This window comes from Taudactylus pleione, unplaced genomic scaffold (assembly GCF_031769625.1).
Source record: "Taudactylus pleione unplaced genomic scaffold, aTauple2 ptg000179l, whole genome shotgun sequence".
In the NCBI taxonomy this organism is placed as follows: Eukaryota; Metazoa; Chordata; class Amphibia; order Anura; family Myobatrachidae; genus Taudactylus; species Taudactylus pleione.
Window position 1 is genome coordinate 31,554,559 of NW_028284581.1, and position 72,089 is coordinate 31,626,647.

Here is a 72,089-nt window from a genome sequence, read left to right on the forward strand (position 1 = left end):
ATTTGCACCCCACAAAAAAGCCAACACAAAATAAAGAAAAATATAGGGTAGGCAACATTCAGAAGAAAGAAGATTCCTTCAGGCAAATCACAAATGATAAGTCCCACCGCTATGTCATAAGCTAGCCTCCCATTGGTACAAAATCTAACCTAACCCAATCCCTAACTACGATTAACCCCAAGTGTGCCCTGATTGTGGACTGACATGAGCCTGGATGTTTATGACACTACTCTCATATGAAATGAAATGCCCTCCATGTCATGTCTTTTCATGTATAGTTCCAGGAGATGATGGCATTGCCTGCAGGAGGAAACCAGAATCTGATTCATGCTAGATTCCATGTATGGTCACAATACACTTACAGCTACAGTATACTAATTTTATAAAATACCTAACACTTTATGTAGTGCTATACCTAAACAGTAACTTAGCCAACTTTCTACACTAACAGTACTGTTGTTATTACAGTTAATTTATTGAATGAATGAATTAACAAGCTAATAGATAACTACTATATAGAGGAAGGGTGCTAATAAGCAAACAGTGTATTTCAGTACATTAAAAAACTGCCACAAAATAATTTTTAAGCAGACCAGATGTTTATTTTTCCCCATGCATAAATGCTTTCTATTTTACTGTAAGACAGATTTAATCATAATTATACTGCAAAATCAATTATTACTTATACGCCTCCCAAACTTTCAGGCTTTCTACAGCAGAAAATATGCATACAAATGTATACAGAATAGTATAGGAATCCGTTGAGAAATATTATAATTTGGTTATTAATTTACAAATGGGACTGCACACCAGGCAATGGTGAGGAATACTGGGATACATTGTGTCCTAGCAACATTACACAATTTTTATTTTTCTGAATGCCAAGTGGCCCTAATCTCCAAAGGCATGGATTTCCATCTACTTATAATGATTCTAAGATTTTTAAGTTAAGTAGAAAAATTGTAAATGTTATTTTCATTTTAAAGTAAAACATTAATATTATGCAGTTATATGTTTTAAAATTGTAAAGTTATATGATTTAAAATAAAAGTGGTAACAATTTACTGTATAAGGTGCAAATTCAGTGTTTACAAATTGAATTAAATATCAAGTTTATCTGTATTAATCTTTAGGTCCTCAATGTTCCAGGTTTTAGGATTTATGGCAATTACTTGAAGTTAGGGAAGAAAATTTAATAACATAGTGTAGAGTAATATATTTAATTGAAACAGGAGGAAGGAAGTCCGGAGCACCAGGAATAGTGTTGCCTCCTCATCATCATCAACTATCAATTAAAAAAGAAAACATTAAGAGGACACATTTTTGATTTTTTTTCTTCACCTGGAAGTGTGCTGTTCAGTTTGAGAGACAATAGTAGGAATGATTTGATTCATTTTATAGGGATGTTCAAACTATAGAGTTCAAAAAAGTATTCACTTTCTATGCTTCAGCATTTATGGAAAGAAACAGTATAGATATTGTGTCACAAACCATGCTAGAGACCTCCGGCTGAGACCCCTGCATCTCCCCATGCGCTTATGTCATTGCACCTTGCTGAGTCTCCGGCTGCTCCTGTCAGTGGAATCCAGAGTGGGGCCTATGCCTGAAGGAAGTTTCCTGCATCCCCGCTGTTGCCTTGGTGTCCCAGCCACACTTCCATGCACTTACTGCACTTCAGTGTGTCAAACCTCCGGATCATGGGCGTGGCCATCTTGGATCAAGTCAGGTGGTCCAGATCCATCCAGGCAGTTGCAGTCTCCAGTTACTCCAGCCAATCAGCATCCGACCAGAGGTATAAAAGCCCTTCCCTGACTCTGTCTTATTGCCAGTACAATAGTGCTCTTTGCTACAGCAAGACCTTTGTTCCTGAGCTCCGCTGGTTTCTTTTCCAGTTTGCCTGCCTCAAGTTCCTGTATACTCCAGGTGGGAGTACTCCTGCTTCCAGTCCAGCGCACTCCAGCCCGGAGTCCTATTCAAAGTGCTCACCCAATCCAGCACACTCCATCCTGGAGTCCTATTCAAAGTGCTCACCCAATCCAGCACACTCCATCCCAGAGTCCTATTCAAGTGTTCTCTCCAATCCAGCATACTCCATCCTGGAGTCAGACTCAAGTTCTCTCTCCAATCCTACATACTCCATCCTGGAGCCAGACTCAAGTTCTCACTAAAATCCAGCATACTCCACTCTGGAGTCACATTCAAGTATCCCATTCTTATTCAGCAAATCTCAACCCGGACTCTATTTCAAGCTCTGATATTCCTCGTCTAATTCTATAGTTCCAAGTCTACAGTTCTTGTTGACACGTTACTTCTTGTACTCCAGAGACTTTTGTATTATAGTTTTATTCAGTATATTTTGTTGCGCATCTCTACATAGAGGACATTATTCTGCATCTCTTATTAAAGTCCTCATTCAGCTGTATGCCCAAGAATTACATTAAACCATCTAAATTCCAACTACCCACTGGTCCAGGTGTCTCTGTTCATCAACCCAGTTCGGGTTCACCAATCCCAATTACCCGAGCCGTGACAGTTTGTACTGGCCACATGGATCCGTCTGGTACACAGAGCCCTGGGCCTGGATCTGTCCAGGATCTACTGAATCGCCTGGGTAGACAGGAGTCGGCTCAAGTACAGTTGATGCAATATGTTCAGGATATATCTACTCATCTGGATAATGTTCAAGCTCTCCTCTCAGGAATATCTAGAGCGGATCTCCAGTTCAGTAATCCTACTTCTGTAACCACTCCTGCAGTGGACTCTGCTCAAGTGCTTTGTCTTCAGCTACCCCTTCCCAATAAATTTGATGGGAATCCAAAGCTCTGTTGTGGATTTTTAAATCAATGCGAGATTCATTTCGAGTTACAGGCAGCAAGCTTCCCTACTTCCAGAACTTGAGTAGCATACGTCATATTACTACTGACCGGTCAAGCCTTGGACTGGGTCTCTCCTCTCTGGGAGAAAGCTGACCTAATTCTTTCCAACTGTACTGAGTTAGTAACCACCTTCCGGAGAATCTTTGACAAACCAGGTAGAATGACCCCAGCCTCAAATGATGTGTTACGCCTCTGTCAAGGAAGCAGGACCGTTAGCCAATATGTGATTCAGTTTCACACCATAGCCTCAGAGCTGACCTGGAATGAGGAAGCCTTACTTGCAGCCTTTTGGAATGGGTTGTCAAAGAGAATAAAGGATGACCTAGCTTCCTGTGAGCTGCCTTCATCATTGGACACCTTTATTTCTTTATGTAATAAAGTCGACCTGCGTCACAGAGAGCGAGCCATGGAAAGAAGTCGGTTTGACCGCCCTAAAAGTCATTCTGCTCCTCGATTTGCTTCGCCCTCTATTTCTCCTGATGAACCTATGCAAAGTAATCATTCCCGACTTTCTGTTGAAGAACGTCAAAGGAGACGTCTAGAAAATCTTTGCCTGTACTGGGCTGCTTAGCACCACTACCTCAAGTCTTGTCCTTCCCGAGCCGGGAAAGGCCCCCCCCTAAACTATGACAGAGGGGTTAGGTTAGGAGTATCTATGGAATCGCACAAGGAAACTGATCCTACTCTCATTACCTTGTTGGAAGTGAACCAAGTCTATCTAAGTGTTCTAGCTTTGCTTGACTCAAGAGCTGCCGGGAATTTCCTCACTTCGGACTTCATTCACATACATCGCATATCCACCGAGTGGCAACCACAACCAGTGTCATTAACTGCTATAGATGATAGTCGATTTATCGGTGGGAGAATTACTCATCGCACCCAACCTTTGAAGCTAAAACTTGGGGCACTTCACGTGGAAACCGTGTCCTTGTCATTCCTAAAGCCTCTCATGAAATGATTCTGGGCCTCTCATGGCTTCAAAGACATAATCCTCATATTGATTGGACGTCCTTGCAAATTGTCTCCTGGAGTCCATTTTGTTTTCAGAACTGTCTTCCTCAAATTGTTCCTATATGAAATTCATGTGTGAAATCTCTAGAAGGTCTTCCTGAGACCTGTCAGGACTTCTGTGATGTCTTCAGTAAATAAGGAGCTGACACTCTTCCTCCACATCGTGAATGGGACTGTCCTATTGACCTGGTGCCAGGGAAAACTCTGCCACATGGACGACTCTATCCCCTCTCATTGCCAGAGACCCAAGCTATGTCCGAGTATATAGCAGAGAACTTGGAGAAAGGGTTTATTCATCCCACCAGCTTGCTTCCCAGCTTCGTAAAGAAGAAAGACGGTGGCCTTTGTCCCTGCATCGACTATTGTGGACTCAACGACATTACCATCAAGAATCATTGTCCACTTCCACTCATTACAGAACTGTTTGATAGAGTGAAAGGTGCTTCTGTGTTTACCAAACTTGACTTAAGGGGTGCGTATAGTCTGATCCGTATATGTGAATGAGATGAATGGAAGACTGCATTCAATACCAGGGATGGGCACTATGAATATCTAGTGATGCCCTTTGGCCTCAGCAATGCCCCGGCAGTCTTCAAACATTGTGTTAATGAGATGTTCCAAGACCAAGAACTCCTGGTACTTAAACTGGCACTAGAGAAATGGCATTATTTGCTTGAAGGAGCCTCGTACCCTATTTCAGTCTTCACTGACCATAAAAAATCTGCTTTACCTACAGACAGTCCAATGTTTAAATTCCAGACAGGCCAGATGGGCACTGTTTTTCTCATGATTTGATTTTAAACTTTCCTACCGTCCTGGTCCTCAGAATGCTAAGGATGATGCCTTATCTTGCTCCCTGGATTCTGAACAGGGAAATATACAAGAACCTCCTCCTCCAATTAATCTGCTACTGATCATGTCTGTAAAGTTCTGAATACCCCAATGGTGCATGCATTCCCTTGAATATACATGGAGTACACTATTGTTTATGGATGCACTGGCATTAGAACCGGTGAGGAATAACCATGGGCATTCCTGTGTGGTGTCTGGGAAGTGGCCTGAGGTTTATGCAAAAAAAGGCCTTTTCATGGGCATGTTATGGAGTGTCAAGGTGTAGTTAGTGGCTTTGGCTGCAACTGCAGAGCCAAAGCCACATAAGCCAGGCTTAGAGTTGAGAAAGAGACACTGTGTCAACCATAGGCTGGTGCAAGTGTTGAAGGTAGATCCAATGGTGCATTGATAGTGGAGTGTTTGAACCCACTGGCAGATTTTCACTGTCCATGGGCATTTGAAAGTGGTCATCTCAGGGCTTGCACTATCTGACTCATGCTAGAACACAAGGGGATGGATGAGACTAGCATTTCCATATTGCCACCACTGCAACTCTTTACCTAACAATGCTTGCTCATCCGGTACCACTAAGTGTTTGGAATAAAATAGACCAGTGGTAGGCATCTGTGGCACTCCGTATGCTGAGGATCTACACATTCCAGCATGCTGCCATAGTTTTGCTTTTAGAGAAATCTCAAACTGAGGCAGGGCATGCTGGGACATGTCATTCCATGGACAGCTAGAGAGCCACAGGTTGCATTCCTATGACCTAGGCAAACTACTGGAAAAATACAGTTGTAATTTTTTATACACATATGAAACCTCACATATAAACAATATTATAAGTAATATTAACCAGGGGGTTCATATGCCTACTAAATAACCCTATTTTAATTTAGTTAAAATATTGTCACTGAGCCACACTGTGTTAGGATCTTAGTTTGTTGTGGACCCAGGGTGGAAATAGGAGCAGACACCTGAACAGACTTAAACTGAAAAGTATTTTTTTTTTAATGGGTGATCTTGAAGACATGAACACTGATAATATAAAGTCCTGAATATAGATGGGAAGGTGATGACATGAAACTGAAGTGAAGCAAGAGTGGGTAATGTCCAGGTAGTGACCGAAATAATAAAAAGTCTTTGTAATCCGAATGGTTACTGCGAGACTGCAGACAGGATATCAGTGTACAAATTGATACTGGTGATTTGAAATTCAGAGAGGTTATGGAGTATTTGAATAACTGATGAGTAATACTGAGTTGGATCAGTGTAGAAACTGGATAGCTGTAGAAAGCTAGGTAACTGGAGGCAATGTAGGGACAGGGTTAACTGCACACTCAGGTCTTTAGGCTGGGAGAGGGTTAATTGAAGGTGCAGGCTGGTTCCAGCATGAGATTGGGAGCAGGCAGTGCAATGCAAGCTTAATGGAAGCTGGGATCCAGGCGAGCAGGAAACAGACAGGTCCCAGGTGCACAGGAACTCTCTCACTGAAACACATTGCACTGGCAACTATGGGAAGCTCTGGACTCCCTTAAGTACTCAGTGCAGGATCGTGAATGGTTGGAGAGAGCATGTGACATGCCAGGATTGGAGCAACTATGTCACATGACCAGAAGCAAGATGATGGCACTCATACCAGAACAGAATGGAAACACCACCAGGCTTACCCCAGCCAGAATGACACAGTGCCTGCGGAAAACCTCGCACAGCCAATGCCTGCTGCCAGACACCATCGCCTCTGCTGGAAGGACCACTCCACAGTGCCCTCACAGGTAATACCCATCGTACACTTACCAGGCTTCTCCGGATGGGCAGAGTGAAACTTCATGATAAGCATGGACATCTTGGGCATTAGTCCAGCAGCATTCTTATGGGCCATAACCTTTCTAATCTAGAAGATACTGTAACTGACCTCGTCGAACATGGGAATCCAAGACTTGGGATACTTCAAATTCCACACCTCTCTCAGTTTGGATATGGGGAGGAACTGGCAGGACTTTGAGGAACTTGCTAAAAATCAATGGCTTCAGCAGGTATATGTGGAAAGAATTATGTATTCTTAGGAAGGAGGGAAGTTGGAGATGGTAGGAAACTGGATTAATTATTTCAGAAATGGGAAAGGGTCCAATGAATCATGGGGCGAACTTCATTGATGGAACTCTGAGGTGCAAATTACGGGTGGAAAGCCAAATTTGATTCCCGACTTGCATTTGAGGCACTTTCCCTCGCTTCCTGTCTGCCTGAATTTTGTAATGTAGGGATGTCTTCTCCAAATCTGTGCGTACTTGCGCCCACATTGAAGCGAACTTCCGTACAGTGTTATCCACAGCCAGTACATCAAAGACAGGCAGACTCTGATATTCAAAGGTGAAGGCCATGCACAATAAAAAACGGAGTTTGATTCATGGAGGAATGATAAGAAGCAATGTACGCAAATTCAGCCCAGGGAAGATATTCGGAAAATTGTCTTGAGAGGAGGACATGAAGATTCTTAAAAAGGTCTTGAGATCCTGAATTACTCTTTCAGTAAATCGATTACTTTGTGGATGATAGGCCATAGAGAAATTCAACTACACTTGTAAAACAGAACAGAGAGCTCTCCAATACTTCGCTACAAACTGAACGCCACGATCCAAGACAATCTCAGCAGGAAGTCCATGGAGACGAAATATGTGATGAACAAAAAGATGAGCCAGATCCGATGCAAAAGGTAATTTCTTCAGCGAAACATAGTGAACCATTTTTGAAAACCCGTCTATCACAACCCTGATGGTGGTATAGCCATTAGAATTTGGCAAATCTGCTACAAAATCCATGGAGAGATGTGTCCACAGGTGAGATGTTATGGGTAGAGGTAATAGTTCACCAGCAGGAGATCGACAAGGAGACTTGTGCTGAGCACATGAAGTACAGGAAGAAATGAACTCCACTATGTCACTTTTCATTGATGGCCAGCAGTAAAACTTTTTTAGGAACTCCAGAGTTTTCCGAATGCCGGAGTGTCCTGCAAACCGTGAAGAATTAGCCCATTCTTCACGGTTTGCTGCTTCCTTAACTCCGGGGCCACAAAGGTTTTCCCGACAGGAGGTTGTAGTTTTGACTCTAGCACCGGGGTACTACATAAAATCTCAGAATTGTTATCACAGGATAGGGACCTTGACAAGGCATAAGCCTTTTTTTTTTAGAGCACCTGAGTGGAAAGTCAAAGTAAATTGAAAATGAGCAAAAAATATTGCCCAGCGGGCCAGATGAGGACTCACGCACTGGATATTTTTTAAGAAAAGAAAACTCCTATGATCAGTGAAGACAGTAAAGGGGAATTTAGTCCCTTCCAAAAGGTATCACTGAGCCACACTGTGTTAGGATCTGAGTTTGTTATGGACCCGGGGTGGAAATAGGAGCAGACACCTGAACAGACTTAAACTGAAAAGTGGGTTTGTTTAATGGGTGAACTTGAAGACATATACACTGATAATATAAAGTCCTGAATATAGATGGGGAGGTGATGACTTGAAACTGAAGTGAAGCAAGAGTGGGTAATGTCAAAAATAATAAAAAGTCTTTGTAATCAAAATGGTTACTGCAAGACTGCAGACAGGATATCAGGTTACAAATTGGTACTGGTGAGATGAAATCCAGACAGGTTATGGAGTAATTGAATAACTGATGAGTAGTACTGAGATGGATAAGTGTAGTAACTGGATAGCTGCAGAGAGCTAGGTAACTGGATGTAGTGTAGGGACAGGGTTAACTGCACACTCAGGTCTTTAGACAGGGAGAGGGTTAATAGAAGGTGCAGGGTGGTTCCAGCAGGTGACTGGAAGCAGGCAGTGCAATGCAGGCTGCTTGGAAGCTGGGAACCAGCAAGAACACAGGCAAGCAGGGAACAGACAGGCCTCAGGAGCACAGGAACTCTCTCATAGCATGCACTTTGAAACACATTGCACTTGGAACTATGGGAAGCTCTGAACTCCCTTAAGTACTCAGTGCAGGATTGTGAATGGTTGGAGAGAGCATGTGACACACCAGGATTGGAGCAACTAAGTCACATGACCAGAAGCAAGATGGCGGCACCCATACCAGAACTTAATGGAAACACCACAAGGCTTACCCCAGCCAGGATGACACAGTGCCTGCAGAACACCTCACACAGCCAATGCCTGCTGCCAGACACCAGCCCCTCTGCTGGAAGGACCATTCCACAGCACCCTCACAGGTAATATCCATCGTTCCCTATGCCAGGAAACTCTGGTCATGACACACTGTTTACTCCTTTATCCTGCCAGGGACTGAGTTTGATCCCCTGCTGCTTTTGGCCGGAACACAAAATAACAAGGTCCGTGAAGATTTGAAGATCTAACCACTTGCAAACCAACAGAAATATTGACTCTAGACAGTGGTGTCCTAAACAGAAAAGTTCTCTTGGAAAAAAGTCCCTTTTTAACCAGGATTAATTTCCAGTGTGCTGTGGCTTCAGGAGAGCAATGTTTAAATTTTCATTTTCCTGGGTGGCTGTTTATGGAGAGACTATCAGCACACCTCCCCTCATATGTATGCAGCAGCAGGCACCCTGGGAATATTGGTAGTCTGTGGGAACTTGGCAGATCTAAGAGTGGAAACCACTAGACAGAACAAAGGGCTGTCCCAAGTTACCCTTATTAGCTCTTCTCATTTATTGAGTTGATAGCCTAGGGCTTTAATGCCCAGGGCTATTGAATTACAGGCTTTTTTTCTGGCCCATTATCAGACATTAACACATAGATTACAGGAAAAGGTCCGATATCAAGTATATCTTTTTAGGTATACTCAGACCCAAAAAGAAATACACACTAAGTGCATTGCTGTGGGGTGAGTTCAAGGCTAATTTGATAGCCCCGGGGATCAATAAGCCTGTGGTAAATTACCATGGCTAATTGAATACCCCCTTAGTGTTTTCTGAGATGAATAGACTTGAGCTGACTAACACTGTTGACATACCATGACTGACCACAACCAGAAGAAATCCAGGAAAGTCTTTAGCCAGTGTTCATGCTACCTCTCAGGGTGGCTCCAGTTGAATGATCTGCATTTTTGATTGTTGGTATGCAGGAATACTTACCTCCTGGGACAGGTCTTCTGATAAGACCTGTCCCATTGATAAGAAAACTTCTGCGTTTATGACCCAGGAATCCTATTGCATATTCCAACTATCAAACTGTGCATTGGCAAGCTGTGGGATACCACTCCAGGGCTTCTTGTGAAAAGAAACCCTTAGGCTTCCATAGATGGCTTCTACAGAGATGGTATTGCCTATAAGATACAAGCTCCAGAGCTTGCTGCATATGGGGAAATTGAAGCCCCTAGAATTATATGGGGAGTGCTGTGCCATGGGTCTGCAGCGGATATCTCCAAAATAATTTTTAATACTCCTAATGTATTAAAAATGATTTTGGAGATATCCATAGGTATCCATAGATATACCTGTACACCTCTGAAAAATTGCTGTTGTCAAAGGTTTACAGCAGTTTTCACATTGATAGATTTCATCCTTAAACTTTAATTCAACTGTAGAATTAAATACACAGTTCCCTTCGGCGCTGAAGAGAGGCTATTACAATAATCAATGGGTTAAAATAGCCAGCAGCTGTTATTAGAGGGTTGCCATCATCTATTACCAAAGAAAGCACAAAGAAAAAACATACAACAGCGCTTAGCTTACAATTGCATATAGACTGTAATACCACAGATTTATATATCAATAAATCAATCACAATTTATTACATACACATAGACAAACATATATATAAAAAAATATATTTTTACATAAAAAATATATATAATTGTACAATGGTACCCGTTAATTATATCTCAGTGCAAATAGTACACATATATAATTTGCTTCAATTGCAAAGGAAAAGATGTTAATCATTGGTTGAGTAGCTGCACAAACTTCAAGTGTCCCGAATAGTTACAAATTATTTGAGCTCAATTATTCCCAAAAAGGAAAACCAATTAGGCAGACTTAGCAGAGTTTTGTGACACTGGCAGTCTTAGATATCAATTTATATATATATAAAATTGATGGCATTGCACTCACCCGCTGTATTATCTTATCTTGGGCACCTAATGGTGATTACTTTTTTGTGGTTATAATATATCCAAAGGTTCACGGCTGCTACATGTAGGCAGTGTCCGGACAACAAGTGCACATGATACACACCGGCCGGCTGTGTTCACGGCAAACTGAACTGCCGCATCGATTTCCAGTAAGTATCAAGGGAAGTCAAATTCTGGAGAGAGGATTGGAGGAAACTCTCAGCAGCGGGGATTGTATACACTTGTCCTCCACATGATGCTTAGGATCGCTGAAAGCCGTTCCCAGAGTGTAGCAGCTGGAGGGTAAATGAGCTCGAGGAATAAAAAATGTTCGTAGCCAAGCTCAAACCTTATCACAAGGTGCCACTGCAATTTAATTCAACTGTATTCACATCCTTCTTTGGCCACATGGTATGAAAACCTTGCATATCAAAAAACAATGGAAAGGAAAAGTCCTAGTTTGTCAGCTATCATCAGGTTGGTTATGTATAGTTTCTATTTCTTAAAATTTTCAACATAAAGTTATTAGTATGTATTACTGTTTTTCTTCATGTCCATAGCACAAGTGGTGTTGCCTGTTACAGGATTTGTGCTAAAAAAATATTTTTTTACACAGCATTTTTCTCACAAGACATGCCAATTATCTTTACCACTCAACTGCAATTTATATGGTGGTGTTTGTTCAACTTTCTAAGTGTCTTTGATATTGCTTCTAAAAGATGAGTTATTGGTGAAGTGGTCCTTACTGACAGCAGAGACATTTTATGGGATTGTATAGGAACCAGCACTGGTGCCGACAGACATAGCGATGTGCTCACGATCAGCCGATGCACACGATCTGCACACAATCTGCACACAATTTGGTGTCCAATCTTCATACGATCTCTCCTGCATCCAGACTTTTTACTGTGCATAGTGTCCTAGATTGTCAGATCTGCCCTACTGCATGGCAGATCTGACGATGCGATGTGCGACCAGCGGGGACACGCATCGCATCATGATCGTGAGTGGGGACTCACGATGTATTCAGGATTTGGCCATATTTTACATGATCTGTCATTCCAATGTGTCGGAATCGGCCAGATCGGGTAAATTATTGCTATGTGTGTGGGCAGCTTTATTTAGAGTAAAATAATTATACTTAATAAATATGAGAAACGGATGTATAAACACTATAACAACATATTTATTATGTTATTAAAAACAATTACATAAATTCAAAAAAACATAAAGGGATCTTCAATATACAATCCAATTATATAAATAAACTGCTAGGATGACTTCTGAATGAAGTTGTATTATCTGATAATTAGGACTTGTTTTCAGGACAGTTATTTAGTTAAGTACAGAAAAATTTACCAAGTGGATAGTATGTGGATGGAAACAGTCCCATTAGCGAAAGTCCACTTGTAGCTGTGTATTTGTAAATCCAGGTGGAACTGTGGTGTCCACAGGTAACAGTAAGTCCACAGAATATATATCAGCAGTGATAACCAAAGTAATGCAGTAAAAGTAAGGTAAAACCGCTTAACACATTTCGCTGGAACAAGCCCCTCCAGCTTCTTCAGAAGCATTTTATGGGAATCATTGTAAGGGATGCTGGTGGCATTGGGATTTTGATGTAATGTCTAGAAGATATTACTAAGAATATATTGTTGTGCCATTTAGAAAAACTCATTGAGACAATACTGTTGTTAGGAAAAATGTTCTTTAACTCAATTATACATATTGTACTGCTCCATACTGTGTTTAACAAAACTTGGCAAATTTGAAATGACATTTTTTAGGTTGAGCACCTCTTTCATCCATATTTTCTCTTAACACTGAATTTGTACCACACCACCATTTACTGGTGTTGTGGATATCTTGTCACTGACTGGAGATCTTTGTATCAAAATGTCTTGTGATAAATAATGAAAATATGGTAGTGGATCACATTGAAGAGCTCAAGTACTTTGCTTTCCAAGTCATAAATAACATATATGCTATTTATTATATGGTATGTTGAAAGGGGTGAAGGGAGGTCCTGCTATAGACAGTATGTGTAAAGCTATAGTATGTGTGTTAGCAATAACTACAAGTTAGGTGTTAGTCTTTTCAGTATATGTGTGTTGACAGTGCATCCCAAGGTATACTGTGGTCAAAGTACACAGGGGGATTCCCACAAGAGTGCAGGGGAAAAGGAAAACCTTTTTTGGGAGCACTCTTCAATGTAAATGATATAGAAAATGATGGTTATAAAATCTAACTATTAATGGAGATACAATAAAAAGGTTAGTTTGCTAAATGTAGCAAAGAGCAAAATGAGAGTAGCTCTTAAGCTGACCTGGATATATCCTTTTTAGTATAGAACATGTAATGAAGTCTAAAATTAATTAAGGCAAATTACCTGTGCTAAAATGCTTGTGTTCTAAACAGACACATCAATACAGTAAAATGTGTTATTACAAAATTGAAAAGTTACATATATTGAACCAGGGAGGATACAGTTTAAACATATATATATCCCAATGCTTCAGCACCTGATATACAGTACTACAGTCAAGCTGAAAGTATGGTATTCAAACACTGTCGCAATACCTGATCGCAGGTCTGAGATTGTGTCAGCAAAACATGTCAGCAAACAATGTACCATATGCACAGTAATATATAGTTTGAATCTCAATACAATGTTGATCCTGACCAAGCACTGGAGTTTTTACATTAATGTTGTACCTTAAAAAAACACATTTACTTAAATATCTATTGTATATGAGGTTCTGCACATCCCAAAGCTTACTATTATGTGCTACTTTTTACACTCGATGTCGACTTCAATGTCAGCCATTGCAGTCACAATATCTTCAAAATCTTTCTCATAAAGTATAACAATTGTTGTACATCTAATACTCCTAGTGACTTCATCACATGTACAGCTATGTACCACTTCTATAAAGATGCTTTGCATACTGTCAAACAAACATACTTCCAATATCTCATCTCTACTCAGGCTCCTAACCCAAAATGCCTCTTTAATACATTGAAAACTCTTCTAACCCCTTTCACACCAACCAACCAACCAACTACCTTGAGTACTTTAGCTTCCTACGTCAATGACAAGATTAAAGATCTAACATGAAATGGTATCCTCCATCAGCCAGCAACCTACTCAGTTTCTTCCCTTATCCTCCTGGTACCCTCACAAATCAGTTGATTCCTGTCTCCTGTTATAATCCTAACCCTACGAAAAATCTGTAAACTAATTCTCTCTACATCTATCACTATTGAAATATGCATTTATTATTCCTATTCTGAAAAACCAAATTATAACCAAACTCTCTATCAAATTACCTTCCCTACCCCTCCAAGCTTCTTGAGAAGTTTGCTTACACTTGCCTCACACACTTTCTTATCTCACACAATCTAATGGACCCACTCCAGACTGGCTTTCATATACAACAATCCACAAAGATTTCACTGACTAAAGTGAACAATGATTTGATCACTGCTACTGTAAATCTAAAGGCCACTATTCACTTCCATTTATCAAGGAACTCTCTGCTGCATATGACACCATGTTGACCACTGTGTTCCTATACAAACATTGAAATCCTTAAGTCTTCAGGACACTGTCCTCTCCTGGTTTACATCCTGTTCATCAAATAGTCTTTTCAAAGTAAATTTCTCAGGGCTCTATTCATTATCAATTAATTTCTACAAAAGCAGGTGAAAATTTTCATCTACATTTGGAGAAATTAAATTTTGTGGCCATTCATCATCAAGGTAATATCACACATCACCTGCTTACCTTTATCTTCCGATGTGGACCGTGGACCTGAATTCATCAAGCTTGATTGTGGGAGCATTCGCCATCTTCAGATGGCGTTTGCTCCCGCACACCCGATACTTCCCTATGCTAATGCATGCAACCAATATCTCTGAAGTTCTATTACCATATAGTTTTCATATATTGTTGAAAGTATAATTCAGTGTGCTGAGGAACAATAGGGGGTTAAACCCCCCTCCCTTTTCTACTTGGTATGACCCCTCCCTTTCATGCACCTGAAAAGTACTACCAGATTGATTGAGCAGCTGCAATTTTTTTGCTGTTGGTGCAATCGCCATCTTCAGATGGCGTTTGCTCCCACACACCTAATACTTCCCTATGGGAAGGAGTCCCGGGATGCAAAAATAGATCCTTTAGGATCTCTCTACCCCTGTACGGGTCCTTCTGCTGGAGGCTTGGACTTTGTGCGCCTGCATGCACCCTTGTTCATGCTGGTGCACTAGCACTGCTGATTCAGACTTGGCAGTGCTAAGTTTCATTGCTTCAAAGGGGCAGTGAAGCCACTTCAGGGAGACAGCATCATTTTCGGATCAGCTGTATCTGTTCCGGAGCAATGATGATTGCTCCAGCACTTGCCATGAGTTAGAGTGTTAATTATTGGGGTTCACCCCTTTAGGGTCTACTTTATTTCTGCTTCATTTATCTGTTGAGTATCACAAGGCTTAATACTCTGTTCTTCTCTATCTACAACACTTGACTTGGAACAGTAATAAGTACCTTCAGATTTCAGTATCATCTTGAATGATACCCAAATTTACTTATCTCTTTCAAATTTCTCAACATCCGTGTTGGCCCGAGTTACTGAGTTTCTTTTTGAAATTGCACTTGGATGTTTTCTCAACACCTACAACTTAATCTTTCAAACTCAAAGTTTATTATATTCTCACCAGCCAACATAACTTACTGACATCTCTGTTAACTGCAATAATACACCCTACCCCTGAAACTTGCTGCTATCATGTTATCCTTGCTTCAGAACTGTCCTTTGCTGCCTCAATTAAGGGCCTGATTCTGAGTTGGATGCAATTGTTTATGCAGACGTTAGTAGCTATTATCAGCATAATTTGCATACGCCATAGCGAGAGACTGTCTTCGACGTATGCTCCAAACAGTGACAGCGCTTATTTGTAGACATTTCACTTGTCTCTCATGTGGACACTGTAGAGTATGATGAGGCATAACATAGGTGTGACCTGGGCATGTGTTTATTAAGCACAAGCAAGAAGTCGGGACTGTCTGTGTGTCATGGACAGAACATACTATAAGCGACTGCATGGAAGACAGCCGTCATGCAGCCATGCTCACACTGTCTCATCCTGGCATTTTAGGAGAATCACTGCACCTAGATGAGGGCTGGTTCATTTACTGATCCTAATAATGACAGATTATATGCTCCTTTGAAAATCGTTGCACAGAGCTAATGATATTTGTGTCAGGTGAGCATATTAATCATGCTATTAGCTCAATTACTGTATATGTTCGGCTGTCAGAATGCATTTGTAACAGAGCTCATTTCACTACATTTAATATGAAGCAACATGTTTCAAAACATTGTGGGGACATTTATTACTTACAGTACGGTAAACTACTTTACTGTGTATTTTTCTGATAAACTATGCATTCTATGACATGCAGCTACCATACACATCTTCATCCATTCAGGTGTCAGTATATTACTTTTAATTATTTCATAGTCTGTATAACTCCATTTTATTAAAAAAAAATACTTTCAAAATTTCATTATGGGTTCACTTAATCTAATTAGGAATACACTTTTTAATATGAAAATGCTTTTCTGTGTACACATCTGATTGTTATTTTGTTTTTTTATTTCCAATTTATTTAGGCAATTGTTTTAGAATGTCATTTTGTATAATGGTTTGGTCACATAGTTCCGAAAAGCTACACTTGAGTGGACATAATAAATACGACATACACATGACTAAATGTTTTACATGTATATTTAAAAAAAATATACATTCACAAGTTTTTGTTTTTTTTAACACCGCAGACACACCTTTAGTTATATGATTTGGTCTTCACCATCTTGCTATGCTTAACTTCAACATAACACTACCTTTAACCTCTATGTAAAAAGAACAGTAATGTGCAAGATATATGTAATGTTGCCATTGTACTCGTACAAATTATTTATGTGAAAAATAAATATGCATTTTTTACATTCACAAATAAAAGTAGAAAGAACATGATTTCTTTTTTTCAAACAAAAAATATATTTTTTAACAAATTCACCATGTTCATCAAGCACCCACTCCTAATGCAGCAAATCCACTAACCAGCTCTATGATGATACACAGAGAACATGGAGACAGCAGGACCAATCTGCTCCATCAACTCCATGGTCAAGTCGAGCCCCAAAGAAAAAGACACATTTCACTATCAAGAAGATGTAGAAATTTCTGACACAATAAAAACAGGCAATTATGGACTTCAGCTAAATTCAGGATTTGGGAAAAGATCACTACAGAAGTTATTTTCTCCTTATATGCTTAGGGGAAGCATGAGGAGGTTGAAAGACCGACTGAAGCCTAGAACACCTACTAGTCACCTACTATTCTGGCTAGGTTTGGGGGACTGCTGGCAAGAGGTGTAAATCCTGATGCAGGTGGTGTTGCTGATTGCAGCCAATGGTAACGCATCTCAGCTGCAATCTTCTTCAATCATTGTGCAAGAAGAGCAGAAAACACACAGATGAAGGTGGTGATAGCAAGTGTAGACCTATCCTGTGTTCCATTCAAGCTTACAAAGCCTGTTCTATGCCAGAGAGCAGTCATAAATTGTGCATGGTGTCTTTCTTCAGCTCTTAGACAAAGACCCCATACTAGCTCATTAGTTCTCTCATCAGTTGTCCTATACCCACAGGCAAGACAAGTGAAAGCAGAAACAAAAAGCTAAAGACAAGAACCAATGTTCACTGTTGTTTCAAGGGTTTACTGCATAGATACAGACGATCTCTCACATTGTCTGCTCTACCTTAGGCAAGAGTAGGAGTGGCAGAATCTATCATACACAGTTTCTTACATCCTCAACTTTTTCTATACCACTCATCTGATCTATACCACTTTTCTATACCACTCAGGTTTAGCCCGACTACCAATGCTATTTATGACTTTTATATTATTACATATTGGGACTTGATTTGCTGTATCTGACCCTTAGTGCCTTTTAAATTATATGTAATTTGTGTTTTATTTTTGTTACAGTCTTGTCATATTTCGCCGTTCACAGGGACTAAGATTTTACTTATTTTATTATCTTAGGGCCTGATTCACCAGGGATCGCAATGCTGCATATGCATGCAGTTCAACTGTGATATCAAGCTAATCCACTTTGATCTCAATGCAAATCAGCACAACATATGGATGCCCACTTACACACATACGTAAACCTTAGCAGAATAGTGGAACCATTGGTACAATTCAGTACCATTGCAGCCTCACACACACTTGCACAAGCCCTGACCTTACTCAGAAATTGCTAAATCGCAGTGGATAAGTTATGCACGCCCCAGTAATGGCATGCAAATGCACTGGCATGCCTGCGTTCGGCCAACAAACCCCCCATTTTGAATCCTGCACTATTAATTTTTTCATTTATATTTTTCAACATGTTGGGTATGACAATCAAATTAAAATATAACAAGACTTACCGCTTCTTAACTTCTGTTACTGTTCTAGTAATGAGGTCTCTTTACTGACTTCAGTAGTGATATCTTCCCAAATCCGGAGTCGTGTTGAAGCCGACAATTGCCTATTCATATAATATATTCTCTCCATCACAAGTTTTTATAAGTATGTCTAGCTCATTGACAGTGAAGTGTGGCTGTCTCTTTTTTACAGGGGCCCTTGTGGTCATGGAGTTGATGCGACTTGGTCTTGCAATCTCATGAGTAGTCTTTGTGGCCTTCAAATACCTAGTTACGACACTGTCTCTGTCTATTTGGGTATAACTATGTGTGCTGAGACTTGATAAATCTGTTATTAAGCTATCCACATAAGACTCCATCTTATCCATGACTGATGGATGTGTCTTGATTTGCCTCTCCTGAGATCTCAGTAATGCAGGGGACTGACATACACTAATGAACTTGGGCTGGTGATTAATTACAGAAGATTAGTTCCGATCTATCACTTGGAAGTCCTTTCACCGAGACTTCCTGCACTGATCCGTGGACAGATACTTTGGGAGTGACCAGAACAGTGGATTCTAACTTTCATCCCAGGATCAGTAGTTTTCTACTTAACTTGGTCTGCACTTGTTTGGGAAACTCCTGTGTCTGTCTAGGGATTCAGGTATGGAAATCTGTGTATCTCAGATTCTTATTTTTGTTTTTTTGTTTTTTGTTTTGGGTTTTTTTTTATGAAATGACATGTCCAATGAATCTTTAAACATGTATACAAATTATAATCCTTATAGATTTGAATATGAACAAATGTGTTATTGTGTTTAACAGTCTGATAATTTGTTTCCCTGATCAGCATAAGTATTGTCCCTTGATACATCTTGTAATCTTTTTACTTCCAGAGTGAATAGACATAGAAGTACATTTTGTTTGTTGGTAGGTTGCCATATTGGTGGAGATTATATCCAGACTAGGAACATTTTGGGATTTGTTTGTAACAACTTTGCCAATCAAGTACATCCCAAAGGTACGGTCATAGTGTGCCCAGAACTACTAAGGAGACCCACTTTAGTAATAGAAAGGATATAAAGAATCCATGTATGGCTTCTTCCTCCAAGTAGGAGCTGCCTAAGAGAACAGGGTTTAGTAAGCCCACCGAGCATATAGGGTTTATTAAGCCCACCATACAGGGTTTAGTAAGCCCACCATATATGGTTTTGTAGGACCCACCAATATGGGTAATGTGGACAGCAAAAATCTGTTCAGCTGTCAGACCCCCATGGATATTATATGTATAGTGTAAGGTCCTGGGGCGACAGAAGGCATGGAAATGGCACACTTAATCTGATTAAAATTACAACAAATACATAAGTTACATGGCTCCTGCATAAAGAGTAACAAAGTCCCTGATATGTTATGGGCACAGGGTAAAATAGATATAAGGCTGCTGCCCATTTAAACCAAACTTAAAGCTATTTAAATCAAACTTAAAGCTAACATGTGTGGCCAGTTAAACAATACCCTTTCAGATCAGATCAAGTGACCAAATAGGTAGAAAGTTACAGGTTTGATACACTAACGGTACCTAATCCACACACCTTGTTGAATGGCATACCACCCACCTCACAGTGTTTTACTGTCTTTAGTCCCTAACAAAAGAAGCAGTATGTTTAGTCTAACTGCCACAAGGGTGTGTTGCAAGTCTTAATGTTGAAAGGATTGGCTGTTTGCCAGTGCAATCATAATCGTTATATGATATGTGGATGATTTTGTGTTGATTCAGAGCAAAATTGTTTGCATGAAACAATAGTAGTACTGAATATTATGCACAAACAAAACAAAATTATAAAGTATTTAAAGATAAATTGTAACTTTTGTATAATGCAAATAAGGGATTGATACAACAGAATCCCCTTACATTAACATATGAATAAATTGAAGTTTATCATGTTGAAAAACAAGATATTATTAATGTATCAGCATTGGTTTTACCTGATTATAGTAAGCTGTTTATACTGTCAGTCATGAGTCTAACTCACATGCTTAGGGGGTCATTGAACAATCACATGGAAACTCTTGTCACCTAGACACTGTTAAGTGCTGACATAGTGTTAGGACACCCCTTAACTCTTATAGTATCACATGAAGCTATAAAATCTAAAGCTTAAAGAAAGCATTTATCTGTTGTTAAGATTACAAAATACGAAGTAGCTTTGTTGTACAAGTAATGTCACTCTTAAAGGTACAATGTTGAAACCCTGCATCATTATTACTTTTGCAGGTTTCAAAAGATGGGAGAGTATAGTGATAATATACAAGTAAATAGTGATAGTATCAAGGAGGACTCTGAAAATATACAAACTAATTCTTTTCCTGATCGTGATTGTGTTGAATTAATGAGGCAGGAATCATTGTCCTTATTTAACATTTCAAATGTTTCTTTTGAAGATGGAGTTCCATACACAAGATATGTTGGCTACGTCGGAGCACTGTCTACTGCATTCTAGCTATCCCAAAGGCTTGTAGTGATAAAAATGAGAGTACACTTGAGAGAATACACCTGAAGCTGAACACAATAGACTGGTAGACCAGGCCGCACGTGCTGCTGCCATAAGTCACTACTCCCAAGGGCAACCCACTTATGTGGTAGATCCCGCCCCCAAGATTGACTTAAGTACCCTCACAAAGCTCCAGGTGCAAGCTCAAGAGGCTGAGAAAAGCAAAGCTAGGAGCTAAAGATAAATGGTGAGTGGGGGGAAGGTCAACGTTTAAGTCTACCAAAAACACTTTACACAGTTATGGCCCAAATAATATATGGTGAGGTGCACTTGGGGAAGGATACAATGGTGGCTATCACCAACCGTGATTGAAACAAGGTGTCTAATATGTGCATTGAATTATCTTAGTAAGACTGTCCCAACCCCTTTGAAAAGTACTCCCCAGACTCTGTGTTAATTACAAAGGATACAAATTGATTTTATTCCACTGCCCAAATGTTCTGAATGTGATATCCTCTTTTAAGATAATTAAGAAAATTATTTTCTCCAGTGTGTTAAGAAAATCATGATTAAGGTCAACTGCAGATTTAGGACCGTATTCAATTTGAGGCGTTAAGTCCGGATTCGCGGTAATTTACCGCTGATGACATCATTATTGCCTGTTTTAGTTTTCCTCCGTATTCAGGCCCTGATTCAGAGCCAGACGCTCTGACAGAGCATTCGCTCTGAATCAGGGCCATCCTTCCTGATTTTAGAGCGGCCTCCTGGTCGCCCGCATAGCTGTGGGTGACCACCCACAGCTATAGCGAGCGGCCAAAAAGATGGTCGTGATGGTCAAGACCATTGCGACCATCAGGCTTGCGATGAGACCCTTGTGGTAGGGTCTCATCTGCCGCAAACCCTGGAGTGCTTTTGGCTCTGATAGACTTGTGATGTCAATGGGGTCGGCCCCAGATGGTAGGCGTTCCCATGGGAATGCCTCCATCTGGCCAGCCACGCCCCCGGCACACCCACCAAAGGGGGCGTGCTGTCACTCACCATCGACTGCACGCCCCCTTTGTAGCGAGACCCATAGCGATGGCTTGCCCGTCGCTATCTGGGTCTCGTGCATGTGCACGACGGAGCCGGGTCCATCGTGTGCATGTGCACTGGCCCAACATTGACCCGCTTGTGAGCACTCAGCGCTCGCGAGCGGGTCTGAATCAGGCCCACAATTTGAAAGACTTTCTGCCTAGGCGTTAAGTCAATGCAATGTAATAGGCATTAAAGTATCGCCTATGAATGGCAGGCGTTAAAAAGTGCAGAATTGGGGTTTTAGGGTTCAACATTTCGGGAACCCCCTGCAGCCTTCAGACAGTCCCCCAAAGGGAATCTGTGTAAAAAAAAAAATTAAGGGCACCCCAAAATGGACTTTGAAAAAGGGGGATAAAAAAAAGTTGGGGGACAAAGTTACAAAATAGTGAACTTGACTCTGGGGGGGTCCCTAAGTATGCACCAAGTGTTTTTATCATTGCAGCTGATTGCAGCAGGAGGTATTTCATGTTTTTTTCAACTCACTTTAGTGAGTTTAAAATATGCTGACCCCCATTTTCAAGTACCCCAAACCTGATGGGCATAGTTATTTTCCCCCAAAAAATCTTCTAAATGCTCTTCTGCAGCACTTTCTTCAAAGCCGCATTTATTCACCTGCCGCATTTATTCACCCCAACTTCCTTCAGTAGTTAAAAATGGGGGTACCCATAGTGATCCCCTATGTCTACACATCTTTAGGGGGTCCCTAGAATATTTCCCAAAAATTCCCATTTTTTTAACCTGTAAAAAAATAGTAATAATTTACAAAAAAAATGACATAAGGTCCCCCCCAAAAGCCAAACCAGCCCCAGGCTTGCCAGCCAGTGGTGGTTTCTAAAAATACGGGGAACAAAATGTGTAGGGTTCCACCGTATTTTAGAAACCAACACCAGGCTGCAGGGACTAGTGCTGGTTTTAAATATAGGGGGCAAAAACGACTTGGAGTACCTCCTATATTTAAGACCAGCACCAGACCCAACTGACTGGGGTGTAATGCCACAGCCCGGAGACCCAATCATCGGGGCTCCAGGTCCAAAGCATTACACCCCAAGTCAGCACAAGCCGGTGATCTTGGGGGAGTCGGGGACCCCCCCAAAAAGGGTCCCCCCTCTCCCGAGCACCACAGGCTTACGCTAAAGCCTGGGGCTCATCCCCATACCCCTGGAGCGGTGGGTATGGGGGTAATAGGGGGGCCAAATAATGTAACACTATAGTACTTTACAGTGGAACTACAAGTGCCAGCATGCCTGCCATTTTGCACTTGTGGAACTACAAGTGCCAGCAGACATGCGGCACCTGTAATTTCACTGTAAAATAAATAGTTTAAAAAAATACAAAACACACACACCGTGTCCAGTATGTTTATTACACACACCTACCTATTCACACATACTTACCTATACCAGATGTTCGGTCCCCTTGTCAACGTAGAATATCCAAAAAACATGGCCCTGCAAAGAAAAAATCATACTCACCTCTATCCTGGCGCTGGTCTCCGCAGTAATCCACATACTTGGCAAAAAAAACAAAACAAATACACGACCCACGAACGAGCTATGAATATGTGTGTTCCCACGTATACTCATAGCTCCTGAATGCCAGCTGACGGCACATCCATGGAGCTGGGTACCATGGACACGTGAAGAAAATTAAGGAATTGAAAGAGCAGTCTAGGAAAACACATGGTAATCCAGAGTATGATCTTGATGATAAAGAATGGTTTTCCTAATTAAACCCAGCTAAATGGTTTAATGAATTCAATAGATGGATATAAGGAATTCTTTCAATTATTGATATAGGTTTAGCTTTGTTTGTAATCTTTTAGTTTGCTATAAAATTTGCTATTTTTCTGATTAAGAAGTTACTTACACTTGACTGTTGTTTCTCCAAGGAAAATACACTAAAGGCCTCGATGATGATTCAAGTCTATGATAACATCTATGCCTAAGACAACATTCCAAGTTGTACCATTTGTTATGAATTAAAGATGGGAAATTATAAATCTGTTATTAAGCTAGCCACATAAGACTCCATCTTGTCACAAGATGGTGTGTGCCTTTAAATATTCATAGCTTTAAATGTGAAATATTACAAAGACTGATTTCTGCTGAGCTATGAGCTAAAGAACCTTGAATGTATAAACATGAAGATAGTGTTATGAATAAAGCTGGCCACAATTCTAAAGATTATCTGTCCAACCAGCCAACTGACCAACCGTCCAACTTGTCTGTCCAACTAAAACGCTTCTCCACACATCTAACCAACTTTTCATCCAACCAGGCAACCTGCCAACTTTTTCAACAGACCAGCCAACTTCTGTCCAACTTGTGATGTCACAGAAGTAGGCGGATACTGCCTGCCTACTTCTGCATGTTTTGAATAAATATATTGAACACACACACAAATATATATATATATATATATACATACACACACACACATATGTCTGTGCGTGTTTAACTATATATATATATACACACACACACACACACATAAAATATATATATGTGTGACATTGGACAGTGCCGAAAGAGGGAAGGAGAGTTGGGATGGATCGGCGGGTACGGAGCCGTGATGGTCGGGGGGAGGGTGGCCGGATGCAGTAAAAGTCAGATGGTCATAAAATATATAGGGGCCTATTTATCATTCAATATTTGCGCTGTACCATTTTCGGGGGATAGCCGCAAATATTAAGTATTCTTTGATATCTGTTGCTATCCCTCCATTTCCATCGGCAACGCAACCCCCATTAGTTTCTATAGGAGATGCTATGCTGACAGATTTATTAAGTTCCAGAATGCAAAACATTCCGAAACCTTGATGCGCACAGCATGAGCCTTCTAAAGATGGTGTAAGCCACTGTAGCCTATGGGCTACACATTGCAAATCTGTCTGGAAGAGGGTTCCATAGGAAACATCCCTTGGCAATGGCCGCAGCGCATGCATGATTTACACACATGCGCAGGATCCACGCACAGGAGTGAAGTGACTGCTGTCTCTGCAGGTGGAACTTCATACATCCAGGCAGTATGATCACATCCTGCAATGCGATCATGGGCGCTAGCTAATATAGTGCCCAGATTGCATTACAAATGCGATCATTACTAAATGGGCCACACACACACATATTATATATATATATATATACACACACATAGGGTTATAATTATGAGACCGGCGGTCTCAATTCCAGCTGCGGAATCCCGGCAGGAGATTTAACATTGGCGGCGAAATTCCGATGCCTATGTTAATCCCAAAGCCGGACCGTTCGCCCTACTGCCGGCTAAGTACAATAATTAGCCCGGGGATGGGGGGTTAGGTTTAGGAAACACTGGGGGGACTTAAGGCGATGTGGTCACGATCCGATATCATGTCCGATTTCCCTTGAACTTTCCCCGGCACTCCAGGACATTATGTGCAGCAAAAGTTGCATGATGTGTCACAAGATCTATCGTGCATGATCTAAAGATTTGTTGATCTTTAGATCGTGCAGGATAGCAAACAGATGCTTACATGGATCAGGGATATCTGTGATGCATGTATCTGCCTGTAAAAAAATAAAACACAGATGCTTGGACGGGAACGGTGAGACCCGTCTGTGCTGCTGTTTAAAAAAATGAAGACCTGTGTAAAAAAAAAATGGCGTGACCCCTTTCCTCAAAAGAGCAACCAGCCCCCGGGCTTTAGTGACCCAGTGCTGGTTGCACAAAATATGGTGGACAAATGATGTAGGGGTCCCCCGTATTCTGTGCAACCAGCACTGGGCTCTGATCCAGTCCTGGTTCTGGAAATACAGGGGGAAAAATGAGTAGGGTCCCCTTGTATTATTTAGAACCAGCACCGGACTTTTTCTAGCGGGGGGCTAATGCCACAGCCAGTGGAGCCCTTTCACCGGGCCACCCAGCCGAAGCATTAAGCCTGACCGCTAGTCAGCCCAGGCCATGGATCCCTGGGGAGCTGGGGACCCCCCCAATAAAGGGGTCCCCCTCTCCAGGGCAACCCAGGCACAGGCTGATAGCCTGGGGCTATCCCCAGCACCCCTGGGTGGTGGGTGCCGGGTTGATTGTGTATAGTGTATGTAAAACATAGATGAACTAATATTGTCTTTTGCTGTGGAATTGCAGGTCCCAGCAAGCCTCCTCTGCATTCTGGTACTTGGAGAACCACAAGTACCAGCATTCGGATCATTACAGGCCCCGCTCGTACCTGTAGTTCCACTGCAAAAGCAATATTAAAATAAACACAGAACACACACACAGTAGAAAGTATGAGTTTATTAAACATACATGCACTCACATGTACACACACATGTACTCATACTCACCTATGTATCCCTATAGCATCGGTCCACTTGTCCAGTAGAGTATCCATAGGGGACCTGTTAAAAAAAACACACTCACCATCTCCTATGCGTAGTTCGGTCCTCTTCGTTCCCAAGTAGGCATTCCAGAAATCACGGAGCCACAAACTAAAGTACCGTTCTATAGGAAAGGTACTTCCCGAATGAGAGCTTAGCGGCGGGATTTCACCATGGAAACCCCACAGCTGAACATTCATTGGCTGAGACGCGAGCCCTCCACCTCTCAGCCAATGAATGGCTCTCACCATTGAAGTCAATGGTGAGAACCACAAAGGTAACTCAAGGTTAGGATTAGGCACCCCCCCGGGAGGGTTAGGGTGCAGGGAGGGGGGTTTAGGTTTATGCACCCATGTGGGGGAGGTTAGGGTTAGGCACTGGGGGGGGAGATCAGGGTTAGGTACCCATAAGGGAGAGTTAGGGGGAGGAGAGGGGAGGGTTAGTATAGTTACCTACTCCAGTCGGGATCTCCTCCATCGGGCATCTGCTGTCGGGATTTCAGCTGCTGGCATTTCAATTCCATTCCGATCAATATATTATATATATCTATATATACAGATATATATAATATACACACACACACAATATGGTACCAACGAGCAGCAGGTACAACAAACTGAAGAGGGAGGACATCCACAGCACCCGAGTGGCTGTACTACAGGGATCGTAAGTTGGTCAGGCAGCACCTTGGCAAGTGTCACAGAAGTGGCAGGAGGAAAGTCCGAAGTGCACTGGCTTCATCCATGCATTGGAGATTGAGGCGGTGAGGTACCAGGAGCAGTGGTGCCGCCTCTAGTGGAGGTCAGGGATCAGTGCCACTTGTACTAAGGGGAGGGTCGGGGGTCAGTGCCACTTGTGCAGGGGAGGGTCAGTGGTCAGTATCACTTGTACTGGGGACAGGGGAGTGTGAAGGTCGAGGAGTTGATAACGGGCTGGCATGGGAGATTGAAGATGCTGCGGAGAGGTGTGCTACCCAACTGGATCCACCCCTGCTGCTACATGTTCCAGCCGGCTCATGCACCTCCTGACAAGTCCGGTGCTGAAAACACGGGACCCGTTGCTGAGGACTGAGGACCCGCTGCTGCTGGTATTAGACACACAGGACCCGGCGCTGATGACAGAGGACCCTACGGAGCTGAAGACAAGGGAGACAGGACCCTGTTCTGCTATAAGGTGAGTGTGACAAAAGTAGGCGGACACTGCCGGCCAATGTCCGCCTATTTATCGTTCAGTCGGGGGAACTTTCCCCCTACACTAGAACAATAGTTGGTGAAAATCAAACATGTTATGGCGGCCATTTACTGTCAGGATTTCGGCGGTCGACATTTTGGCCGCCAGCATCCTGACTACATCCCCACACACATATATATATATATATATATATATATATAAAATACAAAAAATGGCCAGCACTCCACAAAATGACTGGCACTTGCCCGGGTGCCCTCCAATGGAAAAACTGCCAAACATATGTAGAAGTAACGGCGGCACTCACAGGACTTTGATAAAGAAGACTCACGACTCAGGAAGGTCAAAGTTCAACGTTTCAGTCTGGTGACTTTTATCAAGAACTACGTAGTTCTTGATAAAAGTCGCCAGACTGAAACGTTGAACTTTGACCTTCCTGAGTCGTGAGTCTTCTTTATCAAAGTTCTGTGAGTGCCGCCTTTATTTCTACATATATATATATATATATATATATATATACACAGTCAGGTGCATAAATATTGGGACATTGACAAAATTTTCAGATTTTGGCCTCTATTCACCACCTCAATGGCTTTGAAATTAAACAAACAAGATGTGATTTAACTGCAGACTTTCAGATTTAATTTGAGGGTAATTACATCCAAATCAGGTGAACGGTGTAGGAATTACAACGGTTTCTATATGTGCCTCCTACTTTTTAAGGGGATAAAAGTAATGGGACAAGCTAATCAATTCTAAATCTAACTTTCACTTTTTAATACATTGCTGCAAATCCTTTGCAGGCAATTACAGCCTGAAGTCTGGAATGCATAGACATCACCAAATGCTGGGTTGCATCCCTGGTGATGCTCTGCCAGGCCTCTACTGCAAATGTCTCCCAGTTCCTGCTTGTTCTTGGGGCATTTTCCCTTCAGTTTTGTCTTCATCAAGTGAAATGCATGCTCAATCGGATTCAGGTCAGGGGATTGACTTAGCCATTGCATAACATTCCACTTTTTAGCCTTAAAAACTCTTTGGTTGCTTTTGCAGTATGCTTCTTATTGTCCATCTGCACTGTGAAGCGCCGTCCAATGAGTTCTGAAGCATTTGACTAAATATGAGCATATAATATTGCCCGAAACACTTCAGAATTCATTCTGCTGCTTTTGTCAGCAGTCACATCATCAATAAATACAAGGGAACCAGTTCCATTGGCAGCCATACATGCCCACGCCATGACACTACCACCACCATGCTTCAATGATGAGGTGGTATGTTTTGGATCATGAGCAGTTCCTTTCCTTCTACATACTCTTCTCTTCCCATCACTCTGGTACAAGTTGATATTGGTCTCATCTGTCCATAGGACGTTGTTCCAGAACTGTAATGGCTTTTTTAGATGTTGTTTGGCAAACTCTAATCTGGTCTTCCTGTTTTTGTGGCTCACCAATGGTTTACATCTTGTGGTGAACCCTCTATATTCACTCTTGTGAAGTCTTCTCTTGATTGTTGACTTTGACACATATACACCTAAATCCTGGAGAGTGTTCCTGATTTGGCCAACTGTTGTGAAGGGGTTTTTCTTCACCAGGGAAATAATTCTTCTGTCATCCACCACAGTTGTTTTCCGTGGTCTTCCGGGTCTTTTGGTGTTGCTGAGCTCTCCGGTGCGTTCTTTCTTTTTAAGACTGTTTCAAACAGTTGATTTGGCCATACCTAATGTTTTTGCTATCTCTCTGATGGGTTTGTTTTGATTTTTCAGCCTAATGATGGCTTGCTTCCCTGATGGTGACAGCTCTTTTGATCTCATATTGAGAGTTGACAGCAACTGATTCCAAATGCAAATGTCACACCTAGAATCAAGTCCAGACCTTTAACCTGCTTAATTGATAATGAAATAACGAGGGAATAGCCCACACCTCTCCATGAAATAGCTTTTGAGTTGATAGTCCCATTACTTTTGGCCCCTTAAAAAGTGGGAGGCACATATTGAAACTGTTGTAATTCCTACACCGTTCACCGGATTTGGATGTAATTACCCTCAAGTTAAAGCTCATCTTGGTTGTTTCATTTCAAAACCATTGTGCTGGTGAATAGATGCCAAAATCTGAAAATTCTGTCAATGTCCCAATATTTATGGACCTGACTGTATATATATGATAGGATCACTGGCAAAGTGGTCTGTGACAGGTACATTTGTCCCAGATTCCTGTCTTATGTGTTTTAAACCCCCAGGAGAAAGTCTGCAGTGTAGCAGGCTTGAGTCTCGGCTTTTTGAAAAGCCGGTTTGGGACCTGGGGTTTGTGGGTGAGAGGAGAGGGAGGGCTCCACCCACGGCCACTCCAGGTTTTGGGCCTTGCAGCCTGGTAACAGGCTTGTTAGGGTTTCCACCTGAGAGTGGCCAATATAAGCCTAGTGTGTTTAGGGCTGAGTGTCTCACCTGGGAGAGCAGGCAGGGAGTTTGCTCAGAGACACTTGAAAAATCTATCCGTGAGTGTTGTGCTGTGCCTTTGTTGCTGGTGAGGGCATTAGGCCCTGCCAGGTTCTGGTAGTGATTGAACCACCTGTAAAGTTAGAGCCCAGCCAGGGCTAGGATTTATGTTTATGGTTTCTTTTTGTTGTTTCTGTTTTGCACAATAAAGACTGGCGCCGACCAGTTTGTACTCGAATCCAGACTGGTGTACTGTTTCCCAGCTGCTGTGTGTGTAAGGAAGGAGACCTCTACCCAGGAGAGGGACCCCTGATCTGACTGTGTCACAATATGGTGGAGAATGCAGGCATTCACACACACTGAAGTTGCAGCGAGAGGAAAACTTTCCGTTTAAAAATTAAAGGGACAGACACCCAATTTGTGAGTGTGGAAATAACTCTGTGTCCTTGGAGTCCCATAGAGGAGGCGTCAGCCAGTGCTCAGAGAGGCAAGGTTCAGCTTCCAACCTACACCCCAGGACAAAATGGAGGACATTATTAAGGCCTTGCTCCAAGCTACAGCAGTTCAGCAGGAATCTACCAGGGCTCTGCAGGAATCCACCAGGGTGCAACTGTTGGCCTTGGAGACAGCCCAGAGGCAACAACAGGTTGCCATCGAGGAAACCCACCAGGCCTTAGCGGAAAACAGCCAGGCCATAAAAGAGGTGGTACAGCACCTGGTCGCCCGGCCCAGAGATGTTAATACTGGTCCTCCCACCACCACTCACTCCGTACGAGCCAGTCACTTCCTCCAAAAGATGACTTCGGGCAATGATGTGGAGGCCTATCTTGCCGAATTTGAAAGAACGGCCGAAAGGGAGAGTTGGCCAAAGGAGCAGTGGGCAAGTCTGGTGGCACCTTATTTGTCTAGGGAGCCCCAAAAGGCCTATTTTGACTTATGCCTGGCTGATGCCAAGGACTATAAAAAACTAAAACAGGAGATCCTAACTCGCTTGGGAGTCACCACCTTTGTTCGTGCCCAACGGGTCCACCGCTGGGAGTTCCATATGGACAAGCCTCCACGTTCACAGATGCATGACCTCGTCCATCTGTCCTCAAAATGGCTACAGCACGAGACGCTGATGGGACCACAGATCGTGGAAAGGGTCGTGATGGACCGGTACCTGCGATCGTTACCCATTACTCTGCGCAAGTTGCTGAGCCATGCAGACCCTAAGTCCGCGGACCAGTTGGTAGAGCTGGTGGAGAGATACATGGCGGCCGAGGAGCTGATGAGTATGCCCCACTGAGCCCCGGTGGTGCACCGGCGAACTCCCACAGACACTGGTAAGACTGTTCCATGGGAGAAGGGTGCTGGGCGGTGGAATGTACCTAAGACTGAGGGTGTAGAACCTGGAGACAGGCCTGCCAGGCCAGGAAGGTTCTTGCCCCATAAACGACTAGACATTAATATGACTCAGTGTTTCTGATGTGGTGGCTTCGGCCATATTGCCGCTAATTGTTCACTTACAACTGAACCTATGCAATGTGATACTGCTCATGTCTACCGCAGGGGGTCTTTCTTTGCCCAGACAGCCTGTACGGCTGACCGGCAGGCTGAGACTGATAAGCATGTGTGTGTACTCACTGTAGATGGCAACCGAGTAGAGGCACTGTTAGACTCTGGTAGCTTGGTGACACTTATGAAAGCTGAGCTGGTGAACCCCTTGAGGCATAAGGGGAAAACTGTTGGTGTGACCTGCATACATGGGGATACTCAATATTATGTTACTGCCGAGGTGAACATCGAGACACCATGTGGCTCTGCTATAGTTTCTGTGGGTTTGGTGCATGGTCTGATGTACGATGCAATATTGGGGAGAGACTTTGCTCACTTCTGGAAGTTGTGGGAAAGCCGTTTTGTTCCAGAAGTGAACAACCCCAATTCATTTGAGAAGGTTGTCGATGTAGTGGAGGAGGGAGTTTCTTCTGAGTCAGAGTTCTTCCCTTTTTCTACTATGATTGGCAAACTAGAGAATGCGGAGCTTGATGGTGGCCTGCCAATTGATGTGCCTCCCATTGAGGTGGGAAGTGTTGTTGGGCCAGTTGATCATCTGCCTGATTTAGAGGTCAGAAGAGAGGTCTTTGCCGTGGAGCAGTTGAATGACCCTACTTTGGTAAAAGCCAGGGAGAATGTAAAAGTAGTTGATGGTAAACCCGTAGACCCTGATAGTCCTTTGTCCTATCCCCACATGGCAATGTGTCAGGATTTGTTATATCAGGTGACTAAGAAGGGGGAAGATGTTGTGGAACAGGCTCAACAGGCACAGCAGAGGGTATACAACTGCAATGCTCGGTTACGCAGCTTTGCTCCTGGGGACAGAGTGTTAGTGTTGGTTCCCACTGTGGAAAATAAACTTTTGGCTAAATGGCAAGGGCCCTTTGAAATCTTAGAAAGAGTGGGACAGGTCAATTACAAAGTTTACCAGCCGGGGAAAAGAAAGCCGGAACAGATATACCATATAAATCTGTTAAAGCCCTGGAAAGATAGAACTGTCTGCCGTCCGAGCCCCTCCAGTAAATCCAGGGCCCTTAGTTCCCGAAGTGACAGTGGCAAAAACTCTGTCTGCAATTCAACAACAAGAGGTCAAGGAGTTTCTGATCAGAAATAGGGTGCTGTTCTCTGATGTACCTGGGAAAACCTCGGTCATTAAACATGACATAATCACTGACCCAGGGGTTAAAGTTAATCTAAAGCCCTATAGGTTACCAGAAGCACAAAGAGAATTGGTGTCGAAAGAAATTAAAAATATGCTAGAGTTAGGGGTTATTGAAGAATCACATAGTGAATGGTCAAGTCCCATTGTGTTGATTCCAAAGCCTGACGGGAGTGTGCGTTTCTGCAATGACTTCCGAAAGTTGAACAGTGTTTCAAAATTTGATGCCTACCCGATGCCAAGAGTGGATGAACTGATTGAGAGACTAGGGACGGCAAGGTATTTAACCACTCTTGACCTAACCAAAGGGTATTGGCAAGTACCGTTAACTGAGAGCGCCAAACAAAAGACAGCTTTTTCAGCGCCAGAGGGCTTGTTTCAGTACAAGATGTTGCCCTTCAGGCTACATGGGGCACCTGCTACCTTCCAAAGAATGATGGACAGGATTCTAAGGCCCCATAGATGGTATGCGGCTGCTTATCTGGATGACGTGGTCATTCATAATCCTGATTGGCAGTCTCACTTACCCAGGGTACGAGCAGTGTTGGACAGCCAACCCAAAAAGGCATGGAGGAAGTAAAATATCTGGGATACACCATAGGCAGAGGCCTGATAAAGCCTCAGCTCAATAAGGTTGATGCCATACAAAATTGGCCACGGCCTCTGAATAAGAAGCAGGTGAGAGCCTTCTTGGGAATTATGGGGTACTACAGGAGGTTTATACCCAACTTTGCCACCATGGCAGTCCCACTGACTGACCTGACCAAAGGCAAACAAAAAGTCATGGTAGAATGGAGTCCTGAGGCAGAAAAAGCTTTTCAGGAGTTGAAAGTAGCATTATGTTCCCAACCAGTCCTGATGACTCCTAATTTTGACAGGGAATTCATAGTACAAACCGATGCATCAGAAGTAGGTATAGGAGCGGTCCTGTCCCAGAACAAGGAGGGTGAGGAACACCCTATTTTCTATCTAAGCAGAAAGTTGAATGTACATGAGAGAAACTATGCCACAGTGGAGAAGGAGGCGTTGGCCATAAAGTGGGCATTAGAGGCTCTCAGGTACTACTTGGTTGGAAGAAAGTTCAAATTGATCACTGATCATGCCCCTTTGAAGTGGATGTCCGAAAATAAGGACAGTAATGCGAGAATTACGAGATGGTTCTTGGCGTTACAAACTTTAAAATTTTCAGTGGAACACAGGCCAGGAAGCCAGCTGGCCAATGCTGACGCGTTGTCATGCGTTCATTGTTTGGGGGCTTCAGTTGTTCCGCCCCACAGGTCGAAACAAAGGGGGGGATATGTGATAGGATCACTGGTAAAGTGGTCTGTGGCAGGTACATTTGTCCCAGATTCCTGTCTTATGTGTTTTAAACCCCCAGGAGAAAGTCTGCAGTGTAGCAGGCTTGAGTCTCGGCTTTTTGAAAAGCCGGTTTGGGACCTGGGGTTTGTGGGTGAGAGGAGAGGGAGGGCTAAACCCATGGCCACTCCAGGTTTTGGGCCTTGCAGCCTGGTAACAGGCTTGTTAGGGTTTCCACCTGAGAGTGGCCAATATAAGCCTAGTGTGTTTAGGGCTGAGTGTCTCACCTGGGAGAGAAGGCAGGGAGTTTGCTCAGAGACACTTGAAAAATCTATCTGTGAGTGTTGTGCTGTGCCTTTGTTGCTGGTGAAGGCATTAGGCCCTGCCAGGTTCTGGTAGTGAGGGAATCACCTGTAAAGTAAGAGCCCAGCCAGGGCTAGGATTTATATTTATGGTTTCTTTTTGTTGTTTCTGTTTTGCACAATAAAGACTGGTGCCGACCAGCTTGTACTCGAATCCAGACTGGTGTACTGTTTCCCAGCTGCTGTGTGTGTAAGGAAGGAGACCTCTACCCAGGAGAGGGACCCCTGATCTGACTGTGTCACAATATACACACACACAAATAGAAGTCCAATGGTCCAGCACTACTGTCAAAATGTTGAATAGCCCTCGTGCCCTCCGTTATTGATGAATAGTCAGCAAAAGAGAAAAGCACGGCGGCACTGAGGATTTTTAGTAAATGCAATAAATTTCTTTAATCCAACATTTCAGGGCTGGATTGCCCTTTTTATTACCTTGACAAAAGGGCAATCCAGCCCTGAAACGTTGGATTAAATAAATTTATTGCATTTACTAAAGACCCTCAGTGCCGCCATACTCTTCTCTTTTGCTGACTATATATACGCACAAATACAATAAAAAAATAAATAAAATATATATATATATATATTTTTACACACACTTATACATACACATACATACATAAAAATTGGGGGGAAACTTGTGCTGGGGAAGGGGTGCACCTATGGTGGAGACCTGTGATCGAGGGGCGGGGGGAAGAACACCGGCAGGGGGCAGACCTGTGATCACTAAGCAGACCTGTGATCGGTTATTGAGTGCGGGCATCGAACAGCGAAGGTGCAGCTGCGGGTGGTGATCGCAGACGGGGGCGTTGCACACATGGGGAGGGGGTGAGGGCAGTGCACACTGAAGCTGCAACAGTGGGTGGTGATGTGGGGACGGCAGTGGAGACCAGTGCTGTTGTCAGGGGTGGGGGGGCTATGTACTTACTGGAGACTGGTGATAGACTGTAGTGCAGCAGCTGCAACAGCTCCACTGGTCCTCTCCTATGCTGCACCTGCCCCATCCCCTATACAAACAGGGTCACACAGACATACATGGAGGAGAGGACAGACATATACACATAGATACACACACTGGCAAGCAGGGTCGCTTATAGACACATACTTACAGACAAGGAGGGTCACACATATACACGTACAGACAGGGTGGTTCACACATAGACACATACATACATACATACAGTCATGGTGGTTCACACATACATACATACATACAGGCAAGGAGGCTCACACAGACACATACATACAGGCAAGGAGGCTCACACAGACACATACATACGGACAGGGAGGGATGATCACAAATACATACAGGCAGACATGGAGGTTCATACAGACACATACATACAGTCATACATACATACATACATACAGGGAGGTAGGATCACACATACAAACATACATAGTCATACATACATACAGGCAGGCAAGCATGGAGGCTCACACAGACACATACATACAGGAAGGCTCACATATACATACATCAGGCTTGCCTACCCTCCCGATTTGGTCGGGAGCCTCCCAAATATCGGGTGCCGCTCCCGACCCCCCAGAAAGGCAGGCAAGCCTCCCGGCTGCCGCCTACTCCCCCAGACTACTATTAAAAAACCCCGCTGCTGGGGGCCCGATGACACGATTCGCGCTGAATCGCGTCATCGTGGCTCCGCCCCCTGCTTCATAATGCCTTTTTTCCGGCATTGTGAAGAAGAGGCGGGGGACCACGATGATGCGATCGTGCAGTCTCGCCCCTGGCCCCAACCCCAAAATGGCATTATAGCCCGGCCACGCCCCCTACAGAATGCAGGCATGTATGACATACATACATACACACAGGGAGGTAGGATCACACATACATACATACAGGCAGGCAAGGAGGCTCACACATACATACAGGGAGGATCATACATACATACATACAGGCAGGCAGCTCACACAGACACATACAGGAAGGCTCACACATACATACAGGGAGGTAGGATCACACATACATACATACATACATACAGGCAGGCAAGGAAGCACACACAGACACATACATACAGGGAGGATCACACATATATACATACAGGCAGGCAAGGAGGCACACACAGACACATACATACAGGGAGGATCACACATACATATATACAATTATACATGCATACATACATACATACGGACAGACAGGGAGGATCACAGATAGGGAAGAAGGATCACACATACATACGTATGATGGCTGTCAGGTGCTTTCTACTGGAATGGGTTGGCACCGGCTGTGAAGTCCACCGCAAAATTGTGCCTGTGAGGAGGTCTCTGTTACTGGAGGTGCTGAGGAGGATTCCCTAGCGGAGCAGTCCTGTGCCGAGGGTCGCCGCAGTGTGCGCCGGCAGTCGCTGGAGTCCCTGCAACAGTGGGGATAGCAGGAATCCCTGCAATGTGTGCCGCGGGGAGAGCTGGAGTTCCTTCAATGTGCACCGCGGGGGGAGAGCTGGAGTCCCTGCACTGTGCGCCATGGGGAGAGCTGAAGTCCCTGCACTGTGCACCGGGGGTAGCTTGGTCCATGCAGTGGGTCTCATTCAGACCCGCTCGCAAGGACGCAAGACGCTCGCAAGCGGGTCGATGATACCCAAATGCGCAGGCGCACGATGGAGGGAGCTCCGTTGTGCGCATGCGCGAGACCCTGTTAGCAACAGCCAAGCTGTCGCTCTGGGTCTCGCACCAAAGGTGGCATGCTGTCGATGGTGATTGACAGCACACCCCCTTTGGTGGGCGTGCCGGGGGCATGGCTGCCAGATGGAGGCGTTCCCATGGGAACGCCTACCGACTGGGGCCGGCCCCACTGGCATCACTAGTGATGTCAGTGGGAGTGATTTGGGCTCTGATAGAGCCAAAATCACTCCAGGGCTTGCGGCAGCGAGACCCTACCGCAGGGTCTCGTCGCAAGCCCGATGGTCGCGATGGTCTTGACCATCGTGACATCATCATGGACGCTCGCATAAGCTGTGGGTGGTAACCCACAGCTATGCGAGTGTCCAAAAGGCCGCTCCAAATTTAAATAGGACGGCCCTGATTCAGAGCGTGCGTGGAGTCCCTGCAGGGTGCATCTTGTGTCAGAGGACACTGTGATTCCCTGCTGTCCTGGTGTGTAAAAAGTAGGCGGATACTAGTGACCAGTGCCCGCCTACTTATCGTCCAGTTGGGGGGAAGTTTCTCCCTACACTAGGACGATAGTTGGGGAAAATCAAACATGTTTTATTTTCCCCAACTGGTTGGAACAACTGTTTTTTGCCGTTTTTCAGCGTGTGACAAACGGCTGACAATCGTTTGCTCCCACACACTAGACGATTATCATTACAACCATCCAACTAGTTGGCTGGTTGGAACGATATCGTTCTGATGTGTGGGGGCCTTTAGAATGTGTATCTTTACCCCTCCTAACATTCCCACATGTACAGATAACAATGTAATGAATGCTAATAAATACTGTTATAGTGAGATATAATGTGTGAAAATTCTGATATGTTGCTGATGTGAGAACACTGCTTTATACTATTGTCTACACGCAAATATAGTCAGAGACTAATGGATGTGTCTTGATTTGCCTCTCCTGAGATGCCTCTCCTGAGATCTCAGTAATGCAGGGGTCTGACATACTGGTGATTAACTACAGAAGATTGGTTCCGATCTATCAGAATGTATTAATGTCTTTTTTTACCCTTCTTGCAGAGTTTGCTAGAGATTCAGTTTATTTTGTTTCTAATTCAATTTAATGGAGTTTGGTTGTTTAAGGTAAATGTATGAATTGTAAGTTTGTGTGTTTATTTGGATATCACTTTGTAGGGAGAGCATGAAGTAATATAATTATTTCCTCTTCTTACAGTGGATACAATAGATTTCTGTTTGGTTCTTATTCTTTTTGGCTGTGACACATTTTTTTGTCTTTATTTAAGTGTATGAATTGTCTTTGTGTGAGAGTCTATTTGGTTATCACTGTGTTGGGTGAGCATGTACTAATGTTATTTCCCTTGTTACAGCAGGTGCTATAGACTTGTGTTTGATTCTTATTCTTTCTTTTTTTATCACTGTGTGGGTTGAGCATTTTTTTTAAATGTGTTTATTGAGAAGAAAATACACATCGCATATGAACATTAAACAGGACATGCATATGTTATCGCTTTACAATCAGCGCCGAAGGACATAATCTAACAATCTAATCTAATTTGTTATTCATACAAAAAGAAAAACATAAAAAATAAAATATCACAATATCATACAATATATCAATAGACCTAAGAGATCAAGGATATCTTCTAATATCAAACATTTGGAGTCGAACAACATCCCAATCTAAAACAGGGAGGGGAGGATTCACTAGCAACCACCTCCATGTTGTACCATGTAATCAGCCCAACCGCTTTCCTAACATGATATTAAAAAAAAATTGGATCGAGATTCAACATCTAGAGAACATTCAATCAAATACAAATACAAATAAGTCAGATGGGGTAGAATAAGAGAGAGGGACATGGGGTCTTTATGTATCCATTGATATAAAATAGTTTTCTTTCAAGAAACTGCTATACGGGCAAGTAATGATCTAACTCCCTTGGATCCAGGAGAGGGAGTCAGAGGAATAAGATAATTCCAAAGTGCCCAGGACATGTGTACCTTTAAAGGTATACCCAAAGCAGTATTAATAAAGTGTTATACAGCATTCCAAAATGTTTGGACCACTGGGCAAATCCACATTTAATGAATAATGTCTTCATCTGCAGCGGCACATTTAAAGCAACTGTCTGAGGCTCCCGTGAGAAACCAAAGTCGAGGGATGTAGTATACTCTATGTAATAATTTATAATGCATCTCCGCATAAGAAAAGGAGACTAATTGTTTGTTGAGCAGAGTACATCACCCAAGCCACAGCCCTCAAATCGATCCAATCAAAGGTGTCAGTCCATTTGGCAAGCCTTGTGGTTATTTTAAATAGGTCCAGCCGCCGTCTAGTATAAGAAAATATAAGTGACGTTGAGTGAGGAGATCTAGGACGTAATCTTACTACACAGCCAAAGTTAAATCAGATGACGTTAAATGGGATATTAAATAAGTAATTTAGCTATAAACTTGAAAATAGGCAAGAGAGGGAAATCAAGGAAAGGGTATTTCTATTTAAGCTGTAACAAGGTGGGGACAGGGGAGCAGTCAAAATATAAGAATTGGTATAACAATTTGAGTCCCTGAAGGTGCCTAGTACGAACCACCACATTTGCTTCACCATTCTGGAAGTCTGGGTTGGAAATTAAAGGCATAATCAAAGAGTTAGATGAGAGCAAACCAAGATGTTTTCTAAGTTATGCCAGGCTAAACAAGTTGTATAAAAAGGGGATTAGTTTTCAGCTCAGGGAAAGAGAGACAAACTGAACAGTGTAGCAGACCTACAGGATCAGAGTGTGTACTAAAAGCCTGATCAAATGCTGCATAGACAATCGCCTCCCCCAATCCAATTTTAGCAGCCAGAGGATAATCCTGTACACAGGGAAGATTCACCCCACCAAGTAGCAAAGTTTAAACAAAGATATTTGGGGGGCATTTATTCGCCCATATAAATTTGGTAGGGCTCTGTTAATAGTGGTAAGGTCATGTTTCGAAAGTATAAAAAGAAGCATCTGAAGTGGATAGAAGAGGTGAGGGAAAGATCATTTTAAACAAATGACAGCATCCTAGAAATGAAATCGGAAAATGTATCTTGCAAAATCCTCCATCATCTGACTAATAAAACAGGGAGAATTACAGGAGTACAGATCAGAGGGAGAAGGCGGTACATGTAAACCTAGATATTTCAATTGGTCCTGAGCCCATTTAAAAGGGAATGAATTTCCCCACCTACTTATGGCCTCCACATGTAAGGCCAACGCTTCAGTTTTAGTAAAATTAATAAGAAACCTAGACAATAAATTGAAGTCACGTAACATACTCACGTTACAGTATGTGGGCTGAGCATTCTTTTATGTCATTAGGAACTGCTTTTAGCTTGGTTGTTTTTTGGTATGAAATGTACTTTAACAATATAAGCATTTCTATGGTTTGCATGTCGACATTTTTACCAAATGAAAATATAGACAGCAGTGGTGTCACTAAGAGGGGTCGGGTAGGTTTCATGCCCTGGGTGCCATCGGACAGGCATTGTGCGGGAGGGGGGAGTGCTGCCGTCCGGTGTCCAAATCAGTGTGGTAGTGTGGTCTGCAGTGAGTGTGGTCCACACTACTTCTGTTTTAGCAGACAATGAGAGTCAGACAGGCTCCCGTTGGCTGCTGCACCCAGGGCCAGAGCCGGTCTGGAGCTCACTCATGATCTCTGCCTTCTGGCTCCCTCACTGGTTGAAGGGAGAGACATCATGATGTCTCTCCCATAGTGCCGAGTGGGAGGATGGAGGAGCGGATGACAGGGGGGCGCAGGAGCGGGGATTCCGGTAAGTATAATATTGTCTGTCTGTGTGTGTATGTGTGTTTTATGTGTAAAAGGCACTACTACTGGGGGCACTTTATAAGGGGCACTGCTGGGGGCACTATATATTGGTCACTACTGGGGACATTGTATAAGTGGCACTACTGGGGGCAGTGTATATTGGACACTGCATAGGGGGCACTATATAAGGGCACTGCATAGGGGGCACTATGTAAGTGGCACTACTGGGGCACTATATATTGGGCACTACTGGGGGCACTGCATAATGGGCACTATATAAGGGGCACTACTGGGGCACTGTTTGTTGGGCACTATATAAGGAGCACTACTACTGGAGGCACTGTAAAAGGGGCACTACTGGGGTCACTGTATATTGAGCACTGCAGGGGGCACTGCATAAGGGGCACTACTGGGGATACTATATATTGGGCACTGCATAGGGGGCACTATAGAAGGGACACTACTTGGGGCACTGTATACTGGAAGGGGCACTACTGGGGGGCACTGTATATTGGGGACTATATTAGGGGCACTGTATATTGGGTACTACTGGGGGCATTGTATAAGGGGCACTGTATAAGGGGCACTACTGGAGGCACTTTATATTGGGCACTGCATAGGGGGCACTATATAAGGTGCACTACTGTGGCACTGTATATTGGGGACTATATAAGGGGCACTACTAGGGGCAGTGTATATTGTGCACTGCATAGGGGCACTATATAAGGTGCACTATATAAGGGGCACTACTGGGGCACTATATAAGGGGCACTACTAGGGGCAGTGTATATTGTGCACTCCATAGGGGGCACTATATAAGGTGCACTACTGGGGCACTGTATATTGGGGACTATATAAGGGGCACTACTAGGGGCGGTGTATATTGTGCACTGCATAGGGGCACTATATAAGGGGCACTATATGAGGGGCACTACTGGGTCCCTGAAGGTGCCTAGTACGAACCACCACATTTGCTTCACCATTCTGGAAGTCTGGGTTGGAAATTAAAGGCATAATCAAAGAGTTAGATGAGAGCAAACCAAGATGTTTTCTAAGTTATGCCAGGCTAAACAAGTTGTATAAAAAGGGGATTCGTTTTCAGCTCAGGGAAAGAGAGACAAACCGAACAGTGTAGCAGACCTACAGGATCAGAGTGTGTACTAAAAGCCTGATCAAATGCTGCATAGACAATCGCCTCCCCCAATCCAATTTTAGCAGCCAGAGGATAATCCTGTACACAGGGAAGATTCACCCCACCAAGTAGCAAAGTTTAAACAAAGATATTTGGGGGGCATTTATTCGCCCATATAAATTTGGTAGGGCTCTGTTAATAGTGGTAAGGTCATGTTTCGAAAGTATAAAAAGAAGCATCTGAAGTGGATAGAAGAGGTGAGGGAAAGATCATTTTAAACAAATAACAGCATCCTAGAAATGAAATCGGAAAATGTATCTTGCAAAATCCTCCATCATCTGACTAATAAAACAGGGAGAATTACAGGAGTACAGATCAGAGGGAGAAGGCGGTACATGTAAACCTAGATATTTCAATTGGTCCTGAGCCCATTTAAAAGGGAATGAATTTCCCCACCTACTTATGGCCTCCACATGTAAGGCCAACGCTTCAGTTTTAGTAAAATTAATAAGAAACCTAGACAATAAATTGAAGTCACGTAACATACTCACGTTACAGTACGTGGGCTGAGCATTCTTTTATGTCATTAGGAACTGCTTTTAGCTTGGTTGTTTTCTGGTATGAAATGTACTTTAACAATATAAGCATTTCTATGGTTTGCATGTCGACATTTTTACCAAATGAAAATATAGACAGCAGTGGTGTCACTAAGAGGGGTCGGGTAGGTTGCATGCCCTGGGTGCCATCGGACAGGCATTGTGCGGGAGGGGGGAGTGCTGCCATCCGGTGTCCAAATCAGTGTGGTAGTGTGGTCTGCAGTGAGTGTGGTCCACACTACTTCTGTTTTAGCAGACAATGAGAGTCAGACAGGCTCCCGTTGGCTGCTGCACCCAGGGCCAGAGCCGGTCTGGAGCTCACTCATGATCTCTGCCTTCTGGCTCCCTCACTGGTTGAAGGGAGAGACATCATGATGTCTCTCCCATAGTGCCGAGTGGGAGGATGGAGGAGCGGATGACAGGGGGGCGCAGGAGCGGGGATTCCGGTAAGTATAATATTGTCTGTCTGTGTGTGTATGTGTGTTTTATGTGTAAAAGGCACTACTACTGGGGGCACTTTATAAGGGGCACTGCTGGGGGCACTATATATTGGTCACTACTGGGGACATTGTATAAGTGGCACTACTGGGGGCAGTGTAAATTGGACACTGCATAGGGGGCACTATATAAGGGCACTGCATAGGGGGCACTATGTAAGTGGCACTACTGGGGCACTATATATTGGGCACTACTGGGGGCACTGCATAATGGGCACTATATAAGGGGCACTACTGGGGCACTGTTTGTTGGGCACTATATAAGGAGCACTACTACTGGAGGCACTGTAAAAGGGGCACTACTGGGGTCACTGTATATTGAGCACTGCAGGGGGCACTGCATAAGGGGCACTACTGGGGATACTATATATTGGGCACTGCATAGGGGGCACTATAGAAGGGACACTACTTGGGGCACTGTATACTGGAAGGGGCACTACTGGGGGGCACTGTATATTGGGGACTATATTAGGGGCACTGTATATTGGGTACTACTGGGGGCATTGTATAAGGGGCACTGTATAAGGGGCACTACTGGAGGCACTTTATATTGGGCACTGCATAGGGGGCACTATATAAGGTGCACTACTGTGGCACTGTATATTGGGGACTATATAAGGGGCACTACTAGGGGCAGTGTATATTGTGCACTGCATAGGGGCACTATATAAGGTGCACTATATAAGGGGCACTACTGGGGCACTATATAAGGGGCACTACTAGGGGCAGTGTATATTGTGCACTCCATAGGGGGCACTATATAAGGTGCACTACTGGGGCACTGTATATTGGGGACTATATAAGGGGCACTACTAGGGGCGGTGTATATTGTGCACTGCATAGGGGCACTATATAAGGGGCACTATATGAGGGGCACTACTGGGTCCCTGAAGGTGCCTAGTACGAACCACCACATTTGCTTCACCATTCTGGAAGTCTGGGTTGGAAATTAAAGGCATAATCAAAGAGTTAGATGAGAGCAAACCAAGATGTTTTCTAAGTTATGCCAGGCTAAACAAGTTGTATAAAAAGGGGATTCGTTTTCAGCTCAGGGAAAGAGAGACAAACCGAACAGTGTAGCAGACCTACAGGATCAGAGTGTGTACTAAAAGCCTGATCAAATGCTGCATAGACAATCGCCTCCCCCAATCCAATTTTAGCAGCCAGAGGATAATCCTGTACACAGGGAAGATTCACCCCACCAAGTAGCAAAGTTTAAACAAAGATATTTGGGGGGCATTTATTCGCCCATATAAATTTGGTAGGGCTCTGTTAATAGTGGTAAGGTCATGTTTCGAAAGTATAAAAAGAAGCATCTGAAGTGGATAGAAGAGGTGAGGGAAAGATCATTTTAAACAAATAACAGCATCCTAGAAATGAAATCGGAAAATGTATCTTGCAAAATCCTCCATCATCTGACTAATAAAACAGGGAGAATTACAGGAGTACAGATCAGAGGGAGAAGGCGGTACATGTAAACCTAGATATTTCAATTGGTCCTGAGCCCATTTAAAAGGGAATGAATTTCCCCACCTACTTATGGCCTCCACATGTAAGGTCAACGCTTCAGTTTTAGTAAAATTAATAAGAAACCTAGACAATAAATTGAAGTCACGTAACATACTCACGTTACAGTACGTGGGCTGAGCATTCTTTTATGTCATTAGGAACTGCTTTTAGCTTGGTTGTTTTCTGGTATGAAATGTACTTTAACAATATAAGCATTTCTATGGTTTGCATGTCGACATTTTTACCAAATGAAAATATAGACAGCAGTGGTGTCACTAAGAGGGGTCGGGTAGGTTGCATGCCCTGGGTGCCATCGGACAGGCATTGTGCGGGAGGGGGGAGTGCTGCCGTCCGGTGTCCAAATCAGTGTGGTAGTGTGGTCTGCAGTGAGTGTGGTCCACACTACTTCTGTTTTAGCAGACAATGAGAGTCAGACAGGCTCCCGTTGGCTGCTGCACCCAGGGCCAGAGCCGGTCTGGAGCTCACTCATGATCTCTGCCTTCTGGCTCCCTCACTGGTTGAAGGGAGAGACATCATGATGTCTCTCCCATAGTGCCGAGTGGGAGGATGGAGGAGCGGATGACAGGGGGGCGCAGGAGCGGGGATTCCGGTAAGTATAATATTGTCTGTCTGTGTGTGTATGTGTGTTTTATGTGTAAAAGGCACTACTACTGGGGGCACTTTATAAGGGGCACTGCTGGGGGCACTATATATTGGTCACTACTGGGGACATTGTATAAGTGGCACTACTGGGGGCAGTGTATATTGGACACTGCATAGGGGGCACTATATAAGGGCACTGCATAGGGGGCACTATGTAAGTGGCACTACTGGGGCACTATATATTGGGCACTACTGGGGGCACTGTATAATGGGCACTATATAAGGGGCACTACTGGGGCACTGTTTGTTGGGCACTATATAAGGAGCACTACTACTGGAGGCACTGTAAAAGGGGCACTACTGGGGTCACTGTATATTGAGCACTGCAGGGGGCACTGCATAAGGGGCACTACTGGGGATACTATATATTGGGCACTGCATAGGGGGCACTATAGAAGGGACACTACTTGGGGCACTGTATACTGGAAGGGGCACTACTGGGGGGCACTGTATATTGGGGACTATATTAGGGGCACTGTATATTGGGTACTACTGGGGGCATTGTATAAGGGGCACTGTATAAGGGGCACTACTGGAGGCACTTTATATTGGGCACTGCATAGGGGGCACTATATAAGGTGCACTACTGTGGCACTGTATATTGGGGACTATATAAGGGGCACTACTAGGGGCAGTGTATATTGTGCACTGCATAGGGGCACTATATAAGGTGCACTATATAAGGGGCACTACTGGGGCACTATATAAGGGGCACTACTAGGGGCAGTGTATATTGTGCACTCCATAGGGGGCACTATATAAGGTGCACTACTGGGGCACTGTATATTGGGGACTATATAAGGGGCACTACTAGGGGCAGTGTATATTGTGCACTGCATAGGGGCACTATATAAGGGGCACTATATGAGGGGCACTACTGGGGCACTATATAAGGGGCACTACTTATAGTGTATATTCGGCACTTCATAGGGGGCACTATATAAGGGGCACTGCATAGGGGGCACTAAATAAGGGGCACCATATAAGGGGCACTACTGGTGGCAGTGTACATTGGGCACTGCATAGGGGGCACTATAAGGGTCACTGCATAGGGGCACTATATAAGGGGCACTACTAATGAACTATATATTGGGCACTACTGGGGGCACTGCACATGGGGCACTACTCGGGGGACTGTATAAGGGGCACTGGATAGGGGCACTATATAAGGGGCACTACTGGGGCACTATATATTGGCCACTACTGGGAGCACTACTGGAGGCACTGAAAAAGGGACACTACTGGGGGCACTGTATATTGAGCACTGCACAGGGGGCACTGCATAATGTGCACTACTGGGGATACTATATATTGGCCACTGCATAGGGGGCACTATATAAGGGACACTACTGGGGGCACTGTATATTGGGCACTACTGGGGGCACTGTATATTGGTGACTATATATTGGGCACTACTGGGAGCATTGCATAAGGGGCACTACTGGGGGCACTGTTTAAGGGGCACTGTATAAGGGGTACTACTGGGGGCACTATATAGTGGGCACTGCATAGGGGGCACTACTGTTGGCACTGTATATTGGGCACTACTGGGGGCACTGTATATTGGGCACTACAGGGGGCACTATATAAGGGTCACTACTGAGGGCACTATATATTGGGCACTACTGGGGGCATTGCTGGGGGCATTGCTGGGGGCACTTTAACAGGGGTGCAGCGCAAGGGGCAGTACTAGGGGAACTACAGGAGGCACTATATATTGGGCACTACAACAGGGGGCAATGCTTATGGTACATTACTACTGGGACATAGCATACAGTGGGCATTGCATGCGGGGGCACAACTGCAGTGGATATTGCATGAAGTGCACTACAACTAAGGGCACTGCATAATGGTCACTGTATAAGGGGCACTACTACTGGGGGCATTAAGGTGCATATGGAATGGAATGGAATGCTCCCAGAGTGATGAGAAATGGTAGTTTGTTATGTTGACCCCCATTTTTCAGTGGCCACACCCCTTGTGGCATGCGGCCACACCCACTCTTTCTGCGCTCACGCCTTTGGTGTGCGCACATGGGGGGCTGCATTTTACATCTTGCCCTGGGCTCAAAATTATGCCAGTGCCAGTGTTATGCCAAAATTTGTTATGCCAGTGATAGACAGACAAAACATTGACATTGACAGGAAAGGTCACTGCACATACTGTAACCTGCAGTCAAAATATAGGTAGGTGTACATGCTTTGATTGTCATTTATTTAGCATAACTAAGCAAGGGATTATTGCTAGTGTTCTTGAAATTTATTCAGTGTTACTTTGAAGTACATTAGCAGTAGCTGCAATTATGGCCACTGCAAGTAATGGTATGCTGCTGTGGAACTACACATATCAACATGCCCTGCCACAGTTTGAGCAAGCCCTAGCACCAGCAGTACAGTTAAGGGGTTTAGCTGCCACTGGAATTACAGTCCTGGCAATTAGCTGCTGTGAACTGGGCCGCCATCAGGAGGGGACTTCCGGGTCCATAGTCCCGGGCCCAGAGAGAGCAGGGGCACAAGTGGCAGTGGCACCGGCAGCAAGAAAAAAACAGTACTGCTGGTGGCACTTCAAATATGGCACTGGCTGTGAGCCAATCATAGCTTGTGGACTGGCAGCAACCAGGCCATAATTGAAATGCCATTGCCGTCGGCACTGTTTCTAGCTGGCTACTGGTGCATAACTGCATAACTCTCTCCAGACCAGCTGAAGGTAGCCTGGTAAGTACATAGGCACTGTGCCCCTCCCCCCAAGTCCTGCTAGCCTTCCCTGCCCTGTGCCTCTCCCCTACTCTAGCCAGTCTTCCCTTCCCCTACTCCATCCTTCTCTGCCCTGTGCCCCCCCATTAAGGTTCAGCCTTCCCTCCCCTGTGCCTCTCCCCTTCCATGCTCTGTGCTCCCCCCAGAGGGGCCCTGCTTATTTTATCAACACCAGGCCCCACAATTTCTGGTGGCAGCCCTGGCTGTGGAAGTACACATGCCAGCATGCCCTGTTCCTACAGTTTAATTGCAAATAGCATTACAATGGATGATAGTATCATCTGACATGACATGCTCACTGTCTACTAGTCACCACTAGTTTTATTTTAGTTTGCCGACATTTTAACTGTCGACATTATGACTGTTGACATTTTAACTGTTTCTATATTGTGGTTGTCGACCTTATGATGTTTCTATATTTTAACTTCCTCGAAGGTTTGACTGTCAACATTTTGACCCTGTCGTCATTTTCACTGCCAACATTTACTCTTTCACTGTCAACCTTTTGACCCTGTTAACATTTTGACTGTCGATATTATGGCCCTGTCGACCTTATGTCCATGTCAACCTTTTGGTTGTTGAACGTTTGACCATGATGACATTAGACAGGTGATATTTTGGTGTCGACCTTCTGATTGTCTAAGGGCCTGATTCAGGTCCAGACATTACTGAGATTTTCACACAGTTTTCTGATTATTGCCAAATTGCACATACGCAGGAAGCGTACAGCGCATGTGCAGTTTGGGTTCTGCAATTTTGCAAAATTCCTAAGCCGCAGCATACCTGGGCAGTGTTCCCAGGAATGGGGTCATGTCACCCTTGTTTTCTGATGTGCCAAGGCCAGGGTCTGCATCTGAAGCATACTCAGACAGGTCTGTGCGGCCGTCATTGCAGCTGATGGTCGTGATGGTGATCCGATGCAGTGTCTATGGACACTACACTTGGATCTGAATTGCTGTCAGGAGGTGTCTGCTTCCTATAAAGTAAGTTCCTATACAGTATTTAAATATTTGGTGCACTGTATTGCACAGCCGCTTCCTTGCAGCTGTGCAATACTGTCCACATCTGAATCATGCCCTAAGTTTTTACTGTCTGAATTTTGAATACATCCCCAATGGGAGACTCAATCCAACCATGTTATTGGGATCTGAGTTTCCAGTCAGGCATACTCTATGCTGTTTTTCCTCCTAACAATGTTTATGTTATGGTGCTGGTTACTATCAGGAGACTGGGATAGCTGCTTAGTCCTGTGAGGAAGTATCATGAGGGTCAAAATCAAATGTGATGGGTTGCGGATTGTAGCATCAAGTGGCCTCTCCAGCTGTGTATGAATTTGAAGGCACTCACTAGGGCAAGCCCAGAAAATGGTCCTGACTGTATTTTTGTAGCCACCACCCATTACCTTCCCCAAATTCTGACTGCATGTTCCTCACTTTGCAAAAAAATCTTTGGCACAAACGCTGTACCAAATCCATTGCCACACGTGTACAGTGCGGCTTTGGTGCATGTGCAGTATCAAAAATCGCTCCGCTGCATCCAAAATCTACACTGTGTTTACCCTTATTTTAGCAGGGGGAGTAGTTTAGATGCTGGTGATTAGAATGCTGGTAGCTGAAATCCCAGCGCAGGAATCCCGATCCACAGCCAGAATACTTGTACTGGAATCCCGACATCACTTGAGATACCTACACAGAAAACCCAACAGTTGGCATCCCGAACATAAGTATAAAGTGGCGGGTTAGGGTTATGCTGTGGCGGGGAGGGTTAGGTTAAGGCACCATGGGGGGGTGTGATGGTTAGGCTGTGGAGGGAAGGGTTAGGCTATGGGCAGGGGAGTTAGGTTTAGGCACCACCGGGGGGGGTGGGTGGGTTAGGGTTAGGCATTAAGGGGGGAGTGTTAGGTTTAGGCACTAATGGAGAGGGTTAGGCTGCAGGGGGGGTGGGTTTAGGATGCAGGAAGGGAGGGTTGAGGGTGAAGGGAGGAGGATTAGTATACTTACAAAGACCTTGTCAGGATTCTGAGCATTGTAATGCCGATGTTGGTCTTTTGTCCGCCAGCATCCCGACTGCTGGTCTCATGTATGTATTTATATTAGCAAATAGCACTGGACATTTGGAAAATCAGAGTATGTATACTGGAGTATTTCATATGCATATTTTATTTAATAAAAGTTGTTTCGTAATAGGAGGTTGATTGCTCCATAATGCTGTACAGCGGGTATAAAAGGTGATACATAAATGACATGAACAGTTAAATACACAGAAAATAATACCTTGTAAGAATATCTATCATGTAGTAAAAGAGACATTTTATTGTGCAGTTGGTTATCAGCAAATGTATAAAACCTGGGACCATAGGAGCCAACTTTTAAAATATATTGGGGGTGACATCACTATACCCCTCCTGCCCCCAAATGACTGGAAAATGCAATGCATAGAAATAATGGCAGTGGCAGAACAACTATTGGGGGTGTTTAACGACCTGCTACTCCCACAGTGCTGACCCCTATGTCTGAGGCTGTCTCTGAATATTAGTTAGAGTTGATAATGGCAAATATGCTTACGTGGAGAAAAAGAAAGTGAAGTACAGTAGCAAGAGTTTGCAGTATATTTAATTATGTCAAAGCATTTCTTTGCTGGTAAAAGGTTATGCTGCCTCGTTTTCACTTTTCTCACTTTCAATTGTAAAGATACTGACATGGAGATAATGTCCTCTTTGTTACATTTTGCAAGCATAGCATTAATGATGTAAAATAATAATACCCTATTTGTGCCCAGAATTTGTTTTATACCATTTTATCACATAAGAGATCTTAGTTGCATGGCTGTTCTCTAACCCTTCATCATGTGCAGCAGTTGTATGAAGATTAATGGTTGCCATGGCAATTTTGCTGGTGGCATTTAAAACATTCAGACAGTTCACCTGGAACATTTTGATTTTTATGTTCAGTTACTGATCTGTGCTTGTGTTACTTGGAGCAATCTGATATTAAAATATGCAGAGTATTAAGCCAATGTGCACGTTTCAGTAATGACCAGAGGATTTTCAGTACAGCTAAAGGAAGGAGTTGAATATGATAGTGCTCATGCAGAGTTATATGTTATGTGAGCATATTTGGCAACAGAAAAATAAATATACAGCGTATATGCTCCCATATGTAGAGCTACACAGATCGCATGGTTAAAGGAGTAAATGTTAATGTTTGAGTAAAGCATGATGATAGTCTATTAAGTAATGCCATGCCAGTCAGAATGGTGTTTTAATGTAGTTTAAAATAAATAAAATTTATAAAAAATAAGAATTGCTGACACCCATGCTTATAGCCTAGAGTGTTAGTGTGAAACTTAGGACAGGTAAACAGAGTGGGTCCCCCAGCAATGTACTAGGCAATGGCAGGCTGGGCTGAGCACAAACCCATCACATGGTGTCCCCACCATACCATAATATCCATCACGGGATCTAGTTAATGTCCCTGCTGTCAGGAAGCCAGCACCGGAATATCAACACCAGTCAGAATCCTGGCGCCAGCATCCCAACCGCCAGCATCCCAAAGAGTAAGTATTGGGGTTAGGGGGAAAGTTAGGGGTTAGTGTTAGACACTAGGGGGAGAGTTAAGTTGCGGGGGGTGGATTACATTTAGGCTGCAGAGGGGTGGGTTAGGTTTAGGCTGTGGGGAGGGAGGGTTAAGGCTAGGATACTTACCAGCAGGTGATGGCATCCTAAACCTGTCAGGATGCCAGCATCAGGTTTCTGACCATCGGAATCCTGAGTGCCAGCATCCCGTTCCCAATTTGTCCATCACCCCTGGTTTGTACAGCATGAGGCTGCAATCCATAAAGGATACGTGCCCACAAAAAAGTGAGGACACCCTCCCCTAGTAGAAAACAGCTCTATGTTTGAGAAAAAGGGCTCATCCCTCTCCTATGATGAAGTCGATCTGGGGTCATGAAACTGTTCAAAAATAGATCACTCATTAATGTTCTATTTCTCATATGTAAAGAGGCTCATGTAATTTGGTAAATAATGTGCTTTCCTACTACAAACCAAAAATTCTTATGCATGAGCCCCTATTGCAACTGGGAAACAGTTTGCACTTACGACTAGAGATGAGCGGGTCTGGTTCTCCGATCCAAGCCTGGATCCGAGTCTAGCTTGAGTTTTCCTGCCTGACTCAGATCCCAAAACGAGGCACAACGTCATCCTCCTACTGTCGGATTCTCACTGCTTTTGGATTGTATATAAGTAACTAAAATATACATTTTTTTTTAAACATTTAGTTAAAAAAAAGGTAAAAATATATATTTTTTGTGCTGTACCCCACACAGGATGCTGTATGCTGTACACCCCCCCCTCAGTGTATCCAAAGCACTGTGACGCTGCTGGCTGTATTGTGAGTGACACTGTAGGTTCATCAGACTGCAGTGTAAAATTCATAAAGTATTGTGAGTGACACTGTCGGTCAGTAATATCACAGTGTAATATTATTCATACAAGTATTGTGACACTGTTGGGCAGAAATACCGCAATATGGGGAGTGGCTCTAGACTGCACACCCTAGTAGTAATGAAAGGTGCTATCAAACTGAGATTATGAAATGCTATGCACAGAAAAAGAAATTGCAGGCCCGTATCATTGGCCACTGATATGCTAACTACCTCTGAAATTATATTTAATTACAATATACTCTTCAATTTGTACAGTAATGATCACATTGTGGATTGTAGCGCAGTGTAATATTCATAGCCGTGTTGTGATACTGTAAGTGAAACCGCAGTGTAATATTCAATACATATTGTGACACTCTAAGTGGTAGCGCAGTGTAATATTCATACACATATTGTGACACTGTAAGTGGAAGCACAGTGTAATATTCATTAAAAATATTGTGACGCTGTAGGTCATTTATACCGCAGTGTAATATTTAAAATTGGTACAAATTGACATGTGAGCTATACCCCATTTTGTTTGTGTTTGTTCATCTGGAGAACAATCAGTTAAGAGGAGAACAGGAACCACATACTAGTGCTGGAACTGCTTTCAGTGTCACCAGTCATGACAATACTAGTCCATCTACATCATCTACTAAAGCCAATGCCCAAGGGCATACAGGGCTTAAGTCAGGGCATCTAAAATCAAAGATGCAATCTTTTACAGTGGTAAAGAAAAAACCTCAAAGGGAAAGTTAGCTGCGGAAAGACATATTAGCAAAATACATTTCACCACAAAGTGGCAAGGAAAGGCTAAGGCCTTGGCCTTTATTTATGATTGGTGGTTCTGCCTCTTATGATGATGTAAGCCCTTCTCCCTTTAGACATTTTAAAAAAATGAAAATCTATAAGGCACAGGAAAAGACATCCAAAGCTACACAATGAAATATGACATAGGAAGAAAAGGGGAAATGTACCTTACTCAAGCCCAGTGGAAAATACTTTCTGTGTTGTGAAAAGTGCTGAAACCCTTCGAAGTAGTCACCTGTGAAGTGAGCTCAGACACTGCCAGCTTGAGTCAGGTAATTCCCCTTATTAGACTGATGGAAAAGCAGCTTGAGAAACTGAAGAAGGAGCTGAAACAAAGTTTTAATCATTTTGACGGACTTGTAGATCAAGTCCTTTATTCACTTTGCCAGTATCCAAGGGTTGTAAGGATCTTATAATCGGATCAATAAATTTTGGCAACCGTGCCAGATCCTAGGTTTAGGGTAAACATTGTGTCTTTCTTCCCAATGGACACAGATCTGAAGAGATGCAAAGAACTGTTGGTAAGCAAATTGTTAGCTCAAGTGGAACATGATGCAGCGATGACTCCTCCTTCTGTTTCTCAAGCAAGTGCAGCTGCCAAGGAAAAACTACACATTCCCAAAAAAGACCCACTGATGATGCAGATGAGTTAAAACAACCAAGTTTTGACACCTGGTTGGGTCTGAAAGAATTGCCTACAATTAATGAGACCTCTACCGTGACTCCATCTGAAACAGTCACCATTCAAAAATGGTTGAGGACTATTTTAGTGATAGCATCCAAATAGGCATGTCAGACAGTTTTACTACTGGCAGGAAAAAAAGGCAATTTGGAGGCCCTTTCACAAACTCAATTTGCTTTATTTGAGCTACTCACTCTCCAGTGTGTACTCAGAAAGAGTTTTCAACACAGCCAGGAACCTTGTCAGTGATCGTAGGAGGCTACTTTCTCAAAATGCAGAAAAGATGATGTTTATCAAAATGAACTACAAATTCCATGAAGCAGACCTTTTCCAATCACGTCCAAAAATTACAGTTTCATCTGAGGCTGTAAAGGTGGATTCCAGCAAGGGACAAATTAAAATTGTGTGAAGATGATGTACACACTGATGGACCACCAAAGAGCTCAACTAGGGCAAGGACTAATGTGAATGATTCAAATTTCTTTGTAAATGACTACCCTCTTCCCTCCCTCATAAATTAGTTTTGGAATCCAAAACTTAAGTTAAATTTACTACGAATAAGTCCTTCCTTTTCCTGCCTTCAACAACATACATACTCCAACTCCCTCAGGCCTCAGTCTTGATTAATAAAAAAATTGTTTCCTGATGTGCCATGTTGGAAGTTGAACTGCAAATGTTAGTGCCACTGCTGTCGCTTAGCTTAGTCAGCCAGCTAGCTTGATGCAAACTTTTGGCCTAAACTGGATGAAATCAATATTATGAGCTGTTCAGCTCACAATCAAAATAACTGGAAATAAATGTTATTGAGGTTAATAATACTGTAGGGAAAAAAAACAGGCCCACATTATGTGATTCCAGCTGATTTTATGATTTTTTGGAAAAAATACAGATCCAAAACCAAAACACACAATTGCAGTGTTGCCAAACCAAATCCAGATCCAAAATATAAAGTAAATAGAGATCCAAAACCAAAACATGGGGGTCAGTGCACATCCCTACTTATGACTCCTTACAATTAAAAGGATGGAGTGGGTGTGTGAGTGCAGGCAAAGTACAGTCAGGGTGAGTTTATTTAAATGTGTTCTATGCTGAGCACAATACACATATGCACCTGCCATGAGGAATTTCACATGCGGTACTCAATCACTAGTACAGTACATTATACAAACTGATGATGATCAGCAAATGCCTCTAATTGGCTGCTTGCATCTTGATCCCTCCCACAAATACTGTACCTATTATAAGTGTAATTAATATAATCTATTTACATTATTAGATGATATTTACAATTGGAACAGAGCACAAAAGCAGATTCCATTCTGATCTTTTAATAGGCAAGACAAGAGTTGTTTGCATTTATTTATTTAAACTTCATTTTCACTTTCAGTTTCTACTTATATCTGGTTTTAATTACATTTTGTCATGCTCCCGACTATTAAAACCACTTTCTGACTTCTCTGGTGCCTGTCTGTGCTGCTCCTGACCCATCTGCTCAGTGTCCTGTTACTGAACAAGATGATGGCTTTCCGCAGCCTGACAGCATGTCTTCCCAGCATGATGGAAACAGGCTGCACACCAGATTTCCCTTCTAAACAACAGCATGGGCGCAGCTCCACACCTCTTCCTCCACTCAGAGCGTTTCTCCCAGACCAGCTGATCACAGCAGCTAATCCTAGGGATCCTCTTCTATAAATTCCATTTCCAGACTGCCCTCTGTTGCCAGTATAATGTTGCTTCTTGCTGACATTACAGCTTAGTGCTGCGCTCCCAGGTACTCTGTATCTGAACAGTCCCAGGGCCTCATTCAGCAAGGAATGCAAAGGAGAGAATGCACACACCTGTCTGCTGTGAGGATATGCTAATCAATGCATATGCACAGAGACAGCAGCACGAGATGCAGACACCCAGCCCTATCTTAAGCCACCTATCTCCCTTTATTAAAGCCTAATCAGTACGCAAGATAGTGTAAACATTGGTAACATCGAGAACCATCAACTACATTTGCATAATAGTGGTTGACCAGACCTCACGCAGGATCTTGGCAACTTCCTGTGTGCACATTGCCACACTTGCTTAATTATGTATGCCCCCAAAATGGTGTCTTAATGCATCAGGCACTCATGTGTTCGCCCGACCAGCCCGTTACCAGTCACAAACGGCACTTCCTGGGGTTGCTGAAATGCAGATTGCTGAAATGAGGGAGCGCTTCAGGGAGCATGGCTACACTAATAAGGTCATTATGAGATGCTTGGAGAAAGCAAGAAAAAATTATTCAGGCACCACCAAAGGATGACGCAGCTTTGAGGGGATGCATAATGTTCACAAGTCAGTATGACACAAAATCTTACGCTGTACAAAAAGCTGTTAGGCAGAATTAGACGATCATCACCACTGATCCATAATTAAAGAAACATGCTCAAAATCCCCCGATGATGGCGTATAGATGTGGAGCCAATCTGAAGCAGCTTCTAATGCAACCAATGAACCAACCTACATCAGAGTCAAATTAGATGTGGCTGAGAAGAGCATAAAGAGGTTGCTTCAAGTGTACTAACTGCATGACCTGTCGATCAATGATATCGGGACCAACATTCCCCCATCCACATAGTGGGGTGGCTATCCCCTTTAGACACCGTCTATACTGCACACTTGATTTCATGATTTACCTAATCTCCTGTCCCTGTGGTCTCGCCTATGTGGGACTCACCACAAGGAACTTTAGAGAGCGCAGGGTGAACCACAGAAGTTCTATCAGATTGGCCCTAAATTCGGGGACTTCTGACAAATGATCGCAAAAAACTGAGTACAAAAGGGACATCAATTGTAAGCACTCAGATGATGACTGATTGATTGGGTCCACCACCCTCCCTAGAGGTGGTGACCATGAATTATTGCTGCATCTCCTCAAAGCTAAATGGATATTCAGACTCAGCACTATCTCCCCTCGTGGGTTGAATGAACATAGTGCTTTGTGAGTTTTTTTGCCTGGAATACTGGGTATTTCTTTTTTAAGGATTACTATAATATTTTTTTGTACATAACACTCCAGTAGAACCTATTATGTTCATTGGTTCTTGTCTTTTTTTTCTTAAAAAAATTGTAAATTTAATATGTGGATAAATATTACTCAAAAATTTTGCTGTGAAATTTAAAAAATATATAAATATGTGACACTTTGGTGTCTGCTAGATTATATGTTAATATAGATGTTATTATTTAGATATCTGTTGTCTTGCTGTATGTATTTCTTCTATATACTGGCTGGCTCTTTAAGTGTTCCCGTCTGTGGGGTATTGTTTTGTGTTAAGTAGGTGATCTGTTTATTAGATTGACATATACTGTATATATATAATTGTTTGTAGTACAATCCCCTTTATTCGACATTCCCTCCTGACGTGGCTGACATGGTTACTGATTATTTGATGTAGTTGTTTCTACTCTGGCTTTCTAGGAGTGTATTTCTTGTATGTATACCTTTTGATGCAATTGGTATTTGCTGATTATGTTGCAATAACTGTTGTGGCCATCGGGGGCAAAATGTTTCCTGCTGTAATACAGGAGTTTAGCCTTGTTAGCTAACAGGAAGTGAGTCCCTGCCTTTCCACGTGGGTATAGATTGAAGGAGCCTGCCAGGCAAGTTAAGTTTAGTGCTTTACTCAGCTGGCTTCATACTTGTTGTGAGCTTTACTGCTTGTCTCTGTTTATGGCCTGAAAAAGGTTGGAGAGGCCAACCGAAACATTGCTGCTATACTGTGAGCAAATAAATAAAACCTAACCTGCTTTCATTGGTGAGTGCCTGCAATCTCTTTACATACAGTCAGGTGCATAAATATTGGGACATTGACAGAATTTTCAGATTTTGGCCTCTATTCACTACCACAATGGTTTTGAAATAAAACAAACAAGATGTGCTTTAACTGCAGACTTTCAGATTTAATTTGAGGGTAATTACATCCAAATCGGGTGAACGGTGAAGGAATTACAACAGTTTCAATATGTGCCTCCCACTTTTTAAGGGGCCAAAAGTAATGGGACTATCAACTCAAAAGCTATTTCATGGACAGGTGTGGGCTATTCCCTCTTTATTTCATTATCAATTAAGCAGGTAAAAGGTCTGGAGTTGATTCTAGGTGTGACATTTAAATTTGGAATCAGTTTCTGTCAACCTTCAATATGAGATCCAAAGAGCTGTCACTATCAGTGAAGCAAGCCATCATTAGGCTGAAAAATCAAAACAAACCCATCAGAGAGATAGCAAAAACATTAGGTGTGGCCAAATCAACTGTTTGGAACATTCTTAAAAAGAAAGAACGCATCGGAGAGCTCAGCAACACCAAAAGACTCAGAAGACCACGGAAAACAACTGTGGTGGATGACAAAATAATTATTTCCCTGGTGAAGAAAACCCCTTCACAACAGTTGGCCAAATCAAGAACACTCTCCAGGAGGTAGGTGTATATGTGTCAAAGTCAACAATCAAGAGAAGACTTCACAAGAGTGCATATAGAGGGTTCACCACAAGATGCAAACCATTGGTGAGCCACAAAAACAGGAAGACCAGATTAGAGTTTGCCAAACAACATCTATAAAAACCATTACAGTTCTGGAACAACATCCTATTGACAGATGAGACAAAGATCAACTTGTACCAGAGTGATGGGAAAAGAAGAGTATGGAGAAGGAAAGGAACTGCTCATGATCCAAAACATACCACCTCATAAGTGATGCATGGTGGTTGTAGTGTCATGGCGTGGGCATGTATGGCTGCCAATGGAACTGGTTCCCTTGTATTTATTGATGAAATGACTGCTGACAAAAGCAGCAGAATGAATTCTGAAGTGTTTCGGGCAATATTATATGCTCATATACAGTCAAATGCTTCAGAACTCATTGGACAGCGCTTCACAGTGCAGATGGACAATGACCCGAAGCATACTGCAAAAGCAACCAAAGAGTTTTTTAAGGCTAAAAAGTGGAATGTTATGCAATGGCCAAGTCAATCCCCTGACCTGAATCCGATTGAGCATGCATTTCACTTGATGAAGACAAAACTGAAGGGAAAATGCCCCAAGAACAAGCAGGAACTGAAGACATTTGCAGTAGAGGCCTGGCAGAGCATCACCAGGGATGAAACCCAGCGTCTGGTGATGTCTATGTGTTCCAGACTTCAGGCTGTAATTGCCTGCAAAGGATTTGCAACAAAGTATTAAAAAGTGAAAGTTAGATTTAGGATTGTTTAGTTTGCCCCTTAAAAAGTGGGAGGCACATATAGAAACCGTTGTAATTCCTACACCGTTAACCAGATTTGGATTTAATTACCCTCAAATTAAATCTGAAAGTCTCCAGTTAAAGCACATCTTGTTTGTTTCATTTCAAAACCATTGTGGTGGTGAATAGAGGCCAAAATCTGAAAATTCTGTTAAAGTCCAAATATTTATGGACCTGACTGTATATATATATATATATATATATATATATATATATATATTCTGCATATAGATATATATATATATTTATGTATTTATATATGCTTATATATATAGCTGCATTTGTGGTGTGCAATATATATATATATATATATATATATATATATACACATGCAGGGATGTAACCTGAGGTTCGAGGGCCCCATAGCAAAATGTCCTCGAGGCCCCCATAGGTCTACCTATGCACCATGCAGTACCCCCTGTTGTAGTGCCCCTTATGCAATGCCTCCTGTATTAGAGACCCTTATGCAATGCCCCCTGAAGTTGTGCCCATTATGCAATGCCCCCTGTATAAGAACCCATTATGCAATGCCCCCTGTATTAGAGCACCTTATGCAATGCCACAATAGTTGTTCCTATTTTGCAATGCCCCCTGTATAAGAGCCCCTTTAGCAATTCCCCTTGTATTAGAGCCCCTTATGCAGTGCCGCAAGTAGTGCCCATTATGAAGTGCCCCAGTAGTAACCCTTATGCAGTGCCCAGTGAAATGGCTGGGCTGGGGGGCAGGGTGCCATGTTCCCCCCAGGCCACTCTATCGCCGAGCATCACAGGCCACCTCCTTATAAAGGAAAGGGCCATGGTGGTCCAGAGTGTTATGCTTCTACAGCCACGTCTGCATTTCAACTTGACTGTCGACGGCAGCCATGGTTACATGATTCCCTATAAGGCTCTTACTGAAGCCCTGTAGATTCATAATCTGTTGCCTGGCGGAGGTGGAGCCTGTCATGTCAGAGGGGCGGGGGCTCAGAGTGACACACATTGATTGTACTTGCCTCTCTCTCTGGATAGAGATCAGGCAGCGGGACACAGGGGTGGGGTGACACACACAGGAGTGTGACTGTCCTCACCTGACACCACTGGAGCCCACCACCAGCAGTGCATTTTCAATCCAGGGAAGCTGTGAGGACAAACTGCCTCAGCCCCAGTATACTCCCCTTTCACCCTGTGTGTTCCTTCCACTTTTACAAAGCTATCATCTATGTCCACACTACTACTACCCCCACCAAATCCCCATTACTACTTTCACCACCCCAGCTATCATCTATGTCCTTGCTAATACTACCCCCACCCAGTCTCCATGACTACTGGTCATGTGTGTTCCCATTCCCACCCAGTCTCTTCTACTGCTACTTCCACCACCTGATCTATGATCTATGATCTATATCCCTGCTACTACTACCCAAAGTATCATCTGTGTCTTTAATACTAACCCTCAGCTTTCATCTGTATATTTTCTTCTTCTACCTACATCCACCCGATGTGTTCCTTATGAGACACTGAGCCAAAACCTGACATAGCCATTATTAGCCTCTCAAATCTGCAAGCACTAATTAGCCTGCTCTCAGGCTGAAGGCCTGAAAACTCAAAATGGCCATGTTGATGGAGCCCTCCCTTCTGACTCACATCCACACCCCCAGAACACAAGGACCCATTATCCGGCTTTTACTTAAAGCCCAAACTCTGATTATCTTTTTAGCAGAAACAGACATTTCCTGGGGGTTTTAAAACACATCAGATAAATGTGTCAGAAACCTTGGACACACATATTTTTCATTTAGCACTTAACCAGTACTTCTATCACCTATCCCCCCCCCTTTGTATCAACCTGTGGGGCAGAGCAACTGCAGCCCACAAACAAAATACTCAAGACAAAGTGTCAGCATTGGCCAGTTGGCTTCCTGACCTGTGATCTACTGAAAATGTAAAGTTTGGTAATGCCAAGAACCACCTCTTTATTCTTCCATTGGTCTCTTTATTCTCAGACATCCAATTTAAAGGGGCATGATCAGTGATCAACCTGAATTTCATTCCCACCAAGTATTCTTCATTCTCCATAGTAGCATAGTTTTTCTCATGTACATTTAACTTTCTGCTAAAGTAAATGATAGGGTGTTCTTCACTTTCTTTGTTCTGGGACAGGACCGCTCCTATCCCTACATCCCATGCATCAGTGTGCACAACAAATTCCCTGTTAAAGTCAGGCATCATCAGAATTGGTTGGGTACACAATGCTACCTTTAACTCCTCAAGCCTTTTCTTCAGGACTCCATTTAACCATAACTTTCTGTTTGCCTTTGGTAAGGTCTGTCAGTGGGTGTTAAGGATAGAGACAACAGCCTTTAGAGCTGGATAACTTAGCTTGCTGCAGTCGTGTAGCAGCCGTGAGTGCTGATTATTCTTGGCAGGTAGTGGTCTGTGGACCTTGTGACAGCCTTGAGGGCTGGTATGCTTTGCTTGGTAGTGGTGTGTGGGCCGTGAGCAAGATGCAGCCTTGAGGGCTGGTATGTCTTGCTGGTAGTGGCCTGTGGGCCATGGGCAAGATGCAGCCTTTGGGATTTTTGGCAGCCTTGAGGGCTGGTAGGCTTTGGCTGGTAGACGCTGGCGGTGTGATAGATTGCACACTTAGGGCACTGAGGTGCAACCTATGTCGACAGAATGACACAGGCGTTGATGCACAGGATTGCACACTAAGGACGCTGAAGTGCGGCCTATGTCACTGGGTTGACACAGGCATTGGTTCACTGGATTGCGCACTTAGGACACTGAGGTGAAACCAGTGCTGCCAAGTTGGCACAAGCCACTGGATGCTAGATTGGACACTTAGGACTGCAAGTGCACTCTGTGCCAACCAGATGACTCAAGCGGCTGGAAGTAGAAATGCACACTGTGCCACCTAGATGAAATAAGCGGCAAACAGCGGATGTTATGCGGCCCATGCCGCCTAGATGGTACAAACCGCAGACAAGAAATAAAGCAAATAGGAGAGCTGGAACTCGACTGAAACAACCAGGAGACTGGTCACAACCAGAACAAGTGAAAACACTATCACCGGCAAGGAATGAAGGGCTGGCAGCAATTTAACAGATACAGGGTCCAATTAGAGCAATCCCTGAAATCCTCACTAATGACAGACTAGTGTGCACCTGGCCTGTGCACACAGAGAAGACAATTAACTAGTGTGCAGCTGATATTGCACAGACAGTAATTAGTGAATACATGAGATCAGCACATAGACAGACAGGAATGACAGGCTAGGCTAAACCCAGACAAGACAGGATTTAATGCAGTGTCCCAGTAGCATCTAAGACTGGGAACTGCAACCAAGATGATCTGCTAACCACAGATCCTAACAGTGGGACTGCAATGGTGGCAAAATTGGGTATAAATCTCCAATAATCCCCCTTGATTCCCAAGAATGCTTTCACCTGCTTCTTATTTACGAGCCAAGGCCAATTTTGTATTGCCTCAATTTTATTAAGTTGAGGCTTTATCAAAGCCCTGCCAATAGTGTATCCAAGATAATTTACTTCTTCCATCCCTAGACAACATTTTTTTTGGGTTGCCTGTCAATCCTGCCTTAAAGATAGAGTTCAACATTGCTTGTACTCTGGGTAAGTGTGACTGCCAATCAGGACCATCTTTAGCTTCCTGCTGTTGAACAGATGATAGGGTTTTAAATATTGTTACTTTGGGAACAAAGGCCCTGGGTTTACTGGGCTGACATAGCTGCTCTATCCTTCCAAGGTTTTATAAGATTTACATGGTAGATCTGTTCTGGAATTCTTTTCCCAGGCTGGGAAACATTATAATTAACCTCCCTCACTTTTTCTAGGATTTCAAAGGGCCCTTGCCATTTAATCAAAAGTTTACTTTCTACTGTGGGAACCAAAACAAGCTCTCTGTCCCCAAGAGCAAAGACGCATAACTGGGCATTGTGATTGTACACCTGCTGCTGTGCCTGTTGGACCTATTCTCTCACTATCGTCACCAGTGCAGCAATTCTTTCCTGCATTTGAGAAACATGCTCAATACCAACTGTATACAGACTGGACTGCCCCTCCCATGTCTCTTTGGCAATGTTCAGAGAAAACTCTGTGGAGATTGGAGAACCTCTCTTATGGCGAGCAATAAATATGGTAATAAGTAATCCCAAGCTCTTCCATCTTTATTCACCTCTTTCTTAAAAATGTTTTTTAAAGTTTTGTTAAACCCATCAGTCTGGGGGTGATACACAGGTTCCATACTGATCAATTTTAAACAGGAGGCATAACTCTTTCATGATTTTTGACAAAAATGGGGTTCCTTGGTCAGTCAAGATTTCCATAGGTATTCCCAACCTGCTACAGACATCGACTAATTCTCTAGTAATGGTCTTTGTTGACATATTGCGCAGTGGTATTGCTTCTGGGTACCTGGTAGCATAATCCATCATCACCAAAATATATTGATGGCCCTGGGCACATTTCATTTCAAATCCATAGCTTTTCTTTCAAATGGCACCTCAATAATGTATAATGGGACAAGTGGACTTTTAAAATGTGACCTTGGAGCATGATACTGACATTTAGGGCAGGATGAACACTAATTGGATACTTCTTTATGGACCCAAAGCCAAAAAAACCTCTGTAAAATTTTCTCAGTTGTTTTTCCTACCCCTAGGTGACCTGCAGTTATGTGACCATGAGCCAAGTCTAACACTATTCTTCTATATGCCTTGGGAACTACTAATTGTTCCACAATATCTTCCCCTTTCTTAGTCACTAGATACAAAAAATCCTGGCATACTGCCATGTGAGCATATGACAACCGACTATCAGGGTCTACGGGTTTACCATCAATCACCTTTACATTCTCCCTAGTTTTTACAAGAGTATGGTATTTTAACTGCTCTATGGCAAAGATCTCTTTTCTGACTTCAAGATAAGGCAGACGATCAACTGGTTCAATCACATTTCCTTTTTCAGTGGACGGTACATCATTCGGTGACCCACTACTGCTCTCAGCTTTTTCTGCTTCACCAATCAGGCTAGAAAAAGGGAACATTTTGGACTCGGAAGACTCACCTATCGCTACTGTATAAGTATCCTTCTCAAATAAGCCGGGGTTTTTTAATTCTGTACACATCGGCTTTCCCACAACTTCCAGAAGTGGACAAAGTCTCTTGCCAATATTGCATCATATGTCAAGCATGAGACATCATAACATTTTATCAGCCATAATTTATTTTCCTACATTTTAGCCACTGCAATGATCTATGCTGAAGACTGTCATTAGATGCAGATTCAGAAGATAAATGATAGCAGGGCATCGTAATCGGTTGGGGGTGGTGGGTGGTTAGGGGTGGAGGGGACATCACCAATTGTATGAGGGGATATGGCCTTGGTATGAATACATGATGAACCTACCTATCACACTTATTGTTACATGCTCCACACTGCCCATCACAATTTTACATTTCCCCCCTTCTAACACATTTTTCATCACATGCCCCCCTGGCCATCACATATGACATTAGCTCTGCCCAAAGTCTCCACAATTGCCTCTTCTACTTACCTCATTCTCTGTTCCTGCTGATCTCTCAACACTGACTACACAGCTGTCTGATTCATGCCTGCAGCTGCATCCACCATTCAGGCACTGTTCATGGCACTCAGCGGCACAACCCAGTTGCCGGCACCCTGTGCACTCAGAAGTGCCCCTGCCCGCTGTCATACAGGTTTGGAAGCAGGGCCAGCCCTGGTGCAAAGTCATCTATGTCATCTGAAGGAGCTCCTGCCACTGCTGCCTAAAGCATATCTCCCATCTGTGCTGTATATTATGGGACTACCCATGTGCCTAGGCACGCATGTCTGAAAATGGGGCATGACCTAATGGGCAGGGGGCATGGTCTCACACCATGCCCCCATTTACATCACTATGGTGGCGTGCCCAGCACTTTTGAAGATGCTGGGCTGCCCCCAGAGACTCTCCCTACACTGTGTAGATACTGTGCTATGCAGGGTGCAGTGTGCTGCTCTTCTATATGGAAAAAGTGAGGTGGTGTAATACTGTACATTAGGACATGTGTATAGTCACATAAGCATATAGTTGCATCCATTTGTATTCAGAATGTGGCCACAGTTGGACCAACGTGCAATTCAGAATCAGGCCCACTATGTGCTTCACTCAAAATGTTGTACACTATTAAAAAAAAAGAGACATCATCATTTTAAAATACAAATTTATTATGAAAATGGATATGTAGAATCCTGCTTTTTGCTCTTTTCGAAAGGTGTATTGATACCAAAGCAAGAGGTACACATTTGCATTTAGTATACTTTCTTGCAATTTACATTTAAAAATAAAGCAAAACATATTTTACACTTTTTGGGTCTGAGGAGGTATTAGAAACTAATAATATTTTCTAATGGTGTTTTCTGAAATCGCAAAGGGTATATTTACCATGAGTTTTTTTTCACAGTTGCTATATATTTGGCTGTTTTGGATGATAATATTACATACAAAACCAGATGTGTAATGTATTTAATGTTATTGCCCCTTTAAATGCAGCGTTTGACACCACCGATGTCACAGCGGCATTGAAAAGCTCCAAATAGTAATTTAACCTCAAAGTCTACTTTTTGAGAGAATAATTTTAGTGGGTACTGCATAACATAGTACTGATATTGTTGTTGGAATGTGACCAGCCTGAAAAGTGCCAAAATATGCTTAGAACGGGGTTGAGAAAAGTCTCAGTGTTGAAGGAGTTAATTCAGTAGATTTCAGTACAATTTATATTCATAGTGTGTATGTGAATCAAAATCATGTAAATAAATCTATGTTCCCATAATAGGAAAAGTAACCCTTATATAATGTCCCAATCAAGAGGTTTGATTATATTTGTTAACCAAAGGATAGATCATACTATATTATTTCTTATTAAATGTATATATTTTATACACAGTTTTGTCTACTGTCATTATTTCTTACTCTATTCTTAATATGTCTTGCTTATGGAAAAAGCTGCTGAATGCATAGGATTTTATTCTTCATTATCTGCATTTAGCATTTTTTTGCATTTGCAGACAGCCAAATTTTTTAATATTGGCATATAAAATATATTTAGTAACTGAAACAAAAAAGGCATTAAATGATACATCTATTTTTAGTTAACACATCCTACTCTGAAGTACCTTACATTATGGTTCTTAAATAATTGTGTCTTAATGGCATTTATGATAAGTCTATGCTTATTTGCAAATCTGTTATGCATTTCCAAGTGACAGAACAAATTAATAATCACATTTTTACTTTGTATTAAACTGTCAACAGTTGTTTTTTTTAATACAATTTTTAATAAACACATTGACAGCTTGAATCTAACAGTGCAGAAATCCAAAAGGAAATACATTATTATGTCACACCTTAACCATAGAAGCCAAAGCTAACAGAAAACCTTCTGGGTTCAAAGCAAAGAAATATTAAAAATCTCTTCTGTACACCAATACTTTCCAAGCATGAACATACACAGAGTTTCTTACATGTTATACCTTTTATTCATGGCTCAAACACGGCAAAACATTTGACAGTCCTGTTTTACCATATCTTTTGTCTTACATTTTTATATATTGCATTAAGAAATTACTATCTTTACTAATCTTTACTTGAAGGGATTGTTGGAATGCTCCTTTAGAATGAGGGCATGTAAATGCCCAAGTTATTGGTGTAATAAGGGTTGCTTTAACAGAACCTCCAACATGACTCCTTCCACCAGGTACAAATGATCTGCTATTGGTCTTCTCACTTAATTTGTGAATGTGGTCAACTGTGTTGAACTAATTACTTGATTAGATGGTTGCTTCAACACAAGTCATTAAAATAATAAATTAAGTGGTAAGTCCAGTTGTTGTGGGAAGTCCATTTTGTAACTGGTGTAACAGGTCATGGTGGAGGGTATGCTTTAAGTGGTGATATGGGGAGCGGGGCGTAGAGAGCGCTGCCGGGCCTCGGTAAAGAGGGGGGCATGGCCTAATTGTGGGAGGCAATGGCCATGCCCCCTTCAAAACAAACATTCTTTTGCAGCACCGCATGAGCGTTGTGAGCCCCTCAACCCGGTGCAAAGCCAGGGGGGATGTGATCAGTGTGATTGCTCCCCCCTCAGGCACAGGAGATTGCTGTGGCTACTGCTTAGCAGCCGCGAGCAATCTCCTACTGCATCCCTGCTCACGCTGTTTGCTGGGCTGTTGCGAGGGAGGGAGGAAGGGAGGGGGTGGCACCAGACCCAGACACCGCTGGGCCCCTCTAGAAACCTGGGCCCAGGTAAATTGTACCCACTCCCCCCCTCTCAGCACCCCTGACGGGGAGTAACATAACATTGGCAGTCCATTTTGTTTGGTGAAATCTGCTGTATGATTAGTAAGAAGTGGATGGTTTAATTAGTATATATGCCCTTATGCAAGATATTGCTCCCTTTTTTCCAGATTGGATTTCTTACTGAAAATATTTTTGAATAGTAATATGTTTGTATTGCTTTTTTTAATTGCCTTTGTTCTTGTTGTTCCTTTTGATTCTTTTTCTGTATTCTTGCTCTATCTTCTGTTTTTCTGTTTTTCCTTTTGCTTAAGGAATTTTCAGAGAAGTACCAGTGTCTATGGTTGGCTTTCATTTTTATCATTTTATCATTTCACTCCAGAGGAATATAAATTACCTAAAATTAATATCATTTCTCTCAGATTAATATACAGCCAGGTGCATAAATATTGGGACATTGACATTGTCTGGAGTTGATTCTAGGTGTGACATTTGCATTTGGAATCAGCTGCTGTCGACTCTCAGTATGAGATCCAAAGAGCGGTCACTATCAGTGAAGCAAGCCATCATTAGGCTGAAAAATCAAAACAAACCCATCAGAGAGCAAACACATTAGGTGTGGCCAAATCAACTGTTTGGAACATTCTTAAAAAAGAAAGAGCTCAGCAACACCAAAAGACCCGGAAGACCACGGAAAACAACTGTGGTGGATGACAGAAGAATTATTTCCCTGGTGAAGAAAAACCCCTTCACAACAGTTGGCCAAATCAAGAACACTCTCCAGAAGGTAGGTGTATATGTGTCAAAGTCAACAATCAAGAGAAGACTTCACAAGAGTGAATATAGATTGTTCACCACAAGATGTAAACCATTGGTGAGCCACAAAAACAGGAAGACCAGATTAGAGTTTGCCAAACAACATCTAAAAAAGCCATTACAGTTCTGGAACAACATCCTATGGACAGATGAGACAAAGATCAACTTGTACCAGAGTGATGGGAAGAGAAGAGTATGGAGAAGGAAAGGAACTGCTCATGATCCAAAACATACCACCTCATCAGGGAAGCATGGTGGTGGTAGTGTCATGGTGTGGGCATGTATGGCTGCCAATGGAACTGGTTCCCTTGTATTTATTGATGATGTGACTGCTGACAAAAGCAGCAGAATGAATTCTGAAGTGTTTCGGGCAATATTAAACGCTCATATTCAGTCAAATGCTTCAGAACTCATTGGACGGTGCTTCACAGTGCAGATGGACAATGAGCCGAAGCATACTGCAAATGCAACCATAGAGTTTTTTAAGGCTAAAAAGTGGAATGTTATGCAATGACCAAGTCAATCCCCTGACCTGAATCCAATTGAGCATGCATTTCACTTGATGAAGACAAAACTGAAGGGAAAATGCCCCAAGAACAAGCAGGAACTGAAGACATTTGCAGTAGAGGCCTGGCAGAGCATCACCAGGGATGAAACCCAGCGTCTGGTGATGTCTATACATACCAGATTTCAGGCTGTAATTGCCTGCAGAATATTTGCAACAAAGTATTAAAAAGTGAAAGTTAGATTTAGGATTGTTTAGTTTGTCCCATTACTTTTGGTCCCTTAAAAAGTGGGAGGCACATATAGAAACCGTTGTAATTCCAACACCGTTCACCTGATTTGGATGTAATTACCCTCAAATTAAATCTGAAAGTCTGCAGTTACAGCACATCTTGCTTGTTTCATTTCAAAGCCATTGTGGTGGTGAATAGAGGCCAAAATATGAAAATTCTGTCAATGTCCCAATATTTATGCACCTGACTGTATATTGGCATATATAGTAACATAATTTTTCTCAGATTATATACTTTATTTTTAAGAAATATAATGTACTTCCAATAACTAAACTTTGGGCCGGATTCTGATTAGGTCGCAGCCGTGCCTGCCTTTTGTCTTTTGCCACAATCACACCTGAAATAATTCTGAGGAATTATTTCACTATAGACGAACACTGGCTCTAAAATAAACAACAGACTGATTGTAAAGTCTGTATGTGATAATAGGAGAATTTATATACCTATCTAATAGAAACTAATCAGGATTAACTGTGAATTAAACTACCTTGAAGGGGAATTATTATATTGTTCCTGCAAAAGATAGAAGCTCAACATGTGGATATAATCACAGTAAGAGGTAAATTTACTAAGATTCGAGTGATAATGCGATGTGTTCTAGATTTGTTTATAAACCTTACTTGTTATAAGAAGAAATGAAATAATTCACACCAATACAGATTCTAAAATAAATTACAATGCTTTTACTTAAAGACAGCGTAATTATACATGTATTTTGCCAATGCAGAGTTGCAACAAAAGACATAGATTATATTAGCAGCAGTATGGAATAATTATAAAATAAATTTGTGATGCCCAGTGCAGCATACCAGTCAGCCAATTTCATACATACTTACGGCAATGGCACCAGCACCCCCAGACACTCATTGTGTGCTCCCTCTCTCATCTGTCTCCAACTGCTCTCCCTCCCTCTTTCTCTCAAGAGCTTTTACTAAACTTTTTGGCTATATCTCAAGTTAACCCAAAAATGTTGAATATTCATTTATTTAATATTCATACATACAAGACCCTAATTGTTTATATGTCCTAACCAAAATATTGACAATATAATACGTTATCTCTTTCTGTTCTCATTTAGCCTTCAGCTCCTGCTTCTTGTAGACCAAGGCTATCTGATTTTACTTTTTATTTATAAAATCTGAGACTTGCTGCCTCCTCGTCTGTACATGCTAAATACTGACATTTTAAAGCTACAATTCTTATTGCTAAACACTAAACAAGATGGCTGCTGCATCATTCACAGGATTTGCCTACTTTAAAGGGGATAGACAAGGCCCTATCTGCTCTAGACTGAAGCCATCCGACAAATACGTTCTTCTGCAACTCACACAACTAATTGATATAGTCTCAATTATTTCTATACAAAAGCATGCATATATTTGTGAATTGCTGACACATGTACAGTCCGCATATTTCTGTGTTATCATGAGTTTGGTTGAGATGACAATCTTGGGTGAGTTTAGGTATGTTTTTCATCATGCAAATTTACCAACTCTGGTGAGTTTGGGAGAGATTTCTCTCCTCTCACTCGTAGAACTCGGGTGAGATCGCAAACTCGAATCAACTCACCATTGGTCAAACTCAGAAGTACTTTTCCTTGAAAAAGATGACGCTTGCAAATTTACTAAGATTTGAGATCACAATCTTAGGTGAGATTGGAGCAAGCTCGCAGAGTAAAATTGAAGTTTCAAACACTCCACCTTCTGATCTGCAAATTTGGCAGAAACATACACAGATCAGTGCATTCTGTGTATGTTTCTGCATGCGTACCTAATGTAAAGTGTTTTTATAAAAAATAATTACATAGGGTCCCCCCAAAAAACATAACCAGCCCTGGACTTGTCAGCCAGTCCTGGTTCCTAAAATTATGGGTGAAAAATGAGAAGGTTCACCCTGTAATTTAGGAACCAGCACCTGGCTGCAGGACCAGTGCTGGTTTTAAATATAGGTAAAAAGATGCGTAGGGGTCCCCCAATATTTAAAAAAGCACCTGACTCAAACTGACTAGGATGTAATGCCACAGCCAGGAGACCCTATCACCGGGCTCCATGGCCAAAGCATTCACACCCCAAGCTGGTCAGCCCAAGCTGGGGATCTCATGAGAGGTGGGGACGTCCCAAAGAAAAGGGTCCCCCATCTCCTGAAAACTTGAGTCTTGGACTGAAGCACGGGGCACTCCCCACACCCCTAGGCTGTGTGTATGGGTGTACGGGATCAAACCTTTCCTATACTACAGTAATTATGTTTTGACCTCTTCTTTAATCACCATATCCAACTGCTGATTGAATCTTGCCTTTTTCATTTATTTCAACATATCTAAATCTGAGTACACACTGTAAGATTTATTGTCCAATATATTGTTCCGACACAGATCATATAGTTTGCACAGATGTGTCTTGCTACAGCTTTGCACCATACGCCATATAGTGTGCCCTGCTAGTCATGCTGTACCATGGCATATTGAGTCGCATCGTAATGTACTGAAGCGCTGAAAAAGCCAGAGAGTGTAATACAACATTCTGTTCACCAGATGTTGATTTTCCTAAACTACACTGTGCATGCATAAATAAAGACATTGCAATGTCTGTAGTACCACCCACTAATTGGCTGACTGAACCTGTCATTTGGTACGCTATAGTTGTCATGGATCAAGAGCTGTAATTGAGTGTGTAATTAAGGATGAAATCATTTGGTGTGCGAGTCCTGAGTACACTTTTGAAAAACAATTTATAAATGTGTTCAGCCATTATTATTAGAGTATATTATGCTAGATACATGTATCAGCAAGATAAAACCTCATTTTAGAAAAGTCAGTGCCAGTCCATGCAACATTAATCTGCAGTGATGTACAGCACTCACACAGTGATAACATGCCTTAGAAATGAACAGTCACCACTGATCAAAACCATCACTGAACTATAATTCTCAGCCCAGTTAGAGTTATCTTTAAATGACAAACTGTATGTTTTATGCCACACATTTGCGGCAATGTTGGCCGCTAGGAGCTTGATGCTTATTGGTACACAGAACTATGTGCCAGTCACTGCGGCAATGTAGAAAGTTTTGTTCATCGTTCACACAGTGAAATGTCTTAGAATTTAGTAATGGGGTCTGAGCCATGGTGTTTAAAACCATCACTAAACTCCAGGTTTCAGCCCAGAAAGAGGTGTCTCTAGATTACAAACTGACTGTGCATTTTATGCTGCACAATTGCAGCAATTTCGGCACCATTGTCCCTCTAGGAGCTTG